Source organism: Bidens hawaiensis, unplaced genomic scaffold (genome assembly GCF_021521415.1).
Source record: "Bidens hawaiensis isolate Kalapana, Puna unplaced genomic scaffold, B.hawaiensis_p1.1 tig00032066_1, whole genome shotgun sequence".
In the NCBI taxonomy this organism is placed as follows: domain Eukaryota; kingdom Viridiplantae; phylum Streptophyta; class Magnoliopsida; order Asterales; family Asteraceae; genus Bidens; species Bidens hawaiensis.
In genome coordinates this window covers 1-68,408 of record NW_027495432.1, presented here as the reverse complement: position 1 = coordinate 68,408, position 68,408 = coordinate 1, and the positions used below count along the sequence as shown (strand labels likewise).

At 35.8% G+C, this 68,408-nt stretch overlaps 4 protein-coding genes across 5 annotated transcripts; 1 reads left to right on the top strand and 3 right to left on the bottom strand.

Moving 5' to 3' along the window:
• Positions 1-26,873: 26,873 nt before the first annotated feature.
• LOC143582931 (uncharacterized) lies at positions 26,874-28,580 on the bottom strand. The gene is made up of 3 exons (XM_077065390.1): positions 28,308-28,580; positions 28,120-28,221; positions 26,874-27,571 (listed from the first exon to the last, which is right to left on the bottom strand). Exons 1-3 carry the CDS (start codon positions 28,489-28,491, stop codon positions 26,931-26,933), a joined length of 927 nt encoding a protein of 308 aa, XP_076921505.1. The 5' UTR covers positions 28,492-28,580; the 3' UTR covers positions 26,874-26,930.
• A 3,952-nt stretch (positions 28,581-32,532) lies between these two features.
• LOC143582930 (uncharacterized) lies at positions 32,533-35,209 on the bottom strand. The gene is made up of 3 exons (XM_077065389.1): positions 34,897-35,209; positions 34,590-34,655; positions 32,533-33,275 (listed from the first exon to the last, which is right to left on the bottom strand). Exons 1-3 carry the CDS (start codon positions 35,101-35,103, stop codon positions 32,784-32,786), a joined length of 765 nt encoding a protein of 254 aa, XP_076921504.1. The 5' UTR covers positions 35,104-35,209; the 3' UTR covers positions 32,533-32,783.
• A 4,139-nt stretch (positions 35,210-39,348) lies between these two features.
• On the top strand, positions 39,349-41,264 carry LOC143582929 (J domain-containing protein required for chloroplast accumulation response 1-like). Its single transcript, XM_077065388.1, has 6 exons — positions 39,349-39,628; positions 39,884-39,945; positions 40,076-40,132; positions 40,234-40,323; positions 40,396-40,569; positions 41,004-41,264. Exons 1-6 carry the CDS (start codon positions 39,541-39,543, stop codon positions 41,052-41,054), a joined length of 522 nt encoding a protein of 173 aa, XP_076921503.1. The 5' UTR covers positions 39,349-39,540; the 3' UTR covers positions 41,055-41,264.
• Positions 41,265-42,439: 1,175 nt separating this feature from the next.
• Positions 42,440-48,559, bottom strand: LOC143582928 (CBL-interacting serine/threonine-protein kinase 23-like). 2 transcript variants are annotated; one of them, XM_077065387.1, is made up of 15 exons: positions 48,236-48,559; positions 48,035-48,097; positions 47,357-47,428; positions 47,173-47,280; positions 46,594-46,674; positions 46,408-46,461; positions 46,189-46,314; positions 44,943-45,032; positions 44,732-44,851; positions 44,534-44,659; positions 43,317-43,433; positions 43,177-43,233; positions 42,971-43,045; positions 42,750-42,825; positions 42,440-42,631 (listed from the first exon to the last, which is right to left on the bottom strand). In XM_077065387.1, exons 1-15 carry the CDS (start codon positions 48,407-48,409, stop codon positions 42,609-42,611), a joined length of 1,362 nt encoding a protein of 453 aa, XP_076921502.1. In that variant the 5' UTR covers positions 48,410-48,559; the 3' UTR covers positions 42,440-42,608. The 2 variants fall into 2 exon arrangements, with proteins under 2 accessions (XP_076921502.1, XP_076921501.1); XM_077065386.1 differs by having other exon boundaries at positions 42,456-42,634.
• Between the last annotated feature and the right edge of the window lie 19,849 nt (positions 48,560-68,408).

Genomic DNA, 68,408 nt, shown 5'->3' with positions numbered 1-68,408 from the left:
ACAGCTTCAAAAAAGTAAAAAGGGACGTCCCTTGGAAATTCTTAATGAAACTATGCTTTCTTATTGAATTTCATTTGAAGTTTAATTTAGGGGTTTTCTAGGGACATCAAACACCCTCTTATACGCCTCGTATAACCCTATACAGGGCGTATAGCGAGTGCTTGTGGTGTCCCTAGTAGGACCCATTTCTAAACGGGGCGTATAGGGGGTGTTTAAGACATTATTTTTTTTATCTACATGACCACATAAATATTATGAGTCGGGTCATATATATATCGAACGTATATATTCTTGCTTTACAAATGTTTTATAAAACAAGTTTTTAATGCTGACGTGTTATTTATTATAAGGGTGCTTCTAAACTATTTAAAAAGGTGCGCTTACACTATCTTTCTATAACGCTGTGTTTAAACTAGTTAAAACATGCCAAACAATTACAATGATATGCATAATGTACAACGGTGTCCAAATTGTCTAGGTTTGACGCATGAACGACTTGTCGGTTACAATGATGTTTTTAACCCGTTACAACAATGCATCTAAAATGCTTACAAAGGTGCATACTATCGCCTAAAATATGTATGTTGTGTTCAGAATAATGGTACGTTCCATAATCCGCAAGCAACATGCATATGAAAATATTTACTTTTTACATGTTCTCGGACTATACGTAATTTTTATCTTAACCAAAACAAAATTTATTTTTCTTCAAAAACATTATCTAGTGCAAATTCAAGTTTAATATTGTGATCTCTAGTTTGATCATGAGGCCATCCAGGTTTGATCCTGAGGGTTGGGGGGGGGGGGATAGGTGGCTTAATAAATGAAGACTGAGATCTTTGTGATCTCAAGTTTGATACTAAGGGCATCGGGTTTGATCATTGGGGGGGGGGGGGAGATAGGTGGCTCAATGAAGGAAGAATGAGATCTTTGTGATATCTAGTTTAAGCCTGAGGGCGTCCGGGTTTTACCTCCAGTAGGCCTTTGGGCGGGTGGTTTTCCTCGTAACTGGATATAACTTAGAGGCGCATAAGGGCTCTGTACAGCTGGGTTGGGCCAGTTGACGACGACATTTTGCCATTGAGTCACCACATACGAAATACCTAGTCATTCTATTTTGTTGGTCGTTAAAAAAAATAAAAGGGTAGGCAGGTGATTATTAAATACCTATGGGGTTTGATAGTTGATACAATTCTCTTTTGACTAGTTTGATGATGGTGTGATTATGACTTGTAATCTCTTGTGACCTTTCTTTTAATGCACCATTGACTTCTACGTATTTTTGATATAGATATATAAATAGTTTATAATATTAGTACTATTTAATTGTGATATTTTGGGGGGGGGGGGGGGTAATGAAAAGAAAATTTTAAATATATACGACTATTTATATCTAGGCATGACCTGGATCGATCTGGATTATACCCTGATTGAACTGTACCGTGAGAGCTACAATATCTAACATGTTACCTGGATCGTGAGGGATGAATCAGTTACATGGGTTTGTGGGTATGGGTGGGTTGGGTTCATGGGTTTTCCGGGTTGAACCATATAAAATTAGATGGTATCAACTACATATGATCGTCTATATATGATCGTCTATGATGAAATTAAGTATATATAAACTGATATGAAATCATATGTTTATGATTAGTTACATGATGAACTCTATCGATTACATAGTGCCAATGAAGAAGAAGAACAACCTTATTGATTTGTTACTTTAGTGTTATAAACTTCTAATAAGAAATCTATTAACTAATGAAATAAAATTTCAATTTTACTTAAAAATAAATTTTCAATTTTAATTTAAAAAATAATATTTAGAAAAGAAAAATAAATTGAAATTAGACCCACCCCACTCATATGCGTTCTTCCACAAAAGAGAATCAAAAACATCCCACGGACATAGTAATGCCTCGTTGGTCATTCACGAATCACTTATTCCGGACCCTCTTATGAAAGAAATTGACCGCTTTTGGTATAACTATAAGTGTATAACCAACTTTTTTTTGTTTTAACTTATAAATAAAAGAACAATTTACCAATGAGTACAACTATTTCAAGTAAGCTTTGTCAAATAGACTTTCTTTGGTTTTAAAAATTCAAAATTCCCGTACAGCATAAATCGACAATATTTTAATAAAAGTCGTTCAATTTTTCTAAATATTTTGTTTTAATAAATTAAAAAGAAAACCTTTTGATTGTACAAAGGTGATGAAATCAATACCCTTTAAAGTCTTAAAACTGAGATAACGTTTGATTTGGTGGGTACACTTGTCTTTTGACTAGTATGATGATGGATTGAGAGTTGTTACAATCTTCTTTGGCCTTCCAGAAACTGTGAAGTACCTTTGACTTGTTTGATGTATTCTGCAACCCCTAAAATTATACATTGCAATATATATTGTTGCTCATGTTTAAATAATACAAACATACTTTTAAAAAAATAGACCTGATCAGTTGTAAATACTGATATGTTGTTATAGAATTCGCTATCGTTATTGCCAGAAATCGACATCACTCACGTTGGTTTGGTAGTGAATGAATGAGAAAAAAACAAGTCTCCTTCGTGTTTATTTATTAAAACCGATAGAATATTATATCACGTCCGGAATATTGTGTCGTATCAAATAATAAATTGAATATTATATCACGTCGGAATATTGTATTGTGTCGTTGCGTAAAACGAAGGTAAGTACGTACGGAAAATTATATCATATTTCATGTAGCATTCATGTCCATGTATCATCACATGAGCCTAGGCCTATATATACACACACAAAATGTCTATTCATTTAAACTGTAAAAACCTTTCATTTTTTAAAAAACTTTTAAGTTTGTTTATGACGTAAAACAATTACGATAAAGATCATTGTGTTAATGTTAAATGAGTCAACTCGTGAACCGGCTAGGTTGACCCAAACCAAATCTGTTTAGCTAAACTTGAACAGTACATTTCGTGTTAAAATTGTGTTGTTTTAAAAATTCATACCCTGATAAACATTATAGATGATTGCTATTAAGCGAATATTTCAGAAAACCTAGCTTGAAAGGTGTTAATAATATGTTTACATGCCAACTTAAGATAGATTGTTCTATAATCTTATAATTTGTTGGGTCACCTAAATGGAACCGACAACTAGAGGTGAAAAAAAAATCAAACTCGAAACCGGACCTGAAAAAAAACCTGAAATCGGGTTTTTCTATACCCGGGATTTTACTACCCAAACCCGTACCTGACCTTGCCCTTAGGGGTATGGATAAGGTATGCATTCCAGTACTAAAACCTGCATCCGAAACTTAACCAGATTTGTACACGCTAATACCTGAATACCATAACTGGGTTTTTTAAGTATCTGATCTATATCCGAAGTTATCCGAAAATTTCCTAAGAAATTACCCGAAAATAACTCAAAAAAGTGAAGCACTTTAAAAAACCCAATCTATACCCCCCACCCACCCCCACACACACACATTGAAAATAGGGTTAAATACCCGAAAATAGAGAATTCAAATACCCAGTTTTAGAATGACCGGTTCTGTACGCGACCGGAACCCAATGCATAATGTATGGTTTTTAGAGACAATATCTAGCCCAAATACCGACCCGAGTATAGCCAATATACAATTTTCTAATACGCAGTCATACCTTAACCTAGTTTCATACCCGAAACTGGATATTAGAAAAACCAATTTATGCACCTCTTCTGATAATATCTAGTTCGGATTATGCCCAACACTATTATCCTCTAGCAACTTTCTCAAAACAAGTAGGGCTATCTCTTGAATTAAAAAAATCACACTTCAATTATAAGGCCACAAAATGTGAAATATTTACCCCCTCTCCAAAAAGTTTCACATTTCAAATTAAAGTTTCATATTTCAAATTAAAGTCCTTGGACATATCAACTACCAACTTAACCAAACTAGATGTATTAACGTGATACTTCCTTAAGTTGACTCATAACTATAAAGTAAGAATAAAAAGAAGGTGAGCATGACCACAAATAATAAACAATAAAAGGTAACCAAATGTGAAGAACAATGGAAAATGTGTAAAAAGTGAGAATCACAACAACAAAAATAAAGAAAATGTGGTCACGGCTACAACACAAATCTTTTACCATCGGACACTCACTCGCATTACAGCTAAAACTAATCAAAGTGAATACAATATTTATACTTATATATATAGTTTAGATGCGTCCAAAGACCTAACTTATTTTGATATAAAGATGGGCCGATCCAGATCCAGATCCCTTGTACGTAATACATGAAAGATAATACATGCATTGCAAAAAAGTATTTGTCATTCTCGTAGATTTTAACATAAAATTTGGTTTTGTGCTAACTGCTAAACATATATGTACTAAAATCAATTTTAAATAGAAAAAACTGAAATAGGCTTGGTTTTGAGGGGGGTGACTAAACAAAACAAATAAAAATAGTTGTAATAACATGATATAGCACTTCTCATCATACATAACATGTAAGCCGTGCCAAGTACTTCACAATTTTGATATTTATGACAATTTTAAGTACTCATGTACTATCAGTTTTATCATATAATCATAATCCATTTACTAGTTGCAAGTATTATACTTGTCATCTTTCACTACTATCATCAAATATGATTTTAAGACATACATTATGATCATCAAGTTGAGATGATTATTAATTCACCCACATGCAAGGTTTTATCACTAGTTAGTTAGCCTTTCAATTTTGGGAAATTGGATGATAAATAGGTTTTCCCCTCTTTCTCTCTTCCCGATGTCGAACACCCGTGTTCTCTCAATTTCTATGTTTTATCATGTCTAGTTTGCTTTTGTACATATCCAAACCTTATACTTTAGTTAGTTATTTAAAGATCATATTTAACTCATTTTTATAACCTTACACTTTAATCTAGTTAACTAAGTTAAATTTCTAAGTTATCATCATTTTGCCATATAACACATCATACGTGTAAATGCTTACGTTTGAAAGCATATAATATTTTGGGAGTGTTACAAAAGTTTGTAGCCAAAATACAAAAATTGGAAGACTATTATTCAAATATCAATTCTTAATAGACTAAAAAAGTAAAGTTCAAAATTATGTTGTAGCAAATAGGTTTGCTATTATATGTAGTATAATTTTTCGGATTATTGGATTTTAATAATCCCAACTTTCAACTTTTGGCTGGTGGTGAGCCTAACTTCAAATGTAATTTCTAGCAATCCCAACTTTCAATATATTTTCCTACAACAATCCCTCGTTAAAAGAACTTTAACACCGTTAGTGTTTGCTGAGCTGGACGGATGACGTGTCAGCTGATGTGTAAAAACATTATATATTTTATATTTAATTTTCTTTTAAACCCTTTCTATTTAACCTTTAGAGCCTAAAATACTAAAACCATTCTCACAAATAACGATCAATTGAATTGGGAGCCCTAATTTCTCTCTCAACAACGATCTTAAGCCAGGGGGCGCTCGAAGATGGAAGAGATCATCAACATCATGTTTTGGCATGGTGGGACAATCAATGATTCTCCAAATTAAAGGCACGTTGGGGGTGATTCGATAATGGTTAGGCTAGACATTGACAAAGCTTCTTACTTTGAACTAATCGACTATGTAATGAAAACCGGTTGCTTCAAGTCTAAAATTTTTTACATGTATTGTTTGATTCCTGGTGTTGGAGGCTCGAGGCCATTAGTTAATGATTTTGATGTCATTGAGATCATAAAGATGGTTAGTATTAATTCCACTCAAGTTCTTCATGTATACACTCAACTAGAGCCTATCCGTAAACCTGAAACAGCCAAACTCAGTAAAACTCAAGCCCAGCCCATTTCACAGCCCACTAAAAATCTAGCCCGGCCCACGAAAACCCAATCCCAGCCCATTTTCTCTCAAGCCCAGCCCATTTCCCCTCAAGTCCAAGTACAAGGTCTGAAGAACACTAAGTCCTCAGCTAGAAGAGGTATACCAGTAGCAAAAGAGACATCTCATGTAATCAGGTCTGATGATGAGGGTTTTGACAAGGAAGGATCTGAGGATGAAATTAGCTCTGATGACTCTGGATCTGATGATGAAGTAAATATTTTTCATGGTGAGGATGACTATGATACTGAGTTTGAAGATGAGGAATGGATAGATTCGGTGGCTGCCATACAACAAGTGGATAAGGAAGATGTTGTATTAAAGAATAGTTTGCTTGAGCAGTGTTTAAATGGATCTAAGGATGCAATAGAAAACCTGGTTGAATCTTCAGAAGGTAATTTTGTTGAATCTTTTGAGGCTGAGGGTTCACATTTAGAAGCATATAGTAGTTATGAGGATTCAGATGGTTATGTTAATTCACCGGGGGAAAGTGAAGATGATAACATAAGAGGGAAAAAGTACAAACAAAAGGTTCCGGTTGTGTGTGAGCGAACTGACTGGCATAACTTTATTTGGGTTGTTGGAACAAGATTCTCTACAAGGGATGCATTTAAACAGGCTGTTCGAAAGTATGCTGTTATTAATGGTAGGAATGTTTACATTTCTGTTACTGATAAGAAAAGACTAGGCCGTCTAGGTGTCAACTGTGTTAAGGGCTGTCCTTTTTATCTTTTTTGCTCATTTCATAAGGGCAAGTCATGTTATATGGTTAAAAAAGCAAATAACAAGCATACTTGTCAAAGAAACATGTGTAAGAATAGATAATTGACCATTGAATTTGTTGCCAATGACTTCTTGTCAGTTTTTAAAGCTAAACCACATTGGTATGCTATAGATATACAATCAGCAGTTAAAGAGAAATATAAGGTGTTGATAGAGAGATGGTTTGCTTATAAAGCAAAGAGTTGTGCGCATAGGATGCTTCATGGATCGATGAGAGATCACTACAGCCAAATTGCTTCATACGTGGCAGCTTTAAAGGATGCAAATCCAAGTTCTACTTTTGAACTCATAACAGCCTCCCCGGGGTTCTTTAATGCAAATCCTAGTTCAACAACTGAAACTTTTTATAGACTTTTTGTGTGTTTTGATGGAGTGAAGAGGGGTTTTCTAGCTGGTTGCAAGAAGCTATTGTGTCTTGATGGATGTTTTTTGAAAACGTTCCTTGGTGGTATGTTATTGGCTGCCATAGGAAGAGATGCCAATGACCAAATGTACCCATTGGCTTGGGCGGTAGTTGAGGGTGAGACCAATGATAGCTGGGAATGGTTTATGGATCAGTTAGGAAGATGTTTAGACATAAATGACGGTGGGAATGGTTGGACACTCATATCTGACCAACAAAACGTATGTTGCTAAATGTTATTTCGTTATTAAATGTTAATACTAAACCTTGTTTCATTAGTAAATTTCGTTTCACTAATGTTTGCCATAAATGTGGCAGGGATTAGTAAATGCTGTTTCACTTGTCTGGAAGAAAGCTGAGCATAGAAATTGTGCATGACACATATTTGCTAACTGGAAAAAAAAGATCAAAGGTGAAGATCTAAAGGAGGTATAATGGAGAGCAGTTAGGTCATATTGTGTGGCTGATTACAATGGAGCTATTAAGGAGATGACAACACTATCATCTGATGCAGTAGAGGATTTCTTGAAACAAAATCCGAAAGGATTTACAAGGTGCTTTCTAAGCAATCAAACAAAATGTGTTGTCATAGTAAGCAATATGGCAGAGACATTTAATGGATACATCATTCATGCCAGATCAAAACACATTATCAATATGTTAGAGGATATCAGGGTCCTCGTAATGACTAGGTTGAACGATAAGAAGACAAAAATGTTACATGAAGATGTGATTGTGTGTCCTTGGATTCAGTTGAAGCTTGATAAAGAGAAACAAAGGGCATATTACTGTGAAGTTTTCCCTTCATCATTCAATGTGTTCCAAGTTAACCATTATAGTAATGATGTTTCTGTGGATCTGCTTAGCAAGACATGCACTTGTAAAAAATGGGATTTAACAGGTATACCATGTAAACATGTGTGCGCAGTGGATGGGTTTCTGAGAAGGAATGCCGAGGAATTTGTTGATGAATGTTACCACAAAGACAAATACATGAAATCCTATGAATTTTCAATTCCTCCTTTGCCTGGTAAAAAATATTGGCCATATGTTGATTACCTTATGGACCCACCTCCAATTAAAAGTGCTCCTGGCAGACCAAAGAAAAATAGGAAGCGAGATCCATATGAGGATCCCAAGAGACCGGGAAAACTTACTAAGCATGGGGCACAAATGACTTGTGGTATTTGTGGGGGAACGGGCCATAATAGGAAAAGCTGCAATGGAAAAGGTAAAGAGACAACAGAACCGGCTCCTAAGAAAGCAAGGGGTAGGCCAAAGAAGACAACAATCCAGGCAACACGGGAGTCAACTGGGCAAGCAACTCAGGCAAGCCAAGTGATTCCATGTCAAGTAACACAAAGATCAAAGGGGAAGGATGCAAGGGGAAGAGGAATGACAATAACAGGTGTGACATCTGCCCTGATCCGACCCGACCCAGGTACCCGTTTCTCTGACCCGATCTCTTTCTTTTATGATTTATTTATACTTATATTTTACTTTTAATAATAATATATACTTTTCCTTCCCGCCTCTTTTTCTCTCTTTCTTTCCGCCGTCCCGTCCCTCTCCTTCTCTCTTTCCGCCTTCTTTTTCCTCTTGTCGCCGTCCCGCCCTTACGCCTTGTTTCCCTTCTAACTCTTTGCTTGTCCTTTGTTCCTTCCCGCCTAAGGTTGTCTGCGCAGCTCCACGCGCCAGACCCCTTACAAGGAAGCCTGCGTGTAGACCATCTGTTCCAGCGATACGCGAGACGAACTCTTCTCGCAGCGCGCTAAGAATTGTAATTCTTCTCGCAGCGCGCTAAGAACGGTAGTTCTTCCCGCGACGCGCTAAGGATTTGTAGTTCTTCTCGCAGCACGCTAAGAACGGTAGTTCTTCCCGCGACGCGCTAAGGATTTGTAGTTCTTCTCGCAGCGCGCTAAGAATAGTAGTTCATCCCTCGACGCGCGAAGAATTATAGTTCTTCCCGCGGCGCGCTAGGAATTTTAGTTCCTCCCGCGGCGCGCTAAGAAATGTGATTCTTCCCGCGGCGCGCCTTAGCTTTCTCGCGCTAAACCCTTTGAGTTTTTCTTCTGTTTAACCCAGCCGTTTGCTTTTGTGATGTCTTATCTTTTGAGCTGTTGACCTAATCTGCTTTATGTCTGAAAAGTTACTTTCGGCGCAGCATGCGCACCAACCCCATTGGTTGGCAGATAAAGTGACTGACATAATCTTTTGAGATCTGCTTTTGCCATGCTTGACCTGTACCTTTATCTGATCCGCCCATGCCTTTTTACTGTTAACCTGTCAGCCTTTTCCTCTTTTTCCCTGCTACCATATCTTTTGATATCTTTACTTTTCAGAACTTTTTACTGTTGATATCTTTTCTTTTACTTTTGGAGATCTTTTCTAGGGTTTGTGTCCCCTAGGGTTTGCCTATATATAGTACTATTTTCTTAACACTTCACACACTACACTTATTCTCTTCCTCCCTTTTTGCTCTCTGCCGTTGTTCTTCAGCCGCCTCCCTCCTCTCTTGCCTCCGTCTTCCTCCCTGTTCTGCCCTGCTTTTCCGGTAATATATATATATAATAATTTACTTATTAATTATGCTAACTTATAATCAAGACTTAACCCGATCGTTAAAACAATAATCTTTACTTATAGGTTAACTTGCTTGTTTGGTTCTTGCTTTATCTATCATCGCATCCTTATCAAGTGAGTAATCTCGTACCTAATCCCTTTTTATTTTTAATGTTTTGGGATGTTCATGTGTTCATACAAACTTAGAGTCTTAAACTTGTTTATGAACTTTAGTCGCGCAGTATCCCATGTGTTGAGGACGTTTACTTGGCTGTTTATTTGTATGTGTGTATCATTAACCGCTTTGTTCGGCCTATTCCGAAGTTTTCATGGATCCATTAGATGAACACGGGAGACCTATCGTTTACGGTTTTCTTTGTTTACACTTGCACAGATGTTTTCTCGTTTTTGTGCTCAGTTGGGAGCACGGATTGAACCATGAACTATGAGCTATGATCTATCTAGGCTTGATCACAATCTGATTGCACCCTTGTTAAACCAGACATACACGTGTTGCGCGCAGATTTATTGTTATCTATGTATTGTATTAAACTTGATTTCTCACCAACACGCAAGTGTTTGACGTTTATTTTAACACATGTTCAGGTTTGCAGTAGCTGTTTTGGAGCTTGTGGACACGTAGGAAGTTTTCTTTATTTTTGACCTAGATTAAAATGTATCAAGACAAGTTATTGCTGTTCGGATATTATGATTTATAATATATTGATTTATGTTGATTTATATTTGTGTTTGTTTTGCGCGTGTGCGAATGAATGTATTTATTAAATATTGACACCCAATAGTGTCACGAGTAATGAAACAATATGTGGCGCCCCGATGTATAATCCGCCTTTGGTCGGGGTGTTACAGATTGGTATCAGAGCTCGTTGACTTTAGGATAGGTGGTTAGACGTAACGGCCTAGAATACCTAAGAGTCCCTTCTCGCGCATGAGAGAAATCTCATGTTTGCGCGCTTATTGTTAATTACTCGTTATTTATGAATATGCTCGCGCTTGCGCAGTATATGATTTTATGTTTTATTTCGCGATATTTCGATTTTTGTTGAATTTCGATTTTTATTGATTTTACTTACATATTCGTTTGTTGGATTTGAAAATCCGAAAAGTCATGGTGATACATGAATAGTTGATTTTCAATTTCCATTTACGATTATGTTCTGAGGTTGGAGACTTGAAAAGTCATGGTGATACATGAATTGTCAACCTCCAATACTCATTTTCTTGTATATTTTATTGAGGATTGAAAAGTCATGGTGATACATGAATCGTCAATCTCCAATACTCGTTTGCTCGTATATTTTAAATTGGGAATTCGGAAAGTCATGATGATACATGAATTGTCGATTCTTGATTCGAATTTGTTACCTTTATTAAGTCTGCATTTAGGGTCATTTATTTTACTTTAACTTTTGACTGTAACTGACTCCGTGAAACCAAGCTTTATAAGATTAAAACTTTGCGCTAAAACCAAGATATTAACTAAAATTAAAATTTTTATAGAATGCCTCCGCTATCTCGCCGATTTCAGAGAAGAGAAGCCTCGCGCATGCGTAGACAGCAACGTTCCCAGGAAATGGCCGCCGCGATAGCCCAAGCCTTGAGCCAAAATAATACCTCCAGTTATAACATTAAGTCCTTTAACGCGGGTAACCCTCCAAAGTTCACAGGTCTTGAAGGAGCCACCGTGATGCTCCAGTGGCTTGAGAAGATAGAAAACACTTTCCTCCACACCCAATGCCCCTCAGACGGACGAACCCTATATGCTTCCAGTGTCCTGGAATCCAGAGCGCTTACATGGTGGAATGGAGTAGCTCATGCGCGTGGCGCAGAGGCTGCTTCTAGCATGACATGGGAGGAATTTAAGGAAATTCTGACGCGAGAATTCTGCCCTTCCAACGAAGTTAAGCGCCTGGAGGAAGAATTCTGGAACTTGAAGCAATACAGCGGTGAAGCGCGCGAGTACGCGACGCGTTTCCACGAGCTAAGCTTACTGGTCCCTCACCTTGTTACCCCTTCCCGCCGAGCCATAGAGAAATTCCTTGGGGGTCTCCCCATGGAAATTCAAGATTCTGTATGGGCCAGAAACCCAGTAACCCTCTCTGACGCCATCGAGTTGGCCGCTGTGCTCAGCGACAACCATGTCAGAGCAGGAACCCTGTTCCTGCGGGGAACAGAAAAGACCAAACTCACCAAGACTGTTCCTGAACCAACAGAAACCAAACCAGAACCCTCAAACCGTAACAACCTCAAGCGCAGGCGCAAAGCCTATGCGCTTACCAACCCGCCCATTGTCCAGCAACCCATCTACCAACCTCCAGTTTACGCGCCTAACCCACTAACAGCCTACCCAACACCCCCTGTAGTTCACAACTATGCCTTAACCAATCCAGCACTCCCTGCCCCGCCACTTAAGAAACCTTACACAGGAAACCAACCCCTTTGCCCAACCTGTAGACTTCACCACCCAACTCAGACCCCGTGTCGACAATGTAACCGATGTGGCCGCATTGGTCACTCAACCGAATACTGTAGAGTCCCTCCCGCCAACCCAATTGCGCCAACACCACCAGTCTACCCGCAGAACCCACAACCAACATACCAAAACCCACGACCCAGATCGTGCTTTAACTGCGGTGATCCCAGTCATTTCCGGAACGCGTGCCCGAGACTACAAGTGCAAATCACACAAGCGAATCCGGTGAACCAGATTTCAAACCAAGTGATGCGTGGACGAGCTTTTAACATAACCGCGCACCAAGCGCAAGCGATTAATGACGTAGTTAATGGTACATTTTTGCTTAACGGATTTTATGCTTCTGTACTTTTTGATACTGGCGCCGATCGAAGTTTTATCTCTCGCGCCTTCGAGCAGAAGCTTGCGCGACCGCGCAACGATTTAAAAGAAAATTTTTCAGTTGAATTGGCTAACGGTGAAACTGTTTTAATTAACTCGGTGATTAAAGATTGCACGCTTAACCTTAACGAAAACGATTTTCTGATTGACCTCATCCCCATGCCTCTTGGAAGCTTTGATGTTATCATTGGTATGGACTGGCTCTCGAAGAATCGCGCCGAAGTTATTTGCGCCAAGAAAATGATTCGCATACCTCGAGAAAATGGTGATCTTCATATCTACGGCGAGAAACCCTCCCGCGGTCTTAAACTTATGTCTTGCGCCGAAGCCCAAAAACTCATGCGGAAGAAGTGTATTGCATTTTTAGCACATGTGGTTAAACCTGCTGAAGAAAAGGAGCTTCGCGATATCCCTGTTGTGCGTGATTTCCCTGAAGTTTTTCCTGATGATCTTCCTGGTATCCCTCCCGCTCGTGAAGTCGAGTTCCGTATTGATCTTGTCCCTGGTGCTTCCCCCGTAGCTAAATCTCCTTATCGTCTTGCACCCGCTGAGATGCAAGAATTGGCAAGCCAACTTCAAGAGTTGACTGCTAAAGGATTCATTCGCCCTAGCTCTTCGCCCTGGGGTGCTCCGGTGTTGTTCGTTAAAAAGAAAGATGGATCGTTTCGCATGTGTATTGATTACCGCGAGTTGAACAAACTCACCATTAAAAACCGGTATCCCTTACCGCGTATTGACGACCTCTTTGATCAACTCCAAGGTGCCTCTTGTTTCTCGAAGATTGATCTCCGCTCTGGCTATCACCAGTTGCGCATCCGCGATGAAGATGTCCCGAAGACTGCTTTTCGAACTCGTTATGGCCATTTTGAATTCTTGGTCATGTCCTTCGGTTTGACCAACGCACCCGCCGTTTTCATGGATCTAATGAATCGGGTGTGTAGGCCTTTCTTGGATAAATTCGTGATTGTGTTTATCGATGATGTTCTGGTGTATTCTAAGACCAAGGCCGAGCACGAGCAACATCTTCGGTTGGTATTGCAAAAGCTTAGAGCTGAGCAGCTCTATGCTAAGCTTTCCAAGTGTGAATTTTGGTCTGATGAAGTACAGTTTCTTGGTCATGTTGTAAACAAGATGGGTATTCATGTCGACCCATCCAAAATTGAAGCAATCAAGAACTGGATTACGCCATCCACTCCTTCTGAGATCCGTTCCTTTCTGGGCTTAGCTGGTTATTACCGGCGCTTCATTTCGAACTTCTCGAAGATCGCTTTGCCTTTAACAGCTTTAACGCACAAAGGTAAACCGTATATTTGGGGCTCGAAGCAAGAAGAAGCCTTTCTAACGCTCAAGCGTTTGTTGTGTGAAGCTCCTGTCCTTGCGTTACCTGAGGGTAATGAAGATTTTGTCGTGTACTGCGATGCCTCCAACCAAGGTCTCGGTTGTGTTCTTATGCAACGAGGCAAGGTTATCGCTTACGCATCAAGGCAACTCAAGGTTCATGAAAAGAATTATACAACTCACGATCTCGAACTTGGTGCAGTTGTTTTTGCCTTAAAGATCTGGAGACACTACCTTTATGGTACTAAGTGTATCCTTTACACTGACCATAAAAGCCTTCAGCATATCTTTGATCAAAAGGAACTTAACATGAGGCAACGCCGATGGAACGAACTCATCAGCGATTACGATTGTGAGATCCGGTATCATCCTGGTAAGGCTAATGTGGTAGCCGATGCGCTCATCCGAAAACCCTGCCAGCTTAACTGCATTTTGCCGCGCACGCAGCTTCACTTCGCGCCGATTCAAAGCAACCTTGAATCGCGTATTCGTGACGCGCAGCGCGCATCCATCAGTAATGGTAACCTTCGCGCCGAGTTAGCGTGTGGCGCGGAAGCGCATTTTGTGCCCAATCTGAGTGGAATTCTCTGCTATCTCAATCGCATCTGGATTCCCTTTGATGAGAATCTTCGCGCTGATATCCTGAGTGAAGCGCACAAATCTCGGTATTCTATTCATCCTGGCGCTGATAAGATGTACAAGGATTTGCGCATAACTTATTGGTGGCCCGGTATGAAGAAGGATATTGCTGTGTTCGTAGCTAGATGCCTGACTTGTTCTAAGGTAAAAGCTGAACACCAACGCCCATCTGGTTTGCTCGAACAACCAGAAATTCCTACGTGGAAATGGGAATGTGTAGCGATGGACTTTATTACCAAGTTACCTTTGACAGCAAGCAAACATGATAGCATTTGGGTAATAGTGGATCGTTTGACTAAGTCTGCTCACTTTCTGCCCATTCGTGAAAACTACCGTGTTGAGCAACTCGCGCAGCTTTATGTCAAGGAAATTGTCTGCCGCCATGGTACTCCTTTGAGCATCATATCCGATCGCGATGGCCGTTTTATATCTCGCTTTTGGAAATCTCTCCAATCTGCGCTAGGAACTCGCTTGGACATGAGTACGGCATATCATCCCCAGACTGACGGTCAGTCTGAGCGAACTATTCAGACTCTTGAGGATATGCTTCGATCTTGTGTTCTTGATTTTGGAGGTAATTGGGATTCACACCTGCCTTTGATTGAGTTCTCTTATAATAACAGCTATCATTCCAGTATCGGTATGGCCCCATTTGAAGCACTTTACGGTCGTAAGTGCCGCTCCCCGATCTGCTGGAGCGAAGTGGGTGAAACTCAAATCACAGGACCCGAACTTGTTCAAGAGACAACCGATAAGATCGCCAAGATCCGTGATCATCTGCTGACTGCCAGAAGCCGACAGAAGAGTTACGCAGATCGCAGGCGAAAGCCTCTCGAATTTCAAGTTGGTGATCTTGTTCTCCTCAAAGTGTCGCCTTGGAAGGGTGTTGTCCGCTTTGGGAAGAAAGGTAAGCTTGCTCCTCGTTATGTTGGACCATTTAAGATTCTCGCGCGTGTGGGAAAAGTTGCCTACAGACTTGACCTGCCGCCCGCGCTCAGTAATGTGCATCCAACGTTCCATGTATCCAATCTCAAGAAGTGTTTAGCTGACGAGAACCTTCACATTCCACTTGATGAAGTTCAAGTTGATGAAACTATGCATTTCGTTGAGAAGCCTGTTGAGATTATGGATCGCGAGGTTAAGCAAACCAAGCGCAGTCGTATCCCTATCGTGAAAGTTCGCTGGGAGTCCAAGCGCGGAGCCGAGTTTACATGGGAAAGGGAAGATCAAATGAAGATCAAGTAACCGCACCTGTTCTCTGCGCAACCTACTTCGAGATAAATTTCGGGACGAAATTTCTTAAAGTAGGGGAGACTGTGACATCTGCCCTGATCCGACCCGACCCAGGTACCCGTTTCTCTGACCCGATCTCTTTCTTTTATGATTTATTTATACTTATATTTTACTTTTAATAATAATATATACTTTTCCTTCCCGCCTCTTTTTCTCTCTTTCTTTCCGCCGTCCCGTCCCTCTCCTTCTCTCTTTCCGCCTTCTTTTTCCTCTTGTCGCCGTCCCGCCCTTACGCCTTGTTTCCCTTCTAACTCTTTGCTTGTCCTTTGTTCCTTCCCGCCTAAGGTTGTCTGCGCAGCTCCACGCGCCAGACCCCTTACAAGGAAGCCTGCGTGTAGACCATCTGTTCCAGCGATACGCGAGACGAACTCTTCTCGCAGCGCGCTAAGAATTGTAATTCTTCTCGCAGCGCGCTAAGAACGGTAGTTCTTCCCGCGACGCGCTAAGGATTTGTAGTTCTTCTCGCAGCACGCTAAGAACGGTAGTTCTTCCCGCGACGCGCTAAGGATTTGTAGTTCTTCTCGCAGCGCGCTAAGAATAGTAGTTCATCCCTCGACGCGCGAAGAATTATAGTTCTTCCCGCGGCGCGCTAGGAATTTTAGTTCCTCCCGCGGCGCGCTAAGAAATGTGATTCTTCCCGCGGCGCGCCTTAGCTTTCTCGCGCTAAACCCTTTGAGTTTTTCTTCTGTTTAACCCAGCCGTTTGCTTTTGTGATGTCTTATCTTTTGAGCTGTTGACCTAATCTGCTTTATGTCTGAAAAGTTACTTTCGGCGCAGCATGCGCACCAACCCCATTGGTTGGCAGATAAAGTGACTGACATAATCTTTTGAGATCTGCTTTTGCCATGCTTGACCTGTACCTTTATCTGATCCGCCCATGCCTTTTTACTGTTAACCTGTCAGCCTTTTCCTCTTTTTCCCTGCTACCATATCTTTTGATATCTTTACTTTTCAGAACTTTTTACTGTTGATATCTTTTCTTTTACTTTTGGAGATCTTTTCTAGGGTTTGTGTCCCCTAGGGTTTGCCTATATATAGTACTATTTTCTTAGCACTTCACACACTACACTTATTCTCTTCCTCCCTTTTTGCTCTCTGCCGTTGTTCTTCAGCCGCCTCCCTCCTCTCTTGCCTCCGTCTTCCTCCCTGTTCTGCCCTGCTTTTCCGGTAATATATATATATAATAATTTACTTATTAATTATGCTAACTTATAATCAAGACTTAACCCGATCGTTAAAACAATAATCTTTACTTATAGGTTAACTTGCTTGTTTGGTTCTTGCTTTATCTATCATCGCATCCTTATCAAGTGAGTAATCTCGTACCTAATCCCTTTTTATTTTTAATGTTTTGGGATGTTCATGTGTTCATACAAACTTAGAGTCTTAAACTTGTTTATGAACTTTAGTCGCGCAGTATCCCATGTGTTGAGGACGTTTACTTGGCTGTTTATTTGTATGTGTGTATCATTAACCGCTTTGTTCGGCCTATTCCGAAGTTTTCATGGATCCATTAGATGAACACGGGAGACCTATCGTTTACGGTTTTCTTTGTTTACACTTGCACAGATGTTTTCTCGTTTTTGTGCTCAGTTGGGAGCACGGATTGAACCATGAACTATGAGCTATGATCTATCTAGGCTTGATCACAATCTGATTGCACCCTTGTTAAACCAGACATACACGTGTTGCGCGCAGATTTATTGTTATCTATGTATTGTATTAAACTTGATTTCTCACCAACACGCAAGTGTTTGACGTTTATTTTAACACATGTTCAGGTTTGCAGTAGCTGTTTTGGAGCTTGTGGACACGTAGGAAGTTTTCTTTATTTTTGACCTAGATTAAAATGTATCAAGACAAGTTATTGCTGTTCGGATATTATGATTTATAATATATTGATTTATGTTGATTTATATTTGTGTTTGCTTTGCGCGTGTGCGAATGAATGTATTTATTAAATATTGACACCCAATAGTGTCACGAGTAATGAAACAATATGTGGCGCCCCGATGTATAATCCGCCTTTGGTCGGGGTGTTACAACAGGGGGAGGGTTGCCTAGTGGTTTTTTTATTTCAGTTTAAGAATGCTTTTGCATATTGTGTTTTGTACGACTTAGGTACTTTTGGTACGACTTATGTAACTAGATAATGTATAACAAATGCTATGTTTCAGCATTTTGTTAAAACTCTGGTTGGTTGCAGCATCTAATGTATTTTGGCAACTTGTATTTTCGTAGTTTGGAAACCTATGTAACTTGGCAGTTTGAAAACTTATGTATTTTGATTATCTTAGTAGTTTTTTATGATGATCAGTTACTTATGGAAACTTATGTACTTAATTTGATCATTTAAATAGTTTTGAAATCATGCTATGATATGATATTTTTTACTGGCAAATTTAAATTCAGCCTTAATGAGTTCGATCGAGCCGAACGCAAATTTAAATTCAGCCTTATGTTTTCACCTCAGGTTCGATTCATGTTGGTTCACTTTTTTGCAGCTATTTATTTGTTCTTTTGGACTTGTTTTGCAGCCATTTGTTTAAAAAACGATGATGTAGAAGATGAGTTCATTTCTTCGGTTGATTCATTGATTCAAATGGTTCAATCAATGGCTTTAAGTTTTAAGGTTTCTAATTGAAGCTTGAGAGGGATAGAGATTAGGGTTCAGTGATCGATCGTCAAAGTGTTTATGTTGAGGTGTTAAAAGGGTTGTGTGTTTCCAGATGTTAAATAAAATGATAAATATAATATATTTACACATCAGCGGGTCCACATTAAACGTCATCCGTCCAGCTCAGCAAACACTAACGATGTTAAAGTTCTTTTAACGGGGGATTGTTGTAGGAAAATATATTGAAAGTTGGGATTGCTAGAAATTACATTTGAAGTTGGGCTCACCACCGGCCAAAATGTAAAAGTTGGGATTATTAAAATCCAATAATCCTAATTTTTCGAAATTTACTTTTTCTGTTTTCTTTGGTTTAAGAAATAGAAAAAAGAAACAAAAATGTCCTATAACCTTATTGTTTTTTTCTTTTTACCATTTGCTGATTTCTATATTATGAAAGCAAAAGTAAAACAAGCCTAAAAAATCAATAGTAAACCACATTTGTTCCGATCATTTAACATTTTAGATATAATTGCACTCGGTTTTAACTTTTATAAACATTGAACGACACAAATCAAGCACCCACTGTGTTTTATCTGATCTCATTAATTTACATGGTATTGATGGAATCCCATAAGTTTGACAATAACAGTCTCACGTTTAAAAAAACTATGCATTTTATTAAACAAGACTAGTATTTTTTATTTTTAGATTGTATACCTTTTATAATCATATTGGACACACGCATAAACTTATTTAACATAATCTAACAATACTATTAAAGCAATACTTATTGTCCACATGTCATTCAACTAGCCTCTCCACATCAATTGTCCACATGTCATTCAACTAGCCTCTCCACATCAATGTCACATCATTGCCAATTCATCTATTTCCTTTCCTAATCTTGTATATTATTAAATCAAAAATTATGTTAATGATGGGAATCGAACCCTGACACAAAACCGAGATGGAAACTTAACAAATGCAACAATGGCCAACCAACCAATGACTACTGATGTTCAGTTAGTTGAATACAAATCCTATACATTGAAAGAACCATTGTAAATGGAAGGTTTTTGTAATTATGGCAATGACTGAATTTCGAAACTTTATACTAATAACAATTGTTGTTTTATATTTAATTGAAGTTTTATATTTTTCTTTTCTCTCATATATTCCGGCTAATCTAGATCTAGATCTAGATTTGTATTAATCATTTTCCGGTAAGTTTATATTTTATAATAAACTTCCGATTGTTGATACATGTATTTCCGACAACATTATATTTTCTTCCGGTTATTTTTTCCTCTAACATTTTTATCTTTATTTTCATTGTTAACTACTTTTATTAAAATCAGTTTAGGTTGTAAATCAAAAACCGCGATGAAGCTAATATGTGGACGTATTTACGTTTTTCCGGTAAGTTTTCTCGGTTATTTGTTATACCTATAACAATGGTTGTTTTATATTTATTTGAAGTTTTATATTTTTCTTTCCTGTTTTTTTGTTTTACATGTTATTCTTCTAGGTTCTAAATAAAAATCACCTCTATCCATGGACAATATCATTATTTCGTGTTTCCGGTAAGACACATTTAAATTATCCGGTTACAAATTATAATTATAATCTTCCATAATATCAATGTTATAACGAAACTTTATTATTTCAGATTATTTACTCGATTGATTTACGGAATATTTCAATTTACCTTCTAAATCAAAATCTGAGATACCATGGTTATTATCATTATATTGTTTTTTCCGGTAAGACATTCAATTTTTTCGGTTATAAATTAAATATCAAATTTTCCATAATATCAACATTAATATTCTACTTTATAATTTCAGGTTAATGTCCCGACTGATACAAGTTAATTTTCATGGATGGAGCATTATCTTATAAAATTTATTTTTTATATTGATGTATATTTCTTTTTTGAATATTCAATTATATTCATTATTTGTATATAAAATAATATATAGATGTATATAGGAGATACCTTGATGTGTATTTTTTTCCAGTGTGCCTTAATATACATAAATTACACATTCAAGTATCCAATTAATACAATTTATTGAGTTTGACTATCCTTATTTGTTTAAATAACTAATAAGGATAGTCAAACTCAATTAATTGTATCAATGGTTTTAATACAATTTAATTAACATATTTAAACTCCTTTTAAGTTTGGAATTTAACCAATCTTTCAACAAAGTTTTAAAGGTTTTAATACTCTCTATAATTTTAACTCATTTCAAAATATTTTCATATTTTTTGAAGTTATCAAATTAACCGATTTGATTTTCATTTTTGTAATTATTTCTAAATTAATTAGTCATATTAGTAAAATTAAAACATATTTGATTTTAATTTTTGTAATTTGGCATTAACTAAATTAAGTTATCATTTTAATATTTAAAAAACTTATTGTCAAACTAAAAATATACTTGTCATAATTGTAATGTAATCTTACTTTAATTTAAGTGAATATTAATTATTAATTAATACTAAAATAATAACCGTGTTATTTTAGAACACAATATTCAAATTGACATAATTTCTAATAATCAATACTTAATATATCATAAATTAAATAACCGTTTTATCAACATTTATAAATATATTTGGCACATATGATTTATTAAATATTATTAAATATGACAACTTTCATAATTAATTAACATTATTATTCCTATGAATCAAGATATTTCAAATTATTTCTATCTTTATATAGATGACCAAATTTAAACTTAAAACAACAAAATTTAAACTCCTTTTAAATTCGGAAATTGACCAATCTTTCAACAAATTTTAAAGGTTTTAATACTCTCCATAATTTTAAACTGATTTCAAAATCTTTCCATATTTTTTTTGAAGTTTTCAAATTAACCGATTTGATTTTCAATTTTGTAATTATTTCTAAATTAATTAGTCATATTAGTAAAATTAAAACCGATTAGATTTTAACTTTTGTGATTTGGCATTAACTAGAATAAATTATCATTTTAATATTCAAAAAACTGATTGTCAAACTAAAAATACTTATCATAATTGTAATGTAATCTTACTTTAATTTACGTGAATATTAGTTATTAATTAATACTAAAATAATAACCGCGTTATTTTAGAACACAATATTTAAATTGACATAATTTCTAATAATCAATACTTAATATATCATAAATTAAATAACCGTTTTATCATCATTTTTAAATATTATTTGGCACATATGATTTAGTGAATATTATTAAACATTACAACTTTTCATAATTTATTAATATTATTATTCCCATGAATCAATATATTTCAAATTATTTCTATCTTTATATGGAAGACCATATTTAAACTTAAATTCCGGTCACTTATAAGTTTACCATTCGATATCGTATTCTTCATTGATATTCCATCATAACTACATCCAAATTTCAATATTTTCGCTACAGCCATGTAATTCATTATCATCATCATCATCATCATCATCATCATCGTACTCAGTATATCCCACCAATAGCAATGCTATGGTAGGGTCTGATGAGGGTAAGATGTACACAACCTTACCTCTACCCCATAGGGATAGAGAGGCTGCTTCCGATGAGACCCCCGGCTCGATAGTAGTTTTGCATCAAGCCTTGGACATAAGGCACATAGCACTCAATCATCGGGACACCGGCTGATTGGTGCATGTGCCCTTGTCTTTCGGCTATCAAAGCCACCACATGATGCCTGAATAACCTTCCCCCACTTTTAACGTTATTTTCACGAGATTAGTAAAATAACGTCAAAATTAGTGCAATTTTACTTTTGCCCACCCGAGAGTTCACACATATATACATTATATGCGTGCACCGCCAGCAGGGCAATACAGCCATGTAATTGTTTTAGCGAATTATTAATATACATTTCACTTTGTTTTTCAGAAATTAAATTAATCACATATTAATTTCTTATTGTTATTATTTATAGTAGATTCAATTGATTATGAGATTCCACACCCGAAACATAATTTTCTTTTTATATTCACAGTTTTAAATTTGGTTATGTATGTTTAATTTTTTTTTAATTTGTGTTCACAAAATATTACTGTCACTAAATTTCTTAATAATGTATAATAAACACGTATTATATTTTTATCCATTTTAACTAAAAAGTTTTTTAAACAAAATATAAATCTTCTAATTATAACGTCCAAACAATTTGATAGTCTAAGTATTCATAATGTTTTCAAAGAATATTAAAAATATTTGATAATTTATTTTCTATACAATTATATTTTGTTTTCATTGATTTTGTATCATATTTTCACATTTAATTATTTTTAAAGTCAACATAAAATTTTTTAATATTTCCAAAGTTATTAGAAAATTCATTTATTGTAAAACGCTTTTTAACAAAATATTAATGTCAGTGATTTAAAAGTTTGTTGCAAGATTGGTCAAAAATAAAAAAAAATTCGTAATTTTTTAAAGTTTGCTAATTCCATTTTTTTATATTTTACAACTATTTTGAAAATATTTCAAATCAAGTGTTTTAAAAGAGTATTAAATTTGTTAGGTATAAAATATTTTAAAATGATTTAAGTTAGAAGGATGTTTTATGTTATCATTTTACTTTGTTTGTTGTTGTATGTTATTTTGTTTTAATAACAACAAAAATTTAATAAAAACAACTTTATTAATGTTTAAATGTTACTCATTATTAAATATGTTATTATGGTATATTAATTTGAATGATATTGTTTTATTATATTTTTAGGTGGTGAAGCAAAATGAGTTTCTTTTGGTAGAATGTTTGAAGAAGTTGATGGTGGTTTAATATAAAAGAACATGGTTGTGTCTTTTGTTTATGTTTTATATACATTAACTTATTGTAACTTTTAAGATCTAGACAATGTAAATGGTTAACATTTTAGTCTGAAAGTTTGAAGAAGTATTGTGTTGCTTGAATTTGTTGTTTAAATTTGTTATGTTTGTTGACATGTTTTTCCACCCGTGTGTAATATACCTTATGAACATGTAACGGAGGGTTTTTTTTACCCTTATCAAAACAAGGTTGTGATCATGTTTGAGAATGGACAGTATAAGAATTTTAAGCCTAAACAATTATTGTCATGTGATGATTTGATCATGCTGAGAGAGCTTGACATGTTGAAGTTATCTAATACAAGAAAAGAAGTTGCACATCTCGATTTGAAAGCGGAAGTGAGTTTGGAGGTCAAATGGTTAGAACAATGTTGTAAATATGAAAGTGATTATGAAGATTTTCCACCTGCGTGTCACACGGGTCTATTTTCTACCTGGGTTTGTTTGGTTTATATTTTATATAATCTGCTATTGTGTTGTAACAATTTTCAGTTGTGTTAGGAAAAGGGATTTTCTTTTAGTTGAAGTTTTCAATATATTGATGATGGTTTAATAGCAAAGAACATTATTAGTTATTTTGTTAATGTGTTTTGGTTATTATGTTCAAATGAACTTCATGTAATTTAGAAGTTTTAATATTAAGATAATGTAAATCTATAACTTTTTGGTTGGTATGGTGATGCGTTTAGTGACAATGTAAATCTATCAAGTTTTAATAGTTAAAGAAATATTATGTTTGTTTAAATTGATGTTTGAGTTGATTATATTTAGTGACATGTTATTCCACCCGCGTGTCACACGGGTATATATCCTAGTTCATATTAAAAGAAAAAAGAACTATACAAAAGGTGTTACTAGTCAACTTACCCGACTAATACAAAGTATTACCCAACCTGTATATGATGGATCACTGATTTTGTTGTCAAGGGCCCCAACTGTCTGATAAAAGATATGGCTTATAACATGTGTATATGTAAATAAACAAGATTAATATTTTTGAAAAAGGATAAATTTTATAATCATATTTAAGACAAACATTATACACATGTTATAAGCCATCAACCTAATCCCCAAACATTTCAAACTTCAGGGTTTGTCCAACTCTTTGGAAGGCTTAAAACGAAACAAGAATTCGAAGCCTTTTTCGAATTTTATTGTTGCAAACAAATCAACTAACTACTAATATGTTTGTCTTTTTCATATAACTTAATGGTTATTTCATCATTTGGTATGTCATTTTTTTTTGTCTAGATGAGGTCTAAATTGGAGGTCTAATCAATTAGGGCTGTGCAACGGTTCAGAACCGCGAGAATCGAACCGGAACCGAACCGGAATCGATAACGAGTGAAAAATAGAACCGGAACCTATTATAATAAACCGGTTCGGTTCCAGAACCGCAAAATCCGGTTCTCGCTAATCGGTTCTGACTAGAACCTGTTCGATCATGTATTTATCAAATGAGTTATGCAAACTTTGCAAATTGTAAAACAAGTTTATACAATTGTATGTCTTCTTTCACGTTAAAACTAATTTAGATTACAACATGATCATCCGTTATATTTTTTATTAAAACCTAAGTGTTGAAGTTAAATAAATCATTAGCAACGATAATAGATTAATGGAGGATCATATCATTTTATATTAAACTACCTCGATAGCTTAAATCAAAATTGATCATGATTGCTAGTTCTTGAACGTAAAGAAAGAAGATTTGAACTAAAAAATGTTGGAATGGATGACGGTTAATAAGTTACTCTATAAAAATGGGGACTGGTAAATTTATTTAAAACGTTTTGAATATTCCGGTTCTTCGGTTCTAAGTCTAGAACCGCCGGTTTTACCCGGAACCGAACCGGGAACCGTTTAATGTAAATTCTGAGAACCTAGAACCAAACCGGTACACACATTAGCGGTTTTGAGGCACCGGTTCGGTTCCGGTTCTTTGGTTCTAACGGTTCCGAACCGTTTTTTGCTCACCCCTATAATCAATGTAGGCTTAAAGCCTTAGCTTGAGTTTATTTCCCATAGAGATCGGCCATGTCAAGCCCATTAACGCTTTAGCGGCTTCAAGGCCCGGTTTACCAGCTTCATAATTTCTTGATTTAGCTTGTGCACACGTCCACCAAACTCTAGTTAGAAAATTCTTCAAAAAAAACCTGAAATGTTAGCATTAACGGCAGGTTAATTCGTTTAAAGGAAAGAAATGTGAAAGATTGATTGAATGACATCAAGCCCACACCTTAAATAGAGTATCAATGAGCCCAATATCATGAAAATCTATGTAGGTACTAGCGAGAGGTGAAAAAAAAAACTGAACCCGGAACCGGACCCGAAATAAAAACCCGGAACCGGTTTTTTTTAATACCCGAACCCCTACCCGACCCTACCCGTAGGGTACGGATAGGGTATGCATTTCGGTACTATAACACGAACCCGAACCGGACCCGATTTTTACCCGGTAATATCCGAAAACCCGAACCAGTTTCATACCCGGAACCGGGTTTTTCCAATACCCTAAACCGGGTATTTCAAATACCCGAAATATACCTTAAAAATACCCGAAAAATACCTCTAAAAAGTGCAAACTTAAAAAAAATCAAATCTATACCCGGAAAAAAACCCGAAAAAACCAACAAATAGGGTTTTTTCAATACCCAAAAATATGGTATTCAAATACCCGGTTTTAGAATACCCGGTTCTATACCCGACGCGAACCCGATGCACAGGGTATGGTTTTTAGAGTCACGCCTAATAAAACATTTCTAATAAACGAGCCAATGTTTCACTTATCGAGCTCAAGCTAGCCCGCAAACCTAAACGAGCATGTTTATTACATAACTTTTATTAGTTATGTTAAGCATATATATTTTACACTATACTTATTATTGTAGATAAAGTTATGATAAAAATAATTAAATGACTTAGTGAATCAATATTGAAAGAAGTTGACTTCCTTCAAAATTTTAAATCTTCATTCCAAACTTTCTCAAACATTTGAGGGGGGGTTGGTTAGAAACTAGTCAACTTATTAACAATTAACCACCTCTTATAATAAAAAAATGACAATCACATCAAAAATATATCATCATCATAACATAGGTATCCATCCACAGCTCAGTTTGTAGCTTCTAGAAAGATACATGTACCCATCCATGGTTTTAACTTTTAACCTACATATTCACAACAAAAAAACACCCAAAAAAATTGGAGCTTTTAGCATTCATCATCATCATCATCATCATCATCATCATTGTACTCAGTATATCCCACCAATAGCAAAGCTATAGTAGGGTCTGAGGAGGGTAAGATGTAGACAGCCTTACCTCTACCCTATAAGGATAGAGAGGCTGCTTCCGGTGAGACCCCCGGCTCGATAGTAGTTTTGCATCAAGCCTTGGACATAAGGCACATAGCACTCAATCATCGGGACACCGGCTGATCGGTGCATGTACCCTTGTCTTTCGGCTATCAACGCCACTACATGATGCCTGATTAACTGTCCGTCACTTTTAACGTTATTTTCACGAGATTAGTAAAATAACGTCAAAATTAGTGCAATTTCACTTTTGCCCACCCGAGGGTTCACACATATATACATCATATGTGCGCACCGCAAGCAGGGCTAGGAGCTTTTAGCATTCATGAGAAAAAAAAATAATAAATACACAAAAACTAAAAAAAAAAAAAACTACAAAATATTGGCAACTTGAGAATCCAATCTATGCTGCAACTCCTTAACCTTCAATGAAAGTTCAGATTTCTGCTCCTTATAATTCTGAAGCAAATAATCTTTCCCTTTTATCAAATCCTTCAACTCCCCTATTTCCTTTCTCAACATCTCAACTTTATCAACTTCATTCCCTCCTATCCCTGTATCCAAACACTCCAAATCTCGAAACCCTTTCGCACTCCCGATCGCCTTTCTCAACCTCTGAATCTCCCTCTCTGAGTCAAACAGATCCCGGTTTGCAGCTTCTAAAAGCGACTGCAAGTGGTCTGCACGCGTTCGTTGTGAAGTTAAACTGCTTTGCAGCTCGGCTATTTGATCTTGCATTTCAAGAATCATGTCGTCGCGTTTTTTTAACTGTTGTCTTAGTTTTTGAATTACTTCGCGTTTTGTGAAAATGTCGGAACTGGATTCGGATATGCATGGGGAATCAATCCGTTGGGGTGGGTCGAGTCGGTCGGGTGAGGTTGACCATATTTGACTGTTTTGTTTGGTGTATACGGGTGCTGAAACTGAAACGGTGGTTAAAGAGAGTGATGGTTCGGGTTCTGTGTGTAGCCGACCACTGTATTGTGGCTTGGTCTCGGTGTCACCTTCGTTTCCTGTTTAACAAATAACAAATATTCACTCACAGTTTTTATCATAAAATTTTTATATAAAAATAACAATCATTATATAAATATGTATTAAATTACAATCTTCGAATTATATAATAAGCTTGTTTAGGCTCACAAGCCAGCTCGAGCTCGTTTAAGCTCGTCCCAGTTCGAACTTTTAGCGAGCGAATTTCGAGTAGCTCAAGCTCGGGGTCAGTTCAGCTCAGCACCTTTACAACCCTATTAATACACCTAGGGCGGTTGTTTACTTCATCATACATGATATCTATAAGTGAAACAAATTACCTAATAATTACCCCTTCTTTTAACCCCCCTTAAGTTTCTTTAAAAACAAAATTCATAATATGATCCTTTATTCCTTTTGGTCAATTTATCAATCGATTTCTTGAGTAACATTTGTTAAGCACAAAACTCTTATTACATGATTATTACAGCTTCAAACAATATATGCTAAAGCCCATTTCTTGCAGCCAATTCGACTACCTATAAAATATTAAAACAGATCCTTTAAATCTACCTACATAATATCATACCTGAAACGCAATTATAGCAACCGTCATCCTGTTCAAAACTATACAAACTCGAATGCAATCGACAATTTACAGGCTTCTTTCTGGCTGTATGTTTCCCATTCTCTGCAGTATAATTTATACACAACTTATAAAAACTAACATATTGCAAAGCAAAGACACAAATGAAGCAACTTGACAGCTTATAATACCTTTTAAACCATTGGTACTACTTTTTGGCTTCTTTGAGTCAAAAGCCTGTTTGAGCCTATAACCAAGACGAACAGATAGTGTACTCAATAACGCACCACCGGCTATCAGAATCCAGTTTGGGCCTTGACCCTGAAACATTTTCCCCTTTTGAGGGCTCAACATCTCATTGATATTTGGTGTCATTTTTTAAATTTTACCGATGCGATTCATGTAATAGTTCATGCATCAGATGAAACCTGAATTACTGTCGCATCATAGTGTCAGTACTATCCACATTGTAAGCATTAAGCGTGTCAACAAAAGAATAACTAACAAGATAGAAAGACGCTAACATAACACGACTGACACACTATCCATTATCCACACCATACGGACCGTATGACAGGCGAAAATTGGTCATATAGGTCGTATGATATGTTAGACTGACACGCACACCAATGACAGTCATAACGCATACGGCCTGTCTATGCGGAAAAAATATCGGAACTGGCCAAGGACCGATATTAGAGATATCGGTTATCATCAGTAAATTTGATGTAATGCAGAAGATAGCAATTTAACACTAGCAATTGAGTATACGTAGTCTGTTACCATTAACAAATTGCAACTTCCAAAAAACACTAACAATTGTAGGTGCAATAGAAATGGTGAAACGAGCAATAAGTTATAAAGTAGGGTTTAGGAAAATAATAAGTCGAAAAGGAAAGGAAAACAAGTGGAATGGAAGTGTTGAGTAATAAGAGAATAGAAAGATAATAAAAGCAGCGTGAAGAAACACAGTGAGTCTATCCATAATTATAATTATAATTATAAAAACGCACCTGCTGATGATAGTTAGATGTTTTCGCCGGAACACCGGAGGCGGCGGGATAAGGAGATTATAATATTTAACCTTACTACCGTCCGATTGCTTTCTTTCTTTCTTTCTTCTGCGGCTTTTCTTTGTCTCGACTTCCTCACATATCATATTATTATTTTATTTTATTTTATTTTATGACCACTTATTTATTATTATTCTTCTTTTAATAACTAAAGAAAACTACAGCCTATAGCCCTATATATATAAACTGGATAATGGAATGGAATGATTTATTAGGTAATTGAATAGATCATTAATTCATTCAGATATTTTATTACTTATTTTTTGTGTTTGTTTGGTAGGCATGATTAGGCGAAGAAATAAAATAAAAACGGTAATGAATGATGATGCTGAGAGACAGACGATAATAGGGGTGGGAGATAAGGCTTTGTCTAGTGGGTGTGGGTTAGGGCGAAATGGGGCGAGAAAGGGCGCAAACACCGCCCCCCAGCGATATGTGGGCGATTTCTTTTATCGCCGATGGGGTAAAATAATAATATTATTATAATAATTTGACCGTTATAACGGTCAAAAAAAAAATAAAATAATATATATATATATATATACACCTTATTCTCCATTTCATACACAATTCATACCCAAATTCTCAAAAAATTTAGCAAAATGAATCCTACAAACAACCCGAACCAACCGACACTCGTGGAACTCGCCGCTACCATGAGAGAAATCATCAAAAAACAGAAAAAGTCTGTCAAGGAACTCAACGATGCCATGAGAGAAACCAACAAACAACACGAAAAAATTGCCCAAATGTTGGAATTGCGGGAAATGAGTGAAGAATACAAATCCTTCAAAGCGGTCGGGTTACACGAAGAGGCCGCATTATTGCAACGACAACGAATTGAAAAAATGCGCGAATATTATGGATATTAGTATTTTATTTAGTTATGTTTTTTAATATTTTTAGTTATGTATTTTTCTTTAGTTATGTTTTTTTTTGTATTTCTTTTTAATTTTAATACATTTTTATTTAATTATTTAAATAAATTGGTTTTTATTTGTTTAGTTTACTTATAAAAAGAAAATAATAAAAAATATACTATGGGCTCAACTTGTAGCCCCTACACCATTACACCCCAAAAACAAATTCGCCCCTTTTGCTGACTGGGCGTCACGTGTCACAATTCGCCCCCATTTGTAGCTCATCCACTACACATAGCCTAATGTTGGTTATGGTGGTGGTTATATAATGTGAAAAAAATAGGTGGATAAAAAGGATTTGATGTGTTTTAGGGAATGCAATGTATGGTGTAATAGGTGATTGTATTTCATTGACTAAACAAACATAATTTTTTTATTCCTTCATAATACTCTACTCTATTACGTTCTTCATTCTTGCATATCAAACGTTACCTATGGAAACAAGTAACACTTTTATGAAGATGGGGTGGGCTCGTTCGTTCAACTTTGAGTACTTATTAAGTACCTTAATCAAGTTTTCATTTATGAATTAAAAAAATAATTTTTAGACTTGAATCTTTCGTGTGCCTTTCTATTTTCAAATTGGAGAGAAGAGTGGTTAGTGGTACTTGGTGCCAATAATGTTAGTTGTGATGATTATTTGTAGCTGGTTGTTACTGACCTAGGCTCATATTTCTCTTTTTTTTAAAGATGTCTGTTACTAGGCAACAGTATCTCCTTCAAATGGTCAAAATATTTGTCATACCCTATTATCCAAGTTCGAGTTCCCTTACAGTGATGTCCTCACGTTCTAGAGCGCGCACATGAGCCGGGATTCGAACATGAGACCCTCGTGAAGAAAACCTTCTGACCACCCCACTAAAGTGATGCTTGCTGGCTCGTGTTTCTCTAACTTTAAAATTGGACAGATGACCCAAAAGGCCAAAGCGTAGGGACTGCTTAGAGTGCAAAATAGAAAGCATAAGTTGTTAAGAATATATGTTTTTCATATTAAACTAATTGATAGAAAATATTATATGTGAGATTATGATATGAGTAAAATGTATGAGCATATAATGAATACTAAGATAAAATTAGAGTTTATTACTTATAAATATATAATTATAATTATTAAATAATCATTAAATTTTTATACAATCAAATCATATCATAGTTTCACATATGCAAATATGAAATAGTTAAAATAGTTTTATATATCTTTTTGCTATGGTTAAAAACTAAAATAATAATTATGCTTTTGCAATAAATCAACCATTGTAAGTCATTACAATAAAACAATTTTGAGCAAACAACACTACCATACTACCATGACTTTTGAAGCGAAGAAGGATTAATACTTTCTGAAATCTAATTACTTATTCAACAAAAAAAGGAAACAAGGACATGCTACCCTAAAAATTGTTACTACTCCATTTATATCCCACATTCATCAAAATCAATCAAATTTCATCACTCTCCCCACATATTTATTTATTTATATGTAAAAGACAAATCCTGCTACGGCCATGGGCGTAACTGACAGAAAAGATACCGAGTTCATATTAAATTTTATAAATGTGTTTTGAATCTATTGACTGTGGATGAAAAGAGACCTCTACTTCTAAGCGTGATTGAGTAAGAGTAATTACAAAAACATATTAAATTAATTAGAATATCAATGATGGTAAAGAAAAAGTAAAAAGAAAAAAGCTAGAAAATACTCTTCTTGATACTTTGGCCCAACAATAGGACAATCTAGGGACCACTTCAGCCATACTGTCCTATACACACTACAAAACCAACTTTCCTAATCAATTTTTATAAAAACAATATTGAATATCCTTCGTTGGCATATATATGTCCAAAGGCTGTATAACCTTCTCCACGAACAACTTCATGTGCAACCTATACATGTCACTACCACACATTTAACATGCTCAAAACCAAATTTTGTAACTAACATCAGATTATTGTAACCAATATCATAAAACTTTTGTATACAAGATTCTTAATGGCATTTATGTAGGGACGGTTCAAGAGGGAGTGAAATAAAGAAATAGTTTTAGGCCTCCATTTTTTTAGGGCTTCCAAATTCTAAAAAGATTAGATAATTTTGGTTTTGAGATTATTAAACGATAGAATTTGCGTCTATAATTATACATACACATCGACGACATGTGAGTCACGGATCTAAAGTAAATTTTCTTATAAAGAGGCACTAATTTTATATACGCTAGCTACCTTTAAACCTCTGGAAAGATTGAGACGACCCTGCATTTAGGTTAGTAAGCAGTAACTTTAGAGGTGTTAATCTTTTTTTCAAACTCAAGCTCGATTCGGGGTTAGGTTCGTTTATAATTTATTAAATATCTTAATAATTAATTTATATACATATATAAAGCTAGAATAATAGCTTTATACAAGAGTTAATTACATGGATGGTCCTTGTTATTTACCCATATTGCAAGGTTGGTCCCTATCCCTACGAAAATTACGTCGATGGTCCTTACTATTCACCCGCACATAAAACAGATAGATGCATGTCCAAAATCTTTTATCAACGATAAAATTTAACAAATGCCCATGTTACTATGCTAATACTTGCAAATCTGTGACATATATACTTCACATATGAAACTAGCACAACCCACAAAATAAATTTGTCTACCTAATATACCTAGAGTATATATTTGAACTACTCTGAAACCTCCAATTTTTGATATTCCAGCAACTTGTGAGGGGGGTAATACTGAAAGCTTGATACATTGTCTGCACTTACATACACAACTTTAAATATGTCATACTTAACGAAAACCGAAGCCTCAACAACCCTGTTTTGAAGCGCTTTGCGATGATCGTTTTGAAGTAGAAACGAGTAACACGATTGCAGATTTTTCCATACGAAGAAATTAATCATTATAGGCCGAGTCTCACACTTTAAGCAAACACCCGCAATGGTGCCATCCATATTAAGGAAATAGGATTGAAACATGGAAAAACATGTGTATGCAAACTCTTGCTCCTTAATTTTTGTGTTAGACAAAAGACGGGTGACGCTAAAACAGACAGTGTCACCCGTTGAAAACTTTGCCGCTGGAGAACCGTCCCTTGCCTTGCCACCATACGTGACCATGAAGTTATGGTCAATCAAAATGGCCATGGTCTTTAGGTTCGTCAATGCTGAAAACTATTTATGCGAAAACAAAGATTGATGAGAACTTGAAATATACAAGCACATAGAAGGATATCAAAGTTGTGGATAGTTATCAACAAATAGTAGCGTGTTTACATTAAATCCTCCCCAGACTCTACTAATAGCAATTTATTGTAATTTGTGAGATTCTTACAAGGTATGATTGATTGAGTGTTTTTTTAGATGAAATCCACTATTTTATGATTTTATACAATCCAACGTATAACAACATTTCGATATATATGTCCTGGAATCGCATAAAAGTAAAAGCCTGAATCGCATAGTGGTAAGATAAAGCTAAAATCGCATAAAATTGGAACTGCCGAAAGACAGGGGCGGTTCTTAGGGTGTGCCAAGCGGGCAACCGGCCGGGGCACATTCTTTTCGGGGGCACGAATTTTTTTTAAAATTCACGATGTTATATATATAAAAATACCCAAACGTTTATAATCTCACTATTTTTATAATACTCAAACATAATTTAGACCCACATTTTTTTAGATTACCTACAGACATATAGACCCACTAAAATTTAAAAAGACCAAGTGTTTTTAATTAAGCAATATAAGTTAAATAAATATAATAAACGCATAGACGGGATAACAATAAAATGAATTTGTAGAAAGAAGTTTTTAGATATTATAGTTATTGAAATCCTAGTTTCGATCCACAATGCTCCAAGAAATACTTAGCGGGTTGCGATGATAGCTATCGAGAATGGAACATTAGAGAGCATAGACTGCGAAGAGTTGATTCATCAATTTGCTGTCAAGAATGTTAGAAGAGCTTCACAAATCCTTAATTAGCTATTAGCCTATTCAATATGTTATAAACTCATTCTAATACCATGATTTTGATAATTATTATTTTTATCGCTATAACTTTAATCGGCGTATAAAAATGTGTTTACATTATTTAGTACGTTAAGGTTTAAGAGACATATTTTTTTAGACATGGTCGGGGCACGTGAATTTTCAGGACCGGCCCTGCCGAAAGACATTCATGTAAAAGTAACAAACAAATTAACAAAAGACTAGTATCTTAAAGTTGTTGGATAAAATGGTAATTGTAGTAGTATTTGTCAAACAAAAATTACAAGACTAGCAACAATCGGTTGTGGTTTTTGTTAAGAAACAGTTAAAACTAGGAACATTGGTAATCTTTCTCGAATCAAAACGTTAAAAAAAACAACATCGTTTATTGATTCTTTTTTTTGTTTTGTTTTAATAAAGATGCAGTCACTCAGACAACATGGTAATGCAACTATGTAAATCCATATATCTATGAATGTATCATGATACAACTTACAAGAGCTTCATGTAGGAGTTCCTTGTTGTCATTAGATCTCTTGATCCATGCTCCATACCATATAATCTGTAACAAGGCCATAAAACGCATCAATTTAAAATTGTATAATACGTTTACAAAAATCGTATAAAATTCACGACCAAAGAGTCAAATTCACAACCCCAACTACGGGACCGTAAGAATAATTTTGGAACAAACGTGTATTCCACACCTTCTAGCTAGTATCAATACTTATTCTTGTGAATATAAATATATTAAATTAAATATCATTATTAGTGTAAAAAAGAAAGGGAGAAAGAGTTAGTACCAGACTGCCATGAATACTTTTGAAGACGGAAGAATGAATACAACCAAGTGTTTCAGTAAACAAAGAGAAGTGTTTTAAGGTATCGAGAAGGTCATCGACAATGGCGACTGTCGGCCTCAAAGCACACATGAATATGTCAAGATTCTTGTTGCTGAAAGGCATGAAGGATGCCATAACTGTGTCTGTGTTAATGGTGAATCTAAACATGAAGTGCAAAGAATAAGAAGATATAGAAGGCAATCAATGATAAATTAATTGACCGTAGAATTCCAGAAAGGAATGCTCTTCTGGTCTCGTTTGGCTTCTAAACTTGTCTTCCATGCAAATTATTATATTGAGTTATTAACCTTTATAATCCAGCTGGTGCTTAGTTAATAACGATTATATTGAAATAAGACTATGTGTAGTGGTTTAACTAAAATGAGAAGTCGCCCGTCACATCACTATTATGTAGGCATGAGGCCCTCACTAACTCTTTCATAAAAAAACGTGTAATTGTTTAACTAGTAACATGATTATTATTTAAGCTTTTTTTATATAAAAATATGAGTAGGTTAAATTTGATTGGTTGTATTTGTAGCTGGCCTCACACTTTTAAGTCCATTGTCTGCACCTGCACCCAAAGGGGCATTTTTTTCTTCTTTAATGTACACTAGGAAAATTGTTGAAATGGTTAACGGACAAAAGTAGGGTGAGATGGCGGGGGCATCACTCCATTATTACCGGTCTAAATGTTGTAAAAGTAGGTTTACAAGGTTGAGTATTCTCCGAGTACTCGCTACAAGGTATCTTGCCGACGGAAGTTTCTTTCACTCCGCTGTAGTTAACCTTAGCCATAATCACATCTATTCGGTGAACTTGTGTCGATTTTGACTTTAAAAAAATAAAGCATAATTTATATATCTATAATATTAAAGAACAAATATCATTTTTTAATTAATGATTAGCAATTTTTAGAATAATTTACTGTTTAAGAATGTATTTCTCTTATTATATTAATATTCACATATTTTGTTACAAATATTAGTAAACTAATGATATTTGACATATATATAATATTCAAAAATTAATTTAATTTATATTTACCATATCCGAGTACACCCAACTCCCCAGTCGACCACATAGAGTCCGCTAACGAATTTTGCAACCTTAGATGTAATTATAAAACAGAAAAATAGGAGGGGCGAATCTTGGACTAGCCAATGAATGAGGTCGGATACTGCAAGAAAAAGTTGAACCGAATAGAAAAAACAAGTCTCATATGACTAGTCAATTAATATAATTAAGTGGGTGTTTGTCCAGATTGGTGCTTATTAAACCTTCTAATTGTCTTTTAAAATAAAAAGAGCTACAATATAAAAAACTCCAAACTGATTCGGATTTGTTTTTCACTTATAAATTTATGCATGTATAAACCTTCAAATTGCTTAACTATTGTTTAGAGCTTATATAATCAGAAAAAAATAGTTTTATAAATAATGTGAAACCCTTAGTTCCAAAGTTTATCAAATGATTCAGTAATATATACTTTCTCATATACATTTTCAAAAAGTTTAAGTTTGCACATTTCATTCTCTAAATATACAATTAAGGGTTGTTTTTTTTTTCTCTAAAACATTAAGACTCCCATGTTTGTTATACACTAAAGGGTATTTGGCTAGCTATACCAAGATACTAAGGGTTTAAGTTCTGTGGTTCTAAAAAATTGTTGTAAAAATTTAGGAATAAAGTTGGATTTGCAAAAACTGTATAAATGTTAAAATTTACCCGAAAGTGTTATTAACATATTATTAAAAAGAACTGTAGATATGAGATTGTTTATATTTTAATAAGAGTCAAACAATTTGACTAATAAAACGAAAAACAACATGAGAGAATCTATTGACTGATCAATTAGAAGACTCTATTCTTGTTGGCTGTTGCTAACTTAGAGTTCCCTTGCCCATTGCTTATGTTCTTGGTATATTCCTTTTAACGTTTTTATTTAGATATTTATGGAGTATTAGACAATCATGAATCATGATGGTCCAACAAAGATAATGGTTAATGGACATATCTATCATCAAAAGCTTTTAATAGCTAATTATCTACTTTTAACTCTTATCTAAATGCAAAACTTGAACCTTTGAACTCGAAAGAAAAAGAACACCTATTATATCACTATATACGTACCATACATACCATTAATCAAAATACCATTTTATTTATTTCCTACGTTGCATGTTGCGGACAACTAAGGACACATATCCGTAGGCCACACATTCCCTACAAACTTATAATCTTATTTCTTTTAATACAATAAAAACTAGTATTCAGAACTTGTGTGTTGTAGCAAGACCGTTGATCCGAGCAAAAAGTAGGCATAAAAGCATTTTACCCTGCACACACGAGTGAAACCGAGCCACGATTCAGGTAACGAATAAAAAATGACAACTTTTATACGAGTCATAGTTGGGTTGACCCCAAACATGAACGCCCTTGTATTTTGATTCATGCAAATTAAATACTTATATAGGCACGTTAATGCTTTTCATGTTTTAATGTGCCGCAACGTGTGTGAGTAAAAAAACCTAGGTATAATATATAATCCATAAAAATAATAATAATAAAACTATTGAAACTAGGGGAAGCATAAACCGGCAAGACCTGTAACTCTGCAAGATCCGACCCGATTATTTACAATAAAGTCAGGTCCCTGACACTTAAAATACCAATAAACAGGCTTCGATCAGGTCCTACAGGTCTTACCCGTTTACACACCCCTAGTCGAAAGGTGAGACAACAATCAAAAAAGCAATCTTTATGGTATGCAATTGTTACCAAGCATGACAAAACATCAATGATTTCCCATGCCACCAAACATTCCACTTAATTAACCACACCTAAATCTTATTGCCACTTTTACCCCTCTCAACCTCACTCCATCAAACACACTCCATATTTTCCGGCCACCGGAAAAATGAACGAATCGCGAATACGAACACCTCCACGACAGTCGACGGAGGACATTGTCCGTGGCTACGAACCTCTAAATCCCAACGACTTTTCCGACGTGTTCGGCGGTCCGCCTCGCACCCTGCTTCCCCGCCAACACTCCGTTGACTTTGCCACGTCATCAAGTTTAGCATTTGATGATATTCCGGCGAGTGAGGACGAGTTATACAGTTATATGTTTGGTGATTCCTGGAAATCGAGGAGGTCGAGATCCGTATCGCAAACGAATTCCAACTCGAAATCGAATTCTTCATCGATTTTGAGTTTCGAGGAGTTGAGTCCGTTCTGGCCGGAGGTCGGAGACGGTGATGACGTCAGTTTATCTTCCTTTGCCGCCAAAATCCGGTAATGTAGTTTTCATAAGACTGTTATAAGTTTTCGTTTCAGTCCCTTATGTTTAATATTATTATCATTCAAGCCCTGGTTTTTATTCAAAGTTCATAAGCACCCGCTTTGTTTGATAATTTAGGGGTGCAAACGAGCTGAGTCGAGCCCGAGCTCAACTAGGCTCATTTCGATCTCTATTTCTAAAGCTCGAGTTCGACTTATGAGTTGTTTTCCAAGCTCGAGCTCGACTTATGAGTTGTTTCTTATTTAATTTTTATATATTTATAATTATTTTTTTTATATTTTTTCAATTATAATTTATATATAACATAATATATAATATTTAGTTATTATTTCGTAATATTAAATAGATTAATTAATAATTATTAAATTTATATAAATATAAATTATTAAATTTTTTATATAAATATAAATTAATCAATTTATATTGATGACAGGCTTGGGAGCCTGCTCGAGCTCGAGAAGTGAATCTCAGGTTCAGGCTCGTTTATTAAATAAGCTTACTTTTAGGCTGGAGCTCGTTTAAGCTAGGCTTGATAGAGCTTTTTCACGAGCTGATCTCGAGTAGCTCGGCTCGTTTACACTTTATTTTGATAAATTTACTAAATAATGTATAGTTCCATTGTAACATATTCAATGTTTTTTTTTTTTTTTTTTTTTTTGTGCAAGTAGTAGTTTTAGTTCCATCACAATATAAAAATGTTTTTTAATCATTTTGTATATATAACTTTAACTAAATAGTTTAAATTTGTGGAACACTCATTATCTGATTATTACAACTTCAGACAATAAAAGCAGTATAGCAGATTTTGTCACAACTTATTATCCGACTATGATTATTCAGTATCAGATAATCACTTTCAAAACACGCGTTGCCATTTGAGGATTACTACTTCAAATTTGAGGAAGATTCTAATTATCCGAAACTTCAAACAATATAAATAAACGTATATCATATAATACTTTCAAAACATGCGTTGGTTTGAAACTTACAACTTAACCGAAAATTTCATATTTGTGAAGGCCAATAAATGTCACATATAATTGGAACACAACAAAGAAGATGCATGAGGCTTGCAGTTATAATTCCTTTGAAGGTACACACAAATTTAAAGGTTGTAATTCTGGATTCTCACAAATGGTTACATCCCCTGAAACTACTACATTTGGGCCGTATTCGTATGCAAGTCTCAAGGAGTCAACTGAGGATATGCAAGTCAACTCTCCGGCATCCATAGTGTCCTCACTTAATCAAGATCAAGGGAATGAAACAAGCACCATTCTTGATGAAATGATGATATTATGAGCTCATACGTCATTGAAATAAATCTTAGTAAACATCGGGAAAGAATTGGTGAATCGCTTAATGTAGATGATGCTGGAGCTGAAGGTGATATAACTAATAGTTTCTATTTATTTTTATTTGGATTTGCTTTATGGAACCGAGCGTTTAGTTATTAAAGTTTGGACCCCACCAGTACCTTTGTAACTAATGGGATTTGGTAAAATGCAGCTTGCGTTGAACAGATGGCTGGGATAATATTTATTGTTCAAATGTTCCACCAAAGTGTTCTTAATGTACATTCGAGTACTCATGGAAGACTATGGGACTAATTTTTGTTTGCGTCTTGTGTTCGTTTTGCAGAAACGCATAGTGAGACTAACGTTCCTGAAGTGCGAATAAATGAATCAAACGAATCATCTTCGGTAATTATTTTAGAAGATTATATGTAAAACAACTTTAAACAATTTTCAAGCCTATAACATGAGAACCATAATATGTTTTGGGATTCACTTGTTACACAAAATAAAATAATTTCTTATTTCTACTGATCAGTTGGATAAAGAAAATATATGGACAACACAAGAACTAGAAAAAGATGTAAGCAAACAGGTACACTTTAGGACCAATATTTTTAATTTTTAAATATTACTTTTTAGAAAATATTTTCCTATAATTATTTTTTACCAATTTATCTTTATGTATTAGTACAGATGGAACTAGAATTACTGGATGAGGATATAAAGTTGTGGTCAGACGGAAAAGAATTAAACATCCGGTTGCTTCTAGCGACACTACATCATGTAATTTAATCGTATGAACACGTTATATGCATGTTATTTTCTTATCAAATAATTAATCTTGTGTTAATGTAGATTTTATGTCAAAGTAGTGGTTGGATCATGATACCTTTAACAAACCTCAAAGACAGCCCGGATGTAAGAAAAGCTTATCAAAAGGCTCGGTTATGTCTGCATCCTGACAAATTGCAACAAGGCGCCACAATCTCGCAAAAATATGTTGCCGAGAAAGCGTTTCCAATCCTGCAGGTATTCGAACGGGTTGTAATTAAGTTATAAATGGGTTAAACGGGCTGGTGAGTCGACTCGTGTTCACAGGTCAGCCTGTTAAGTTAAACATGTCAACCGGAACATGGCCTGCTTAATAACGGGTTAGATATGAAAATCCAAAGCCTGATTATTTTCTTTTTGTGTTTCCATGGATGACTTTTTCGTTTAACCCGAATAATCGTACACGACCTGTTTAAACCAGTTATCAAAATGAGTCACATGGGTTGTAATCAAGTTATGAATGGGTAAAACGGGTTGACCATTTAATTAAATAGGTTGACAGGTCAACCTGTTTAGTTAAACATGTCAACCTGAACACGGCGCGTTTAATAAACGTGTTAGATATGACAACATAGCTGATTCTCTTTCATTTTGTGTTTCTGGTTATGACTTCTTTTGATGTTTGTGGTTAGGATGCATGGGCTGCTTTTATATCCCAAGATGTTCTTTTATCTATAACTTGAAAAAAGGATGCATGTATCTAAATGGACATTTTTAGACATATATATATATATATAGTAAATGCAGAAGATATAGAAGAAAAAACAGAATATTTGTTTGTTAAGGATTTTGACTTATTTATCAACATTTTTGTGGTTTTATTTTCTTTTTGGTATTTGATTCCTGTAATTTGAGTTAACAAGTGTGAAATGAATGTGTATAAATTGTTATTTTTATTTTGTATTTGGGAATTTGTTAAAGAAAAGTCACTAACAATAATAGCATAATTTTTTTGAAATGACCAAAAAAGAAGCAAAAGATAAAAGATAAACGACCGAAGAAAACCATTGTGACCACCTAAAACATCACGAGTTACTTAAACTCCTTATTAACTCAATAGTGTAATAGACTTATTATCACCAAATTGCAACGCTAATAGATGATTTTACATACGCTGCTTCATTATTTCTTGTAAAGCAGCCATCAAAAAAACCCTACGCATAACATTTGCTTGAAATAGTCCGTGCAAAACTGATTTAAAACATAGATCACTCTACAAATAATAACCGGTAATTCTACCTCTATGCAAAGTATATGCATCAAAAATCTATTTAAGGACTATTGTTGTAAAACTTGGTAAGTCAAAAGTGTTCGGTCAACAAAAGATTGGTTGTAACTTGTAACCTCATCCATAATATCATCCAACAACCAATGAGCTTCTAACATAACTAATCAAGTTTTCAACTTTATGTCACAAGATCTCAAAATCCCATATCACAATTTCAGAAAAGTGATCAACAAGTGTCCAAGATTGCTGGTTTTAAGTATTAAAGACCAACTAAAGCATGCTCTTTTTTACTTAAAAAGATTAGGCTTTTGTGACTTGGAAGCTTTAGCTTATCAAGACTGTGTCTTGTTGGTGTCAAATGTGGAAAACACATTGATTCCTAAGTTGAATTACTTGATCAGTTTAGGGTTTCCAAAGCCGGAGGCGGTTGAGATGGTTTTAAGGCGTCCTGGGTTGTTTACTTTTAGCGTTGATAATAATTTTAAGCCAAAATTTGACCATTTTTTAGTGTGTTCTCAAGGCGTTTAGTTAAGTTAGGGATTTAAACAAGTCAAGCTGCTTAAACAAACGCGTTAGAGCCCCGACTTCATTTATCAAGCTCTAGAGTTTAAATGAGCCTGTTGTTTATATAAAAATTTTTAATACGCTAAATGTATATGTGCATAATAATTATGATTATATAAAAATTTATGATAAAAATAATTAAAAATTATATTATGTATAATAAAAAACTATAATTATAAATATACATAAAACAATCATATATACATATAAATGAATTTACAAATTATCTACATTAATAGGTTATTAAAAGACTATATAACAAATTAACACCCATAATAAGTTGAGTAATATTACATTTAACGAGTTCACAATCAAGACTATGGTGGTATAATGCAGAATTAAACAATAAGAATTTCACAGTTGGGGTTGGGGATGATCAATCTTTTGTACAAAGATATTCTGAAAAGAAAAATTGTACAGCAAGACCGGCGGTTTAATATGCCGATTATGAACTTGGCAATGCAGCACCTGCTACAAATGGAAAAAAGAAAATTGCAGCCATAAACCAAAAAATAATAATTAAAGAATAACTTTTTCGTTTAAAAGTTAAAAACTTTTTGGTAAATAAATGGAATCTTGAACTAACCCGTTAACTCTCCATTCGCCTCGTCTCCACTTCTCCACACAATATCCTTCAATCCAGTTGAAAGATTCTTGTAGAACTGCATAAAAAACCGTCACATGTATCACATTTAAAGCAATATAAACAGTTATTGCAGTACTTTACCTTAAAATTGGTTGTGCATTATTCATCACTCTTATAAATCAATATAATCTATTTTGCAAAATACTGTGAATTTAATATACCTTGTGAAATTCCAAAGTATCCCCTCCAGCTTTGCGAACCTCAACCATGTGCAAAGACGGCGCCACTTCAAATATCTAAGGAGTAATGTTACAAATATTAATAAAAAAAACACTATATTGTTACAATGATAATCTAACTTTGTGTGAGTCAGTTTGACCATATCTTAACTATAATGACATGAAAGATTTAGAAAAAAAAAATATACCTCTGTTGCAACCGACAAGTGGCCCTTACGTCCAGACTTTTCACCTTGAAGTTTCAGCTAATGTGCAAAAACAAGTCATTTAACATTAGAGCTTCCAAAATGGAGCAACTTTAAGCTAAAGAAGAAACATGTTTTGTTACCTTGTAATTGTTTTTCTTCACATCAAATCCTAAAGGTGTAGCGGCTTCTTCTATTTTTGAAATGATTTCATTGGCGGGACATTTTGATGTGAATCTTGTTTCTCGCTTGACAAGCCCCTAGTATTTCATTTAATTCAAGAATCGATAAACATTATAGTTGATGGTAACTATAAATTAATTTTGGATGATCGTCTACAACACTCTAAACAGATTATTATTTTATCTTCATTTAAAGTTATTATTATTTTTATTTTGTGCCCTGCTTGTGGTGCGCACATATGATGTATATATGTGTGAACCCTCGGGTGGGCAAAAGTGAAATTGCACTAATTTTGACGTTATTTTACTAATCTCGTGAAAATAACGTTAAAAGTGACAGACGGTTAATCAGGCATCATGTAGTGGCGTTGATAGCCGAAAGACAAGGGTACATGCACCGATCAGCCGGTGTCCCGATGATTGAGTGTTATGTGCCTTATGTCCAAGGCTTGATGCAAAACTACTATCGAGCCGGGGGTCTCACCGAAAGCAGCCTCTCTATCCTTATAGGGTAGAGGTAAGGCTGTCTACATCTTACCCTCCTCAGACCCTACCATAGCTTTGCTATTGGTGGGATATACTGAGTACGATGATGATGATGATGATTATTATTTTTATTTTAGTAAAGTTTTCTCTATCCTTTAAACAACGAATAAATTTTACTACTTAAGTTTGGTTTTATTGAACTTATTTAATTTTTCCTGTTGTTTTTTCTATCTTTTAAGCAAAATATCTAATATATAATTGAAAAAAATAATTTTTAACTTTTAAGTTTAGATTTATTAATTGTATTTCTTTTTGGCAAATCTTTTCCTATCCTTTTAACAAAATATATAATTGAGGAACAATATTTACTAGTTGCATTGGTTTTATTAAACTTAATTGATTTTTCCTAAAGTTTTTCTACCCTTTTTAACAAAATATATAATTGAGGAATAATTTGTATTATTTAGAGACATATTAATGAAAAAATACTTCTGTAAAAGTGACTCAGACCAAGCTATAGACAAACATGTCTAGGTTAAGATTATTAGCGAACAATTGTTTTCTGCATTTAGAGTTTTAGAAACAATGTATAAAATGTTTACGCTATGAGCCTCCAATTAAAAATTTTTGACCGCTTATAAACATGTACAAAATGATCTAAAACCAACAAGGTTGAAAAAAGTTAAGCATACCATTTGTTTTTCAAAGAGATTACTGAGGTTGAGGCCTTGAGATTTAGAAATAAGCTCAAAAGCATTCATGGTGACAGGCTGAGAAGGCCGTTCATCCCGCCTCTCCACAACAAGGACAGGAGAATCCTATAATCCAAGAAAAAATATCAACCAACATCAAAAGGGTATATTAGTAATTTAACAGCTGTTTTGTATTACCCCGGCTTCATCGAAAATGGCATCCACATCATCTAGACTAACATCCTCTTGTTCAAATTTAGGTGGCGCGTATCCTTTCTTAAACCATTCATGTTCAATCAGTTCAGCCGTTGTGATTCGCTGTCCAACATGGTATTCATGTTAATCGGTCATAATATCCATAATATATTCAAACATTTTTAAGCTTTAAAGAAAAAATAAGTGAACATACAGTCTCGGGATTAGGATCCAAAATCCTTTTAATTAATTTCTTTGCATTTGCCGAGAACCAAGGCGGACAAGAGAACTCGGCCTTAAATATCTGCAATCACATATATGTTGTTACAAAACAAGGGTGTGAAGGATATTAATTAAATAATTCTTACTTGATATGTTAAATATATATTTACATAAATATTATTATTACATATAAAATACAAATAAATAATATACTATGTTATGTGAAACATTATAATAATAAATTTATACAAAACTAATTAAATATATATATATGGATCAGGATCATGAGAGAACTTTTTTGAAATTGAGAACTATGAGAACTATTTTGGACCACAAAAAACCCAAAAATAAAAAAAAAATCATAAAATAAAAAAAAACACAAAAATCAAAAAGGTAAAAAAACCAAAATTCTTATTTTATCATCCCGGTTTCATAAAAAAAACTCGGTTTAGCTAAATTATATACACATATGTATAATATATACATATATGTACATTTACATGTTTTTTTTGTACACATGTGTATAATTTATGATAAATGATACTGTATATATGTGTATATTACGTAACTAAAGATTATATAAAATTATACATATGTGTATAATACGACGTTTTTTTTTTAATTTTTTTCTATTTTTTTTAATGAAACCGGAATGAAATATAAGAATTTTGGTTTTTTTACTTTTTTAAAAATTTTATTATTTTTTGTTTTATGATTTTTTTAAATATTTTTTTAAAGGTGTTTTTAGTGGTCCAAAATGGTTCTCAAAGTTCTCAATTTGCAAAGGGTTCTCTTAGGATCCTTACCCTATATATATATATATATATATATTAATAAATATAAATAATAAACAACCCAAGTGCGAGCTGAGCTCAAGCTTGAAAAATTACTCGTACGCCAAACTCGGGCTTTAGAATAGAGCTCGAAGCTCAAGCCTGGAAAATTACTCACAAGCCGGACTCAAGCTTTAGATATAGAGCTCAAAATGAGCTGAGCTCGAGCTCTCGTAGGTAAAATGAGACAAGCTCGAGCCTCAACGAGCTCAGGCTCGTTTACACCCCTAACTACAAAAAATTCCAAAGGCACATAAAATTTACTTGGAAACTAGAAACAAAAATACAAAGAAAGTAATAATATAATACAAAAGAACTAAGAAAATATATTACAATAACTGATCTTACCAAAAAGCAATTTTGCAATCATTGACAATTCAAAGAGATGTAATGACACGCAAATACCTTTTTGTACAAGGCCATAAGGTTTGACTCTTCAAAAGGCAGATAACCAGCCATAAGAACAAAAAGAATCACACCACATGACCATAAATCAGCCTTAGCTCCATCATAGCCCTTGTTGTTAATTACCTAGTAGAGTATATAACCAAAAATATAAAAAAAGCACCTTAATTTATATTACTAAATGTTTATAACTATAAAATGAAGAACCGTATGATTTACCTCAGGAGCAACATAATTTGGTGTCCCACATGTCGTGTGTAGTAAGCCATCTTCCTACAAGATGAATATTTAATTTATGGTATCTAAATAGTGACATAACATAAAGAAGAAAAAGAATTTGAATCAGTAGAACAAAAAATTAACTTTTACATGTGAAATAAAAAAAAAGGAAAATAAGATACTCACTCGAACTTGTTGTGGCAGTGCACTCAATCCAAAATCAGAAACTTTGAGACATCCAGTAGCATCCAACAGTAAGTTTTCAGGCTGAAAAATAACAAAACTCTAATAAGAAAAGGTATGTTTGATATATCAAATTTATAGGCGGGTTGAGTAACGTGCTAGGGTTGAAACTAGGGTGGAAATTTCTGACACGACCCAAGCATAACACGGAAATAATCAGGTTTTGGGTTGACATATATAACCTGCTTAAAAAATGGGTAGTGTTTGGGTTGACTTGTTTATTGAATTAAGTTGACCTGCTTAAAAAACGGTCCTGTTCGGGTTTCACCTGTTTGAAAAACGGGTCGTGTTCAGATTGGTCTAATTAAAAACAGGCCGTCTTCGGGTTGACATGTTTAATTAAAAGACACGTGTTTGGGTTGTCCTATTCAGTTAAACGGGCTGTGTTCAAGTTAACCAGTATAGTTAAACGGGCTGTCTTCGGGTCAACCGTCAAACCTCCCACAACCTGTTGATCATTCGTTTCACCCACTTTTACGTATTGAATTGACATTTGACCCATTTGACTAAATCCCCTTTTACCTTGAGGTCTCTATGGTAAACACCCCGACTATGACAATAATCAACTGCATTTATGAGCTGCTGAAAATACTTTCTTGCTTCATCTTCTTTAAGTCTGCCTTTAGCTGCCTTAATAATTAAAAAAGCATACCCTGTTTTAGTACGCAAAATTTTAAAGAACGATAAAAGGTTAAAATAAACTTACGATTTTGTCGAATAATTCACCACCTGTTACAAATTCCAAAACAATGTATATTTTTGTCTTGCTCGCCATAACCTACCATAATAAAGGATTTAAGTTTAAACACATGTGCATCTTAATTCAATGTGCCTACAAGTGTAAAAATTAGAAAATGTGTTATAATGCTAAGAGTCTATTTTATGACACACAACTTAAAAAAAATAGATTGACAAAAAAGGAACGTCCGTATGTCGAATCTTTCAACTCCTGTAATGATAATTTAGGGTTTATTATACTTCATACAAGTTTAATAACAAAATCAAGTGTAGCATTTATAGAGGGGCGTTCTAATGTCCAATACATAACAAATGTTCCTAGGCCAAATCTTTCATACAGATTCCATCAATGCTAATTTATGGTTAAATATATTCATACAAATTTAACAATAAAAGTAAAGCAACTATAGAAGGGCATTAAAACAAAACAATTTTTAAGTGGAGAACCGATACATAAAACGCTTATGTAATACGCACGGTGCACACGTGGATAAAATTTAAAACGAGAGTAACAGAGGAAGAACACGCATGGGTGCACACAGTATAAAGTTCTCGCATTCACTCCAATTATATAAACTTAGAACAAACTTTAAAACACATCAATAAAGAAAAAACATGTTAGCAACTTAATGAGAAACCAACTAACCTCAAACATACGAATCACATTCGGGTGCCTGATCAGTTTCATAGTCGATATCTCCCGTTTAATCTGCACTTTCCAAAATTAAATATCAAATAAACATATCTAAATACAAACCTCATAGTAAACAAAAAAACCACACAACTCAAAAAAAGTCAACCACTTGGTCAAAACTGAAATAAGTCAACAGCCCATGTTGCAATATACCTGAGTAATCATCTTATGCTTTAACACTTTCTCCTTATCAAGAATCTTGATTGCAACATTCTCCCCGGTTTCAACATTTCTAGCAAATTTCACCTTTGCAAACGTCCCTTCGCCCAAAGTCCGTCCGAGTTCATATCTCCCCACTCGTGTTCTCGCAGGTCTTGAAGACGCCATTGCTAATTTTCCGTCCCTTAAGACCCAAAGCTTCGTTTTTTAATAGGATCGGTTTTGCTATTCAAAAGGAATCTTTCGACTCGCAAGACCCAAAGCTTCGTTTTTAGCAGGATCCGTTTCGCTATCCAAAATGAATGTTTCAGCCCCGAAAGACCCAAACCTTCGTTTTTAGTAGGAACGTTTTGCTATTCAAAAAAAATCTTTCGACCCCTAAGACCCAAAGCTTCCTTTTTTAGTAGGATCGGTTTTGCTATTCAACAGGGGTTTGCGGCGCAGCTTGTTTACCGTTTACCTGCCACTTTATTGTAATGGGGTTAATGAAAAAATCCCACTAAAAATCAAAAATAAAAAATAAAAAATTGTGTAATTTTATTTTCTTGATTCCAAATCAGAAGCTAATAACTTAAAATCAAGTACAAATACAGATATGGGTACCGTTAATTTGGCGGCAAAAGATGGTATTTGTAACGAATCAGATTCTTTTCTTGTTACTGGGTTGCTAAATTTGAGATCTTGATGATACACTATTCATGTTCTTTTCAATTGAAATTGAAATTGAAACCCTAATTAATTTTGGTGAATTTGGGGGTATTTGATAACGGAACAAATATGGTGACTAGACTAGGAAGAAAGTACAAACACAAAACAACTACAATAATTGAATTGAATTGAATTGAATTGAATTGAATTGAATTGAAGGCGTACTAAATTTGATTACTTTAATTTAATATTGAATTGAATTGAATATTCTAAAATGCACGTTTCCTATATTGTTCATGGTATCTTATTTTATAGCTACTACTAGAGGTTTATAAATCGATTAAAATTTCAAAATCAGTTTGGATGGAAATCGGTTCAGTTTGGTAACAAAAGTTAAAATTGGTTTATGATCGGTTTTGATTCGGGTTTCGCTCGGTTTCAGTTCGGTTAACTGGTTCAGAAGGAGAAAATTGCAAATCTGTTATGAACTTATTGTTTCAATCGATTACAAAGTGGTTTCTACATTATCAATTTCAAATCAGTTCGATTTTGGTTTGATTTTTGGGTGATTCGATTAACCGGTTTATTTGCTCACCTCTAGCCTAGACACACCGAAAGTTATGAAGTGGATACATAATACAATTCATTTATCATGAAATTCACCTTAATATATGTCAACGGTCACATAATCCTCTTAATGTTTAAAAATTATTGATCATATAACTTTACACGTGTAAAATTTGCTTTATGTATCGTTGCAAACCATCGTTTTCTATCGTCTAGTAAGCTGATTAGTGACGTTTTCCAACACTTGGCGTGGATGTTACCTCGTATAGTCGTTGGTGATCTTATAATCATATATGTATTATTTAACTAGGATTTACAGGAAATTAAAGGGATGTTTTGTGAAGCTTTAATCAGGGATTTATGAGACTTTGTGATGGGGTGACGAGTTGGAGACGATAGATTTTGAGGGGTTGACATAGGTGGATTAGAGATGGGAGACGATGGATTTTTATGGGTTTTGACAGCCAAAATACATGTCAGGTTGTAGATGATGAGTTGTAACTTGTAAGGGACGGATCAGAAGCGATGGTGGTGTGCAATCGACACACGATAAGGAGAAGAAGAATAAAAGATGGGGGAGGGTGCGTTTCTTTAAAAGTGAGGTAAAATATTTTTACTGTGAGGTTGTGCTAATGAACAAAATTTGTTACATTTGAGCAAAAAGTTGAACTAAATTTGTAACTTTTGAAAAGTAGGGGGCAAGACCGTAATATGGATATACACTTAGAAATACCATGTAATGATATAATTTAGTATGATCAAGTCGAGTAGTGAAATCTTTTGGAATCGTACGTGTAAGATTATAGTTTGCAAAAACGGGTGTTTTAACATTATTTTAGTACGAAAAATTAGGGGAAATCATAAACCATGAGATACTTATGTTAAAAATTAATAATGTTAATGGTTATCAATTGTTATAAGTGGTCCCAATCCAATATGCATACGAATTATTCCCTTTTCAATTACTAAATAAGGGAATGATCTATTAATTTGATGATTAATAACAACTAATTATCTCGAAAACTACAATGCAAACACATAAGAATATAATCAATGAAAAGTCATGGAGATTCAAAATAGCAAAACAAAATATGTAAATAACTATAAAACAATCTTTGAATAACTATAACTAAAAATAAAAATAAAAATAAAAATAGACAAAAGGCAAGTAATATGAATCATCACATGGGTAGCCCTAAGAAACACACCATGTGACCATGTGTACTTCTTGATTGAAGCCAAAATTTACTTTAATGATTCAAGATTCACTAAAGACATAGGAACATGGCATCAATGGTACCGGAACATGAGTTCCATGGAGGAGGATTGAAGAAAGTATGATAGGGATTGTGGGTAAGAACTTGAATCTCACATGGGCTCTCGGAAGATGAGTGAGACATGTAGAAAAAGAGTCCAATCAGGAAAGATGATATCCGCGTATACGTATAAACCTTTAAGATTCGAGTACGAAAAACGGGTATTTTTCAATGTAGAGAAAGATATGAGAATTGATATAAAAAATGTGTGTTGTAACAATTTAAAGTTTAGTAACTTTGTGTTTAGTAAAAAAAAGTAGTTTCAAATTCTTTTAAGTTATTTCAAATATTTTAACTTACAGTTATAATATAATGAGATATTGGATTTAATAATCCAAACTTTGCTCTGTTGGCCGATGCTAAGCCGAACTTTAAAAATATACCACAACAGTCCAAAGTTTCAAGCTATTGGCCAACAACGAGCTTTTTACTAACGATGTTAGATTCTGTTAATTTTGGATGAGATGGATGTTGACGTGGTTGATGACGTGTAAAAGTATAATTGTAGAATCCTACATGGCTGCTTACATGTTCTTATCTCTCTCTCCCTCTCACACATATACATATATCTATGCGTTTGGTATATATACTACACACACCCCACCTCCCTCCCCCCCCCTCTCTCTCTCTACATAGACACCTCCAGCAGCCACCGTACCGCCGATGAGAACCACCACAGCCATCTACGGCCACCAACGAAGACCACCGCCACCGCAACCAACCTCCTCCACCAGCACCATCCATCACAACCTGTTACCACCACACCAATGACCGAAACCTGAAACCTACTCCACGACTCGTGCGACCCACACTTCACACATGCACGCGAAAGCTATCCAGTTCTTTCTATTACTCTTACCCAACTTGGATTTCGACCCATCCATACTCCAATTTTTTTTCAATTTTTGACCTAATCTGGATTCTAATTGAATACCAAAAAATCTCACGAATACCATACGGCCGCTTCTCTCTAGATGGAATCGCCACCGTCAGGCCACTGTTATTGTTCATTATGAAATTATCCCATATTGGCCCCAAAAATCATCGTTGTTGATTTGGGGAAGATGACCAGATTGGTTGTCGGGAGCGATGAAGATGAGTGTTGCAAGTCATGATTTTAAGATCTAGGCTGGAGGGAGGAGATCGGCGGTGGTTGACGGTGGCAGACTAGTAGCAAGCGGTGATGCTTGAGTGTTGGCGGTGGATTTGCAAATGTGTGTATGGAGAGAGAGAGAGAGAGAGGGGTAAGATATAATAATAATAATTTTAACAACTCAGCAGCCATGTCATCATCCACATCAAACATTTTGCCACGAAATCAGCCATGTCATTAAAAAACAAACAAAATGTAACCTCATTAGTGAAAAGCTCATTATCAGCCAATAGTTTGAAACTTGGGACTATTGTGGTATATTTTTAAAGTTCGGCTTATCATCGACCAACGGAGCAAAGTTTGGCTTAATAAAATCCAATATTTAGGGATATTGGATTTTAATAATACAAAGTTTGCCCCGTTGGCCGGCTCTAAGTCGAGCTTTAAAAATATACCATAACAGTCCCAAGTTTCAAACAATTGGCCGTCAGCGAGCTTTTCACTAACAGAGTTTGATCCCGTTAATTTTGTTGATGTGGCTGCTGACCTGGATGCTTAGGTGGCACTTTTTAATAATAATAATAATAATAATAATAATAATAATACATATATACTCATCCCTAACCACCCTCCACCACAACCGCCACCGCCACCCCACCCACCAGCTCCCACCCTTTCGACAGCCACCGCCATCCACTGCAGCAACCACCGTCACTGCATCGATCACCATCCTTCATATACGATTTTGGGTTTGCAATTGGGGAAGAACACCACCACCTGTTTCGATTACTCGATCTCCGTCATTGTCTACTTCTTTAATTATGATGAAAAGCCTTAAATCCCAAATCCACTCGCGTCGTGCACTGAAATCTATTTCAATTTTGGAGTAATTCACTTCACAAAGCAAGTAAATAAACACGCTCTGTTCCATGAAAAATTTGAGCAATTTGGGTGGGGGGATGAATTCAACCCTTCAAGTTAGCTTTACAAGTAGGTGGTGAAGTTTATCCCAAAGATCGATGGGATAGCCGAAATCAATTGAGCCAATTACGACCAATGTTAGGGCTAATGTGTTGGAGTTAATTCCCGAACCGAGTTATGGGTCGGGAAGGTGGGGCCGGTTCGAGCTAATGGATCGATCTCATTAATTATTTAATTATTGCAGTTAGAGATAATTATCTATTTTATTTATTAGATAGAGATGGAATTTTATTTAATAGATAAATAGGAGTTTTTGTTTTACTCTAATTGTAATCGAGCCTCTATATAACCCCAAAGAATTCATGTAAGGGTTAAGAGAGAATTAGATCAAGTTTTGAGTTATTTTCTTGATTAATAAAATTGGTGAGTTGTGCCAAATATATTCTCGTGTTTAATTCGATCCGGGCCATTAATTGGCATCAGAGCAAGGAAAGCATAACCTCAAGATCGCAAAGGGAGCAGACCAAGAATAACCGGGTTTGTGTTCGAGCGGCGAGACTAGGGGTGAAGTGTTGCTGATCAAATAGAAGGAAGTGTTCGATTCAAATTCAACTGAACAAGATAAGCAGGTGGGTGATTCAAAGGGGCCGAGTATACCTCCTGTTAAACGTGTTCAGAAAGTTCAAGAACCGAAGCCGTCGCCGCCGCTGATCGTTGTTGTCGTCACCGGGGTTCTCGACACGTGTTCTGCTTGGCGATTAAACAAGAAACTGGTTTAGTCGCTGCTACTGAACAAAGAGAACGTGAACAAGGAAGGCGAGTGTTGGATGCTTGAACAAGGAACAAGAATAAGGAACGAGTTCAGGTTTGTTTTCTTTTGAATTGTTTTCCAATTAAAGGAGAAAGGAAATTCTCTTTTGTGTTTTGTGATTTGTTGTTGGGTGACACAAAAGTCAAAGGAGTAAAAGGACAGAAAAAAGTTGATTTGCACATGTTGCATAAAAGAAAATATTAATTAATTTTGTTGCAATTATTGTCTTTTGCACAAGATTTATTTTTTTTCTTTGAGTGGTATATGTGATTGGGGTGTTGCGAGCAAACGGGCTCGGTTTTGAAAAGTGGTTCGGGACTGATTTGTTTGTGTTTGTTCCAACGAACTGGAGCAAGGGAGTTCGACACCGTTAAAAGTTTACCAATGGAAGAGAAAAAAGACGTCAATGACAGATGCCGAAGAAAGACCGGTAATCCCACCCAAAGTGAACGGGGGGATATCAGTGCAGGTTACAAAGCTGAACGGAACAAATTACATCACATGGGCGATTGTGGTGGAAGCGATTTTGGACGATCAAGGATTATGGGAAGTCGTTCAACCAGAAGAGGGCGCATCTATTGATGCGAAGAAGAATAAGACGGCAAGGTCGTTTTTGTTCCAAGTTATGTAATATTCTTCTTCAGGTTGCTCAATACAAGAATGCTCGAGAAATATGGGCGGCTTTGAAGGCACAGTTTGTTGGGGCCGAGCGAGTCCAAAAGGCTCGACTCCTAACGTTGAAAAGTGAATTTGAGAAACTCAAGATGGCGGAAGAAGAGACTGTTGATCAGTTTGCGGGAAAAATAACCGGTATGGTTTCAAAGGCAACGGGTCTTGGTCATGTATTCGAGCAAGATGTTTTGGTGAAAAAGTTATTCGACGCGGTTCCAGACAAATACTTCAATCTGGTAGCTTTAATCGAGCAAACGGTTGATCTCGATAGTATGAGGTTTGAAGATACTGTAGGAAGACTTAAGGCGTTTGAGGAACGTTTACGAGGAAGAGAGCGCGCTGCTTCGGAGTCTCAAAGTCAGTTACTTTTCAATCGATCAGAAGGTAGTTACAAAGGTAAATCGTATGATCAGAGGCAGGGATATCGGAGGACAAGGATCATACCAAACCGAAGGACGGGTAAGAGAAAGGAAAGACCGCTCCCAGATTAAATGTTTTCGATGTGACGAGATGGGACACTTTGCGTCCTCGTGTCCGGAACGAAGACGAGAAAATCATGAAGCAAATCTCACTCAAACGAATGAACCAGCCGATCGTGATCTGGCAGGTTATTTAAATCTTCATGAGACGGTTTACTTAAACGAAGAACGAGTTAACCCGAAAAGGATTGAAGCCGAGAAAGTGGAAAATGACACTTGGTATCTCGACAACGGAGCGTCGAATCACATGACAGGTAACCAGTCGTATTTTTCAGAACTCAACAAAAATATAACGGGTAAGGTAAAATTCGGGGACGGGTCGTGTGTTGATATATGCGGTAAAGGAAAGATTTCGTTAAAATCGAAAACCGGAGGTGATCGGGTTTTATCCGATGTTTATTTTATACCAAGTTTGAAGGATAATATAATAAGTCTCGGTCAAGCAACGGAGAATGGGTGTAATGTTCATATGAAGGAAGATTATTTGCTCTTGTACGATGACGAGAGTAAACTTATGATGAAGGCGTTTCGAACAAGAAGCCGGTTATACATGATTAAATTAACCGTGGCAGTTCCGAGTTATGTTAAGAAATCCACACCGATTCAAATTAAGTTAAACGATTCGGGAACAAAAGAGGATCAAGGAAAACTATTGTTCGCTCGATTTGATGACAAGAATCGCAACCAAAGGAGCGGTTATGCGAGTTCATGCGGCCGAGGGAATGGTCGGGGACAAGGTCATAAAGGAGGTCGAGTTCGGGAGAGCCGAAAGAACAAAGTCATGGATCTAGAGAAGTTCCAAGAAGTGAAGACCAAGATGATGAGGACCAATATGGTTGAGAAAGCCGAGAAGGTCAAGTTCGTGGGTCAACTTAAACAGAACAAAAGAGACATGTTCGAGGTTAAAGGTCGGCCTATTCCAGTTCGGAAATTAAGGGGGTGATTGTTGGAGTTAATTCCCGAACCGAGTTATGGGTCGGGAAGGTGGGGCCGGTTCGAGCTAATGGATCGATCTTATTAATTATTTAATTATTGCAGTTAGAGATAATTATCTATTTTATTTATTAGATAGAGATGGAATTTTATTTAATAGATAAATAGGAGTTTGTGTTTTACTATAATTATAATCGAGCCTCTATATAACCCCAAAGAATTCATGTAAGGGTTAAGAGAGAATTAGATCAAGTTTTGAGTTATTTTCTTGATTAATAAAATTAGTGAGTTGTGCCAAATATATTCTCGTGTTTAATTCGATCCGGGCCATTATAATTGTCACACCCCGACCAAAGGCAGCGGAACATGCCGGGGTGCAACGATTGCTCATAAGCGCATGACACTAATTTAAAGCGACAATATTTAACAAACTCATTTCATTTCACAACATCAAAAATGTCACATAACCAAATATTCATAAGTCAAATACAACAAAATATAACAAAATATAGCAAATCAAATATTGTTCATTTTTGCTAATATCCTAACGGTATTTGTGACGTTTTCTTCACCGAACTCCAAAATCAACATAGATGCAAACCTGTAACATTTCATAAAATAAATTTTATCAACACAAAGGTTGGTGAGCAATTCATAAGTTTGAACAATATATATATAGTATGAAAAGCCACAAAACTAGTATACAAAACCATAAATAATAGCTATAAACTTGGATAAATAGTTATCGCTAACAAGTTAGTGACACTCAACTATAAAGGTTGCCAAATAGTTTAGGATTTTATAGTTATCGTTAATTGCATTACGTTAACGACACCTTGCCGTGAGGGGTTGCCAAATGGTCTAGGATTTATAGTTCCACCATCCAAAAGCGATAAACACATAGGAAAATAAGCATAGAACACCAAATCGAGCAATTATTCAAGTAAAGTATACAACAACGTTTGTGGTTTAAGACCCAAGTATAAAACATTTATTTTAGATAAGATGAAATGTCACCCCCAAAATAAAAGGTAGAAAACGGGGTATGAAGTTACTCACGTTCAAGTATAAAACTTGATCGGTAAAAGATGAATAACCGGATGGATGAAGTTAACGAGCAAGGCCTAAATGACAATAAAATCTTGGATTTAGAATGGTTGTCTTGAAGATCTTTAAATAAAATAATTGTTGCAAAAAGTAAACAATTAAAGTTCAAGGTTTAAAATGTATCTATTTAAGAATTTATAATAACAATCCTTTAAAAATGTAAGTTTGCTCGAAATCGGGTTAAAGTATCTAACCTTAATATTTACTTAACCAATGTTAAGTAATAAGATGGGAAAAATGCTAAAATGCAAGTTCCTTTGGGACAAAGATACAAAAACAGGTTTTTAACGAGTGTTCGGGTTGTCGGTTCGAGTCTTGACAAATGGTCAAACCCAAAGTCAACTTTCCAACATATTAATTGTTATGAGATAACTCATTAAAATATACTAACACTTAACCAAGTATGTAGATCTATTGTTTAGAACTAACAACACACGTTTAGCGAGTGTTCGGTTTTGTCGGTCCAAACTATGTGATGAGATCAAGTTGGATCCAACAATTCCAAGTACTTAAGAAAATAATTAAAATCAGTTTGTAAACTATTTTTAAAGAAATATACAAGTCTTGATAGCTAAAAACACACTTGTGTGTCTTAAGCGAGTAAAAGTCGGTATAGTTCGGTTTGGTTCGGTCTCCATCTCACAAATAGTTCATAGATGGTTTCTACATGCCCAAATATCATAGAACTTGTATATTGGTTTATAAATGAAGAAAACTGAAATTTTACAACTAAAAAGTTAACTACAAGTCTTTTAAGCAAAAGTTTCGGTTTAGTTCGGTTTCCATCTCCCAACGAGTTCATAGATGGATTCCATATGCTTAATATCAAAGAACTTGTAAAAATGATTTTTGAAACTCAAATCTAGCAATAAACATGTTTAAACAACTATTTTAACAAAACTAGTAAACAAAAGTTCGGTTTCCGGTTTGGACTAGTTTCGGTTAAACCGAGGTTAGTCTTATACAAACCCACACCATGGAACTTGTAAATAAGATGAATAAACAAAAAGGGTTAGAAGTTAGTCATAAGTGATATGTATAATAAGTTATGTGTATGTAAGTATACATCAAGAACACGAAATCCTCCATGAAGCCTTGCCTTATGACATTCGAAACTTAACCAATCGGAGTCGGTGAAGTAACAAATAAAGGAAACAAGGGGTGTGTATTATATATATGTTGTACCAACATATTAAAGAGTTAGTAATGTTAGATGAACAAGTTAGAATTAAAGATAAAACTCAGTTTGACTTTTAGAAGTCAAACCTTCAAGAACACAATGAAAATAACCTTAAGATCTTTGAATTTGAGAGAGAATTTGGAGTTGTAGCAGAGATTAATGGATGAAAAGTGTGGTGTATATATAGGGTAAGTTGAAATGGTCAAGCATAAAGGGTCTTGCATGAAAATGGGGGTGTTTTGGTCACATGTTTACATAAAAATAGCCAAAAAAACGAGTTGTTGCGGGTCTGCCTTCGCGCTACGCGACCGCCCCGTCGCGCCCCGCGAAGGGGTTTATTTCCAGATTTTCAAAAATGGCAGGTTTGGCCCCCGAAGTTCGTTTTAAGTGATTTTTAAGCGTTTTAAAGACCGAAATGAATGTTTTCAAGACCCAACAAGTGTAAAACAATATTATAACATAAAATCCATCATTTTTATTATATCAAAGGTTTCGGTTTACAAAACGGGTCGGTTTACATCAATGAAGTTTACAAAACAACTACGAATCGAGACTCGAAATTGACGAATTTCACAGTATCTCCTACTTTAGGAAATTTCGTCTCGAAATTAAGATGAAGACGGCGATGCAAACAAATGTGGATACTTCTTTTTCATTGCGTCTTCTCGTTCCCAAGTAAACTCCGCGCCACGCCGTGATTCCCATCGAACTTTTACTAACCAAATTCGACTATGCTTAGTTTTCTTCTCGTTGCGATCCATAATCTCAACGGGTCGTTCAACCATAATCATAGACTCATTAACATGAACTTCCTTGAGAGGTATATGGAGATTACCCTCGGCTAGGCACTTTTTGAGATTCGAAACACGAAATGTCGGATGAACACCGGCAAGTTCTTGCGGTAGTTCAAGTCAATACGCTACTTTCCCAACACGCTCAAGAATTTTGAAAGGACCAACGAAACGAGGAGCTAGTTTACCCTTCTTTCTAAAACGGACTACCCCCTTCCAAGGGGATACTTTTAGATGGACAAGATCGTCAACATTAAATTTGATTGGTTTTCGCCGTTTGTCGGCGTAACTCTTCTGACGATCTCTAGCGGCTAGGAGATTCTTACGGATTTGATTAATGACATCGGTGGCTTCTTGGACCATCTCAGGTCCCGTGATTTGAGCTTCACCGATTTCGTTCCAAAAAATCGAGGAACGACATTTACGACTGTAAAGAGCTTGAAAAGGAGCCACATCAATGCTAGAGTGGTAGCTATTGTTGTAAGAGAACTCGATGAACGGAAGATGAGAATCCCAATTCCCACCGAAATCAAGAACACATGCTCGTAGCATATCCTCGAGTGTTTAGATTGTACGTTCTGATTAACCGTCCGTTTGAGGATGATAAGCGGTGCTAAGGTCGAGACGTGTTCCCAAAGCTTCTTGAAGTGAACGCCAAAAATGAGAGGTAAAACGGGCATCGCGGTCGGAGATGATAGACAATGGCAAACCGTGCCGGCATACGATTTCCTGAACATAGATTTGAGCAAGCTGCTCGACAGAATACTTCTCGCGGATCGGAATGAAATGAGCAGATTTGGTTAATCGATCGATGATCACCCAAATGCTATCGTTGCCTTTTTGGGTTTTGGGTAATTTGGTAATAAAGTCCATAGCAATGTATTCACTTTCCAAACGGTAATCGGTGGTTGCTCGAGTAAACCAACAGGTCTTTGATGTTCGGCTTTGACTTTCAAGCACGTAAGACATTTGGATACAAACAAGCTACGTCCTTTTTCATACCCGGCCACCAAAAGGTAGCACGAAGATCGAAATACATCTTATCCACATCGGGATGAACGGAATAGTGCGAATTATGAGCTTCGTCGAGAATACAAGTACGAAGGTCATCGCGATCGGGAACCCACAAATCGGGTTTGGTTTCGAGTTGAAGTTCGGCTCCACATGACATTTCGTCATACATGTTACCTTCTTCAACGGAGGTACGTTGAGCTTGAAAGATACGAATTTGAAGATTGGTTTGAACAATGACGCTTAGAAGCAGAACGGATTTAACATTAACCTTTCGACTTAGGGCGTCGGCGACAACATTCGCTTTACCGGGGTAGTAGCGAATCTCGCAATCGTAATCACTAAGTAATTCGGCCCATCGTCGTTGTCTCATGTTGAGATCTTTTTGGTCAAAAATGTGTTGAAGGCTTTTATGATCGGTAAAAACCACACATTTTGTACCATAAAGGTAATGTCTCCAGATTTTGAGAGCGAAAACGACGTCACCAAGTTCGAGATCGTGAGTCGTATAGTTCTTCTCGTTGACATTAAGTTGCCTTGATGCGTATGCGATGACTTGACCTCGTTGCATGATAACACAACCAAGGCCTTGATGGGATGCATCACAAAATACAACAAAATCGTCGTTTCCATCGGGAAGGGTTAGCATAGGAGCATTGCAAAGCATGTCCTTGAGAGTATAAAAGGCTTCCTCTTGCTTCGAACCCCAATCGAAGGGTTGTCCCTTATGGGTGAGAGAGGTAAGAGGCAAAGATATTTTGGAAAAATTCCGAATGAAACGCCGATAATATCCGGCCAAACCGAGGAAGGATCGAATTTCCGTGGGAGTCGTTGGAGTTTTCCAATCCTTAACGGCCTCAATTTTAGCGGGATCAACATGAATACCTTTGTCTTTTACGATATGTCCCAAAAACTGAACTTCCTCGAGCCAAAATTCACATTTGGAGAATTTGGCATAGAGTTGTTCGTTTCTAAGGAGCTCGAGCATGGAACGCAAATGATGTTCATGTTCGGCTCTAGATTTGGAAAAGATAAGGATGTCATCAATAAAGACAATAACGAATTTATCAAGGAATGGTTTGCAAACGCGGTTCATGAGGTCCATAAATACCGCGGGTGCATTTGTTAACCCGAATGGTATAACCAAAAATTCGAAATGTCCATATCGAGTACGGAAAGCGGTTTTAGGAATGTCTTCTTCACGAATACGCAATTGATGATAACCCGATCAAAGGTCAATTTTGGAGAAACAAGTTGCGCCTTAAAGTTGGTCGAATAAGTCGTCGATACGTGACAATGGATAACGATTTTTAATGGTAAGCTTGTTAAGTTGACGATAATCAATGCACATACGAAACGAACCATCCTTCTTTTTCACGAAGAGAACGGGAGCGCCCCAAGGAGAAGAGCTTGGACGAATGAATCCTTTATCGGAAAGTTCTTCGAGTTGGTTTAACGGTTCTTGCATTTCCGACGGGGCTAGACGATAAGGAGCCTTGGCCACGGGCATCGCGCCGGGCACAAGATCGATTTGGAATTCAATCGGACGAACGGGAGGAAGACCGGTAACATCATCGGGAAAGACATCAAGGAAATCACGAACAATAGAATATCTTGAATCTTCCTTTCCTTTTTGTCTTTTGTCACCGAGAGAGCTAGAAACGGAACGTACTTTTGGCGTAAGTACTTTTGCGATTGAGCACACGACATGAGATTTAGCCTTCGGGGGGTTGCGTTTCCAAAGACCTTAAGAATTTTACCGTTGACGAGCGGGATGCGAATGAATTTATCAAAACAAACGACTTCGGCACGGTGCAAAGATAACCAATCCATGCCTACTATGACATCGAAGCTACCCATTTGCATCGGGATGAGATCAATGGATAATTTATGCTTAGAAAGAATAAGAGAACAATCGCGGACGACGGAATTGATGGTAATAGAATTTTCATTGGCGACTTCAACAGAGAACGGTCGGGAAACTTTAGTTCGAGGCATCGCAAGTTTCGACTCAAATTTCAAAGAAATAAAACTTCTATCGGCATCGGTATCAAATAAAATAGAAGCCAAATGATAGTTCACCAAAAAAATACCGTTCACAACATCGTTTGCCACTTGAGCATGATTTGCATTCATCATAAAAGCTCACCCTTGGTTACCATGGTTGACTTGAGATGCTTGTTGTGGAGGTGGAGGTGGTGCTTGGATTGATTGGATGGGTTGGATGAGTGGTGCATTGTGTTGGGGAATTTGGGGTTGGTAGGTTTGAACTTGGTAAGCTTGGGTTTGGTAGTAAGGTACGGTCACGGTTTGGTTAGCAAAGGTGAGGCGAGGGAAATTGTTGCGGAAATGGTTTGGATCTCCACAATTGTAACAAGCTCGGGGTGGTTGGGGTTGGTTTGGTGGGTAGGGTGCATATCCGTTTTGGGAATTTTGGGGAAAAGTTCTTGGTTGGTTTGGTTGGTTGAGTTGGGTTCGTAGTGGGGATCGGCATGTGGTGTTGAGATGGCCAAGTCGGTTACAAATGGTACATTGGCGACAAGGCGAGTTTGTTGGGTGGTGAAGTTGGCAAGTGTTACATAGCGGGGAGTTCCCAACATAAGGTTTTCGGTTTTGAGGAAGGGTTTGGGTTTGTTGTTGTGGTTGAGGTTGGGTGACGGCATAATTTCGGTAGTTGGTTTTGGGTTTCTTTTTGTTGTTGTTGTTGTGTCGGGAAGAGTTTGAGTAGTTAATGGCTTGTGGTGTGGGTTCAACCTTGGTTTGGGGAGCGGGCTCGGGCTTGTCTTTCTCACTTGCTTTCTTGAGGGTTAGGGTACCCGCCTTCACGTGATTTTCCGATAGCCAACCGGCTATTGTGATGGCTTCCTCAAGGTTCGCGGGTCTGCTACTCATGACCGAGTCCCGGATTTTCATCAGTAAACCCCCAATATATTTATCAATTTCACGTTCGGTTGGGGTAACCAAATGGGGAACAAGGATGCTCAACTCATGGAAACGGAGTGAATAAGCGGCGTTATCACCACTTTCTTGCTTTAGGTTCCAAAATTCTTCCTCAAGCTTTTGGAGCTCGTGTTTGGGACAGAATTTCTTCTTCATAAACGCCTTGAGCTCGGCCCATGGAAGAGCCATGGCCACATCCGTACCTTGGAGGTGCATAACACTACCCCACCATGTTAGGGCGGTTCCTCTAAACATGCTTGAAGCGAAGTTTGTCTTTTTCGCTTCGGGCATTCGCTGTGTAAAAACACATTCTCCACATATTCGAACCATTGCAACAAGGTAGTCGCACAGTTGGTTCCAATGAATTCGGCCGGGTTGGCACTGGTAAATTGTTTAAGCAGGTAGGATGTGGGTTTGGGTTCAATAGGTGCAACAACGGGTGCGGGTTGGTTTGCCTGTATTTGGGTCATAAGTTCGGGAATCACCGCGGCCATTTGCTTGGCGACGAGAGCGGCCATACGTCGGATGGAGCCATATCGCGGTTGGCGTCTTAGCGGAGGCATGCTAAAATTTATAAAGAAAATGGGATAAGTTTTGGGTAAAGGAAATGAATACCAAGGTGTATAAAATAAAATAAGATTTCGATTTTTATGAATCCTAGAGTTAGTATGGAGAAGATGTTAGTGTTAGATAAAATATAAAACTTTGTTTATAAATAACAAAACCGTAAACAAAACGTAAATGATTTTGAGATAGTTAAAGCTTGAAAATTTGAGATTTTGAGATTTATAGAGTCGGAAAAATCGTGCATGAAATCACCATGACTTGATATCTCAACACTAAATAAAAGGTTTTATAAAACACCATGTTGGAGTCTAAACATGTGCACGAGATCACCGCGACTTTTTCATGTTTTAGACTCAAATGACAATAATATCAAAATAAATCGAGATACAACGTCATGTTAAAACACTAGCACACGAACCACCATAGTACTATTGTTTTAACACCAAAAATTAGGATGGCGACCGGAACGCTCGCATTCGACTAGTTAAAGAATTGGCATTTATAATACGGTTTATGGCCTAGAAAACGAGCACTATAACTCAACCATCCCAGGTAAGTAAATCACCTTCAATCCTTGGAATCTTTTTGTCAAATGGTTATTTTATAGTGTCTCGTTTTCTATGATGGCTACAAACCCGATATAAACGCAACCTTTAAGGGATTTGAAACAACGGGATCCAAGTTAATCTTGTAATCCATAAAACACAATAAAAATCTACTTTTTGCGTTTTAAGGTAAGGATACCTTGGAAATACTATGAAAGTGTGTGTATGTGAACATTGAGGATATTGGTGAATTTTAAACAAATTTATAAATAAACATGCGATATGAACAATAAAATAGAGTAAACACGTATGAACACACGTATAGAACCCTAAGCATAACAATTCTAGGTCGTTACGTCTACCACCTATCTTAATTGTCATGGCTCTGATACCAATCTGTCACACCCCGACCAAAGGCGGCGGAACATGTCGCGGTGCAACGATTGCTCATAAGCGCATGACACTAATTTAAAGCGACAATATTTAACAAACTCATTTCATTTCACAACATCGAAAATGTCACATAACCAAATATTCATAAGTCAAATACAACAAAATATAGCAAATCAAATATTGTTCATTTTTGCTAATATCCTAACGGTATTTGTGACGTTTTCTTCACCGAACTCCAAAATCAACCTAGATGCAAACCTGTAACATTTCATAAAATAAATTTTATCAACACAAAGGTTGGTGAGCAATTCATAAGTTTGAACAATAGATATATAGTATGAAAAGCCACAAAACTAGTATACAAAACCATAAATAATAGCTATAAACTTGGATAAATAGTTATCGCTAACAAGTTAGCGACACCCAACTATAAGGGTTGCCAAATAGTTTAGGATTTTATAGTTATCGTTAATTGCATTACGTTAACGACACCTTGCCGTGAGGGGTTGCCAAATGGTCTAGGATTTATAGTTCCACCATCCAAAAGCGATAAACACATAGGAAAATAAGCATAGAACACCAAATCGAGCAATTATTCAAGTAAAGTATACAACAACGTTTGTGGTTTAAGACCCAAGTATAAAACATTTAGTTTAGATAAGATGAAATGTAACCCCCAAAATAAAAGGTAAAAAACGGGGTATGAAGTTACTCACGTTTAAGTATAAAACTTGATCGGTAAAAGATGAATAACCGGATGGATGAAGTTAACGAGCAAGGCCTAAATGACAATAAAATCTTAGATTTAGAATGGTTGTCTTGAAGATCTTTAAATAAAATAATTGTTGCAAAAAGTAAACAATTAAAGTTCAATGTTTAAAATGTAACTATTTAAGAATTTATAATAACAATCCTTTAAAAATGTAAGTTTGCTCGAAACCGGGTTAAAGTATCTAACCTTAATATTTACTTAACCAATGTTAAGTAATAAGGTGGGAAAAATGCTAAAATGCAAGTTCCTTTAGGACAAAGATACAAAAACAGGTTTTTAACTAGTGTTCGGGTTGTCGGTTCGGGTCTTGACAAATGGTCAAACCCAAAGTTAACTTTCCAACATATTAATTGCTATGGGATAACTCATTAAAATATACTAACACTTAACCAAGTATGTAGATCTATTGTTTAGAACTAACAACGCACGTTAAGCGAGTGTTCGGTTTTGTCGATCCAAACTATGTGATGAGATCAAGTTGGATCCAACAATTCCAAGTACTTAAGAAAATAATTAAAATCAGTTTGTAAACTATTTTTAAAGAAATATACAAGTCTTGATAGCTAAAAACACACTTGTGTGTCTTAAGCGAGTAAAAGTCGGTATAGTTCGGTTTGGTTCGGTTCGGTCTCCATCTCACAAATAGTTCATAGATGGTTTCTACATGCCCAAATATCATAGAACTTGTATATTGGTTTATAAATGAAGAAAACTTAAATTATACAACTAAAAAGTTAACTACAAGTCTTTTAAGCAAAAGTTTCGATTTAGTTCGGTTTCCATCTCACAACGAGTTCATAGATTGATTCCATATGCTTAATATCAAAGAACTTGTAAAAATGATTTTTGAAACTCAAATCTAGCAATAAACATGTTTAAACAACTATTTTAACAAAACTAGTAAACAAAAGTTCGGTTTCCGGTTTGAACTAGTTTCGGTTAAACCGAGGTTAGTCTTATACAAACCCACACCATGGAACTTGTAAATAAGATGAACAAACAAAAAGGGTTAGAAGTTAGTCATAAGTGATATGTATAATAAGTTATGTGTGTGTAAATATATATCAAGAGCACGAAGTCCTCCATGAAGCCTTGCCTTATGACATTCGAAACTTAACCAACCGGAGTCAGTGAAGTAACAAATAAAGGAAACAAGGGGTGTGTATTATATATATGTTGTACCACCATATTAAAGAGTTAGTAATGTTAGATGAACAAGTTAGAATTAAATATAAAACTCAGTTTGACTTTTAGAAGTCAAAACTTCAAGAACACAATGAAAATAACCTTAAGATCTTTGAATTTGAGAAAGAATTTGGAGTTGTAGCAGAGATTAATGGATGGAAAGGGTGGTGTATATATAGGGTAAGTTGAAATGGTCAAGCATAAAGGGTCTTGCATGAAAATGGGGTGTTTTGGTCACATGTTTACATAAAAATAGCCAAAAAAACGAGTTGCTGCATGTCTGCCTTCGCGTTACGCGACCGCCCTGTCGCGCCCCGCGAAGGCGTTTATTTCCAGATTTTCAAAAATGGCAGTTTTGGCCCCTGAAGTTCGTTTTAAGTGATTTTTAAGTGTTTTAAAGACCGAAATGAATGTTTTCAAGACCCAACAAGTGTAAAAAAATATTATAATAAAATCCATCATTTTTATTATATCAAAGGTTTCGGTTTACAAAACGAGTCGGTTTACATCAATAAAGTTTACAAAACAACTACGAATCGAGACCTGAAATTGACGAATGTCACGATAATGAATCGTCCTGAAACAAATTTCGGTGGTGGTTTGAGTAGACTCTGTAAGTTTGGTTACTATTACGGTGGCAGTGGAGGTTCAAGGTTGTAACGGGAAGCATCAAACGGCGATTTGGTGGTGGTTTCAGCAGATCCATTGACTAAGTCGTGATTCCGATGACACCGATTTTCCGACAGAGCAAATTGGTGGTTGTAGGTTGTTAGCGCTAGTGGTGGTGATTAACGTCACGTGCTTGCTACTTAAGATACATATTAGAGGACGGAGGTAAAGGCGATGGGCCGATTGAGGTTGGCGGTAATGGTGGTGGTTTTGGTGTATATGTATATATATATAAAAAATATAAAAGATTATTTATATATTAATTGTTATTATTTTAAAACAAAATCCCCCCTAAGCGTCCACGTCAGCAGCCAAGTCAGCAAAACTAACGAAATCTAACTCCGTTAGTGAAAAGCTTACTTACGGCCAATAGTTTGAAACTTTAAACTGTTGCAGCATATTTTTAAAGTTCAGCCTAACGCCGGCCAACGAGACAAAGTTTGGATTATTAAAATCCAATATTCCTTATCCTTATACCTTATTTAAGGCATAAGGTATAAGTTACAAAGTTGTTACTTATACCTTATACACTCACAAAACCTAACTTTCCCAAATACCTTAGGGGGGAGGAGGTGGTGCAAAGCTCATCACCAATGTTTTTAAAACCGGACCGGCAACTGAACCGGTCACATTACCGGTTCACTGATTGAACCGGTGGGACCGGTTGAACCGGTTCAAGAACCGGATAACTCTGTTTAATGTAATACTAAAATATAAAAAATAATATGTAGCCATTCTAGTTATGAGATTCGTAACATTATAAAAATAAAGCCCATGTTAATTTAACTGGCCCATTTACATTCATCTAAGTCTTTTCCAAGTCCAGTATATAAGTTATAGAGATCTGGGTATTAGGTTTAGTTAAAACAAGTCACCACTTTTGTAAAATATCACAGCCACCATGTCTATGGATATTTCAAACCTCTGAATACTCTTCATTCTCGTACTGTCTCTCTATCTTCGACGAAGGTTGCACCATAGATCAAAGGAGAACTATTATCTTCTTACCGAAATTTCGTTTTTACTGTTTTTGCAGCCATATCGTGAAATCTGATTCACCATTTCTGGTCAAACCGCAGATCCGGTTTTCTGGTTCGCCCGTAAACCGTTCCTAACCGGCCGTTTTTTGTTAAGCGAGCTAACCATGCACAACCGGACCGCTTCGCTTACCGATCTCCGGTCCGACCGGTCCGATCCGGTCGTGAAAACACTGCTCATCACACACCACCTTCAATGGTGGTGTGTCACATCACCAACCCCAAATCCATCACATGTGATGGATTTTTACTAAGGGTGGTGGTGTGATGGATTTCCACCCCATCACCTGATTTCCAACGGCTCCCTCCTAGATTTTCACCCCATCACTTGCGTGATGGCCATCACGCAACACTCCCCCTCACGCTTGACAAAAGGACCGATGGCAGTGTGCTAAGAGTCATCACGCGTGATGGGTGGCTTATCACGCGGTGCCCCATCCCCCCTTATAATTTATAACTCATAAGTTATAAGTTATAAGGAACTAAAAAAAAGAATCCCAAACACCCCCTAAAGAATTTAATAAAAAATA

Coding starts and splice junctions, on each gene's coding strand:
- LOC143582929 (XM_077065388.1), top strand. CDS start 39,541: ATGAGCTCATACGTCATTGAAATAAATCTTAGTAAACATCGGGAAAGA. Junction 40,133..40,233: donor AAAAAGATGTAAGCAAACAG/GTACACTTTAGG, acceptor GTATTAGTACAG/ATGGAACTAGAATTACTGGA. Junction 40,324..40,395: donor TTCTAGCGACACTACATCAT/GTAATTTAATCG, acceptor GTGTTAATGTAG/ATTTTATGTCAAAGTAGTGG.
- LOC143582931 (XM_077065390.1), bottom strand. CDS start 28,491: ATGACACCAAATATCAATGAGATGTTGAGCCCTCAAAAGGGGAAAATG. Junction 28,222..28,307: donor TAGTACCAATGGTTTAAAAG/GTATTATAAGCT, acceptor ATTATACTGCAG/AGAATGGGAAACATACAGCC. Junction 27,572..28,119: donor TTGCTATAATTGCGTTTCAG/GTATGATATTAT, acceptor TTTGTTAAACAG/GAAACGAAGGTGACACCGAG.
- LOC143582930 (XM_077065389.1), bottom strand. CDS start 35,103: ATGTTTAGATTCACCATTAACACAGACACAGTTATGGCATCCTTCATG. Junction 34,656..34,896: donor AAAGTATTCATGGCAGTCTG/GTACTAACTCTT, acceptor GCCTTGTTACAG/ATTATATGGTATGGAGCATG. Junction 33,276..34,589: donor AACTCCTACATGAAGCTCTT/GTAAGTTGTATC, acceptor TCGCATAAATAG/TTTTCAGCATTGACGAACCT.
- LOC143582928 (XM_077065386.1), bottom strand. CDS start 48,409: ATGGCGTCTTCAAGACCTGCGAGAACACGAGTGGGGAGATATGAACTC. Junction 47,429..48,034: donor ATGTGATTCGTATGTTTGAG/GTTAGTTGGTTT, acceptor TTATTATGGTAG/GTTATGGCGAGCAAGACAAA. Junction 46,462..46,593: donor CACTGCCACAACAAGTTCGA/GTGAGTATCTTA, acceptor TTCATCTTGTAG/GAAGATGGCTTACTACACAC.